Below are 72,089 nucleotides of genomic sequence, written 5' to 3' on the forward strand. Positions count from 1 at the left end.
ATCCTCCTCCCCATTTTCCTCCTCCCCATCTTGATTTTCATCTTCAACAAACTCATTATCACCAACATCTTCAAAACATTCATCAGCTTCATCATCATCACCATCATCTTCTTCCCATTCACCAGCTTCATCATCATCACCAACATCTTCTTCCCATTCACCAGCTTCATCATTATCACCAACATCTTTTTCCCATTCACCAGCTTCATCAATATCCTTTTTCTCTGAAACCGTTTCGACCTTGCTGCGGCTTGATACACAAAGACATACTCTATGGGTTTTGAGTATCTCCAGCAAGTTTCGAACTTGTCTATCACTTGTAACATGAATGGGAAGACTGCCTGGAGCCATCATCATTTCTGCTGGTAATGAGTAGCTAATCTCCACACTCACTGTTCTCATGTCCAGGTTATAATCTTCTTGAGCCATTGCAACAAGTTCAGCATGTGTTGAATCTTCATTCAATAAAAACAATCTTGCTCCTTTGAGATCATCAACCACAAAATCCCAACGGAAATCTCTCAACAACCATTCTCCATACACTGCATGTAACTGAAAAATCATCTGCAAATATTCAAAATAAAACACATTAGTAAACATTGAGAAAATGAAGAAGTTCAATAAACATTGCCGCAGACGACTTAGCATTAAGTCGTCCAGAAGATTTAAAGGTAAGTCGTCTAAAGAGGTCACTTTTGCAATTGAAAATTAAAAGGGACGACTTAATTCTAAGTCGTCCGGCTTTGTTTGTTAAAAAAAAAACTTCAGACGACTTATATATAAGTCGTCTACGAGAAACGGGCTAGTTTTGCATTTGACCGAATCATGTCAGATCTTTGACTATTTCTGGACGACTTATAATTCAGTCGTCTCTGGGAAAGTTAAAATTTCAATATTTTATGAAAACTTGACGACTTACGTGTAAGTCGTCCTAGGTTAGTTTTGTAATTGAAAAATAAAACTTGAAATTTTACTTTCTCCAGACGACTTAGCTGAAAGTCGTCCAGCTAAACGACTTAATTTAAGGTCGTCCGGGATAAGCAAGGTTTGACCAGAAAATTGGGAAAAATTCTGGACGACTTTGCTTTCCCCGGACGACTTTAAATTAAGTCTTCTGTAGGGACGACTTTATATTAAGTCGTCTGGTTAAAGTTAAATTATGAAGTTTTATTTTTCAATTACAAAACTAACCTAGGACGACTTACACGTAAGTCGTCAAGTTTTCATAAAATATTGAAATTTTAACTTTCTCAGAGACGAGTGAATTATAAGTCGTCCAGAAATAGTCAAAGATCTGACACGATTCGGTCAAATGCAAAACTAGCCCGTTTCTCGTATATAAGTCGTCTGGAGTGTTTTTTTTTAACAAACAAAGCTGGACGACTTAATTTAAGTCGTCCGTTTGACCAGAAGACTCATCAGTAAGTCTTCTACATACGGATGACTTACTAGTAAGTCTTCTAAGCGAACAGATCTTGAAAAAAAATTCAAATTCGTACCTTAAACTAGGTGAGATGACTTCGTTTGCACACAGGGTCTTCTCCAACCACCCAGAACCTCAAACGAAAGCAACCGTAAGTCAAAACGAAAGAAATATGGCTCTGTCAACCATAGCCCATATTTTGAATCAAAACCTTGAGTTTTTTGGATGAATATAGAGAGAAAGTGAAAGAAATGTTGTTTTTAGTTCATAACAATTGAAACAGAGAGAGTGTAAAGAGATTTACGTGCATTAAAGGGCATTAAAAGCTCCAAACAGTTCGTACAAGGTTGTTGCCACTATTCATTGCAGTGGCAATATTGTAAATACTTGAAGAAGATGAGGTTGAGACAATAAAGAAGCCATTTTCGAAAAAAAAAAAAAATGTTAATGGCATTTTCGTAGATAAAATGCAGGTGTGGAGTTAAAATCTCAAAAAAAAAGGAGTCAAACGAAAATGTTAGTTTTCTGTTTGACTCCAAGTTTTGAGTCACTTTTGCAAAAAGCCCTTTAAATATAGATCTTATGTCTCGCAAGTAACAAAATACAATCTTTTATTGGTAGAGTTATAACATATTTTGTTACAAAAAAGTTACAACATATTTTACTTAGAAATTTAGTTGTATCATAAGCTTCATAGTTTCATTTTACGTATGTTTTGTAGCTAATTTATATTTTCTTAATTTCTGAAAAAACTTATTCATCGTTTTGTTAACCATTTATGTTTATCTGTTCATTTTTTTCTCTTCATTTATTCCTCTTTATTCAGTTTCTTTTTCAATTCAATTATTTAGATGAATTTTTGTTTCGAACTTTTTTTCCATTCATTTTGTTCAACAATGGGTCACCAATTGAAGCCATAGTATATAGCATTTCGAAATATTAACACGATAATCATGCTAATATTAATTTTTGACTAAAACTGATATAAAATAAATATTAAGTTGTTTTGCATGTATAATACTTTTAATATTTGAGATTATTTATTTTAAGATGTACATGATGCGAAAAGGATATACAATGAATATATAATAACCTGATGCGAAATGAACAAGTAACGATCAGAGTGAACACACACAACCCCCTCCAATATCACATTATAATTATTCTGACATTGGGACTTTTAGGGAAAGCAGCACACCAGACACAAGTGAACGGAGTGTATTACAATTTACCTCTGTTCAAAAACACGGCCGCGTTACCGATTTTGCGGCCGCTTATGCGTGGAGGGTTGTTGAACGTGGCGATTATGATCACTTCGGTTGTCGTGAACAGTAACCCACGTAGTTTCAACTTAGAACGCAGCGTCGAATTAGACAAAACCGTGTTAGGGTTTTGTCCAAATCTCTTAAGCACTAGAAAAAACTCAGATTTGTTAGTTTTGGATTGGAAACATGTGAATAGTATGTGATTAAATCATTGGAAGTTTGAGTTGAAACAATGGCGGCCGCAAACAGAAATAAAAAAGAATTATTAACACAATAGGTCACTCTATGTGTTTTTATTACATCCTAGAACACAAAGTGCTACCAACACACTTTGAGGTGGTTGAAGACTTATTTCTCCTTTCAAAAACGAAACTAGAGATGGGTATTTAAGTAAAACAACATTTTTATTGGTTATGTTGGTTAGAGATTTTTGGTGGACTCGAAATAAAATTTATTTTGGTTTATTATTTTACCTAGAGCCCGTAAAGGTGATTTCTTTTGGTAAATTTTTAACAATAAAAAAGGCGAAGCTACGGCTCCCGAAGAGAAGACGACGGAGGAGCCTGCCGACGTAGGAAGATTTGACGGTGGAGATCGAGGAAATAAACCATGACCTCGAGAAAGAAGCGAGGGGCGAAGGAGAAAGCTAAAGGTGAGTTTTTTTTTTTTTTGCTTTCATGTTTCAACAAAGAGAAACTCCATGCCTCTGTTTTCCTCCTCGTAAAGCTTACGAGTTAATGATTGCGCCAGCCGCATCTTTCGCTGCTTCGTTAGCAGCTGAGAGGATCACAGATAAAAAAACTTTACAAAAGAGTGAGGCAGAGACATTAAGGAAATAGGTTGCTGAGATAAAATCCCCACAAAACATAATAAGAGTTTGGTTAGGTACTCCCGACATGGCGGAAGCCGTGTATGTTTACTATTACGCCGCCTACGCTTATAATTGCACCGCCTGTAAGTTCCATGGAGTATAGACTCATCTCAATTTCTCAAATCTCAAGGGATAGTTACTGGAATTCTCCTGATCCATATATTCAATGATTGACTTGTGTTTCTCCTATAAATATCTGTTTTTAATCTTGATAAATGAGGATGTTTATAATCATACTTATATGTATGCAAATCTGAATAGCAATGTCGACAAGTACATATAAATGCTTAATCATTCTTATATGGCTTCTTTGTGTACATGCGGATCAAGAATTATACGTGCAAATAGATATTATTATTTTGTACACATGGATAGCGAAAAGTATGTGTACACATGGATAACGATACAATTTTTTTTGTGAACACTCCAATCCATTGTCCATATGGGCATCACTTCCCATCTATTTTGTTTTTTCAAAGTTTGTTGTTCTACCTTACTACATTTATAAACTAATCTTTGCATGCATTTAAAAATGTGTCCATCTTATAAGTTATCCATGTGTACATCAGTACATGTAAACGATATGAAAAGATTAATGAAAGCATGTCATGTTTTCAAGAAATGACGACGAGAGTTGAAATGCGGAAAAATCTTTGTACTAAAACAATCACGGTGATACAAAAACAAATGTTTAATAGGAAATAAAGTGCGAGAAAGAGAGCATTTTATATTTAAACATGACTTTTGTTGCTTGAATTTGTATTTGCTCAACATATATATGAAAATCATATTGATATGTATACATATTCACATGTACAACAATTACCCCACATGTACACTTTCACACGATATCCATGATGGCTACATGTATACTCATTGGACAACTTCAAGTCTGCAACCACGCAATACAATCTCATTAATAAAAAGAAAATATATATTTGATAACACTAAGACTAGTCTATAGCACCATTCCATGAATCCCTAGATATCCAAGACCCAGACTCAGGCTTCCATTAACAACAATCATATCAACCAAAATGTAACATCAGAAAACCACTGATCACTTTTGCTGTAAAAAAAAAAACTACTGATCACTAAAAGATAAATCAGTTTCTTGGTATAACAGAGACAAACAGTAGTTATGGCATAAGATTAGGTAGCTAAACATAACAGAGATATGTCAAAAACCTGTTCAGCTGGGTAGTTGTAACACATGGACATCATTCCACCACGATCTTCAGCGCTAAAAATACATTCCTCTTGGCCTCCAAGCACGGATTAGAATCAAACAAACATGTCTTCTCAACTTGTGACAAAGAGAGGAAGTGGAGTTGACCATATAGTACATCAGTACATGGTCTCATTTCGATCCTGCAAAAGGATTCGCCATTTAGCAAGAGCATTGGGATCAGAAAGTCCATCTCTTGCTTGCTCCTCCATTCTCTTCAAGTCGGTCACTGTTTTATTAAAAAAAGGTTTATCATTTCCATAAGGCTCAGAAGACGCTTCATAAAAAAGAAACTCAAGTAGTCACTTACTGGAACGCTGAATTTGATGCTCAGAGTCCATGGCACTAGATGGAAGAAGACGATCTCTCTCAGTCATCGTGAACGCAATTCCCTAACAAAGAGTTGGATTTTGATTAAAAAAATTTAAACAGATCCAGATTCAAAAGAATAACAAAGCCCATTGATTTCATACCTTGTTGAACCAAGGGAACCAAGGGTGAGTAAAGGATCCTCCGGTGGAGCATACGTATACGATTGAGAGAAAAATCAGCCGGAGTTTGTTACCTATGTCCATCGCAGCAAAAAATCGTACAGATCTGGCTATACTCTGATTCTGTATGTGTGACGATGATTGTCAGAGTCTCATTATCGGTGTCTCATGATTTTCCTATGAAGACGACGAAGAGGAGATTCCGCGGCGGCTCATCATGGCGAGTCGCGACCAAAGGAGCCACTAGATGATGGCGAAGTTGCGAGCAGAGCACCTATGTCCCGCGGACGCACAACTGCAGCGACAGAAATAGAGCTCAAAACCGATGACGACGACGACGACGATGATGATAAATCCTAAAAAAGGTGAATTTTTTTTGGTCAAAAGTTTGTCTTTTCCTTATTGTTACGGGAAAGTAACTAAACTAGTTAGGAAGCAAACTAGAGTCAAGAAAAAGTGTCTCAGTAGTCAAAAGTGATTCAAAATGTAATTAATAACTAGAAATGTGACCTAGAGTGTAATACTTTCAATAAAAAAAAGGTCTAGGAAAAAGATGACTACGAAATTACGATCTTGCCCTCACTAAATAAAAGAATAAAATGTTTCAGTACATGTAATGAGGGTTGAACTCTGACCTTTTTCAAGTTTCCAAGGCAGCATTTACCACTCTAACTGTAAAGAATCTTTGAAAACTAACGAAACTATAAATATGTAACCAAAGTAATTGTTTTTTTTTAAAATTAATCTGCCTTCCTTTTTCCAATTTACAATTCGGCAATAACTATTTTGGTTAATTAAATTCGTTGTACAATATGAAACCATAAATATATACCGACTACAACTTAAAATGTTAATTACGTGTAAAAGTACAAAAAATTTCTCTCCGCGTACTCTTCAATTTTTTCCGCTTTTTCGATAAATCACTAGGCCCGTGTGTGCCGCATTCGTATTGCTTATCGGAACAAGGCAAATTCGTATTGCTTATCGGAACAAGGCAATTTACAAGTGAGTAGAAATAGAGTTGGGCCCAAGCTTACGTTGTCTGTTGGATCCGCAGATGGAATAATATCTGTTGATGTTGCAAAATGCTTTGAAGTGAGTGGTTTTGTTTTGTGGTGGCACTAACCATATCCACAGAGATGTGATAATTGGAGTCGCACCGTGAATGCTGATGCAATTAACGTAAACATAAACACAAACACTGAGAAAGTTCAATTGCAAATTAGCTAATATAGTATATAGCTATCTATGCACTAGTTTAATACACAATAACATTTGGCTATTTTGCTTCATATGAGTCACAACTTTGTCATCAGTCTTAAAATATATATTTGCTTTAATATGACAAATTGAAAAAGTTAACCGAAACTAAAACTAAAAATGTATATACTGAGTGCGTTTATGGATATTAATCCGCATGGACCGTAGAACACAATATCAATATACTATTTTGAATAAAAGATCTGCACATCTCGGTAATTAATTGATTTTGAGTTTTTTTTTTGTCTTTTTTAGTTGGGGTTCGGTGTTATGTCGCTCGCACTTTATTAATTTTAAAACTAAAATAAAATCATGCAAGTTGGGCATGATCCATTACCTTCTCTAGAATATCCATTAATAATTTCACTTTAAGTGAGTTTTGGATATTTTACAAAGTTAGGGAAGATTTTTGCCAAACTCATTCTCTACAAATCAATTCGATGAAAGAGTGAATCATTCATATTATATATATAGCTTGTGGGTAATCAGACGATCTTGGAACATAGAAAAATTAAGTATCCTAATGATTCATATATAAAATTAAATATTTACAAGAAAACGAGATAGAAAGAGGAATATATATTAACTTTTAACCTAGAAAACTATTCCTATGAGTGTCTTCGGAGTGTTAAAGTTGGATATTAGACAATTCTACATTGTGTGAGAGTATCAACACTATGTTATTGCTACTAATATATTTTTGTATTATTATTCAGTAACCAACAATTTTTAGCAAAAGAAAGAAGAAAAACAATGATCAGAAGCTATGTTTAACCCCTCACCTTATATCCATCATCCTCTTCTCCGTCGTCTTCTTGTGGGTCTTCTCCGACTAAACAAGGCGCTTGCTCTTACTCTTTAAACTTCCAGCTTTGAAATTTTAAATGTGTAGCGTTTCGCTAGCAACACACATTCCCAAACTTTAGAAAAAGATGTATGTTCTCGAACTTTTTCTCCATCTTTTATTATATAAAATAATATGATCCTTTAATTTAGATAGAAAGGAATTGAAGATATATTAGATCTTTGATATTTGTTTGTGCCCATAACAAGTTATAGTATATCATTTCTCATCTCCAAAACATTTATATTTTGATTTAGATAACCTGATCGTCAGAAAACATAAATTTCTAGTGGTCTATATATACATACACATCGATAAGGTACCACTCGATTAGAAAAAGGAAATCAAGTCTCAAAGTACTCGATAGATTAAAAACAGTACTCGTCAAATTTGGTCCTGACGTTGGAGTTATACATTAATGAAATATCTAATGGATGTGTTGAGGTATTGTCATGTAACGTAAAGGGTATGTAAATTATAGAGTAGAAAGATGCATGCGTGTGTTAAGAAAACACTTCAAAAGCAAACCTCCATTCTTCTAAAAATGTATTATGGAAACCAATTTGTCAATTTCACTGTTGCAGATGATCAATCGAAAAGCATCCAAAAGTGCTTTGGTCAAAGAATACATTCAAAAACATAAATATCTGAGAATAGCATAAATATCTATGACTCTTTTAGGTGTCCAATAATTTGGGCAATCATGTCAAACTTATCTTTTAAATAATTGAAGTAGAGATCTTATATTAGTAGAATAAAAAAAACGATAAATGATGGATGTAAATATACGCTATTGAATGTAGTAAAAAAATGATTATGCGATATTAAATAATTGAGGTTAGTTTGATACTCTTACTTTTATCTTTTAGCAATGCAGGTGTAAAAATTAAAATGTTCTTCAGAAATCTGGGAGAATCCAAGACAGTTGGATTCAAGTTCCAAAAGAACTTATTAACATAAATCGTTAGATTCAGATTATAAAATCTATACTATTAAATCAAAATCACTCATATGATTTTTTCTTTGTTTTGGAGTTATTTACAAAAGTCATGTTACTCTTTAATGTTAGTGAATCATTATTAATTAAAAACATCCGGAAACTAAACTTATTTAAGGAATAATCCAAAACGTTATCAAACTATTAGACTATTTATTTTACATAGTTATACTGTAAAAACTCTATAAATTAATAATGTTAGAACTATGGTATTTTTTAATTTATAGAATTATTAAATTACAAAAAGTTTCATCTTTTAGATTTTTTTTAACTTTGAATATTTTTATTTATAAAATAAGAAAATAGTTGATTTTAACGTATATACATTAATTAAATTTTATAAATTAAACTTTCATATTGTTTTATTATATTATTTGGTGTATATTTTTATGTTTCATAAAATTCAAATGTAGTTTTAGTTATAATTTTACTAAATATTATCAAAATATTGATTTTTTAAATAGAGATAATCTCATTGTAAAAATAAAACCAACAATATATTGTTTTGTTTGTAATTATATAAAATGCGTATATAGAAAGATTATTAACATATAATTTTAATAGGACCATATATTTGTTGGACCCAATTTCGGTCAATACATCAATGGGCCGCGATCAGAGTTATGGGCCGCAAGGAACCGAAGCCAATAACAAGCAATCGAGCTCAAAAATCAAAGGAGTCGAGGCCCCGAAGATTGCTGAGCAATCCTAGAGATCGCGGAGCAGCTATGGAGATCACGAAGTCGACTTACTATAAAGAAAGGAGAAGAGACATGAAGAAGGACACGTGGAAAATCCTAGAGAGAGCTACACACTTACATCGACCTTGTTTTCCTCCCGATCTTAGACTCTTTCTTTACGGACCTCGTTTGTATCACTCGATCTAGTTCAACTCATTGTATTCGATCTTATTCATCAATAAAGTCCATTTTTACCTACTGGAAACTGTTTAACATCGTTGTGTTCTAAAGATATTTTTGCCTACATCATTTGTCTTCCCTAGATCAAACCCCGATCACTATCAAATACTTAGTGTAGATTTTAGGTTCTACATTTTGGCGCCGACTGTGGGGAAGATAAACGAAAAACACCTTTGCTAAGAAACCGATTTAAGTTTCCTAAGCGCGACTATGGATCCCATCCCAATCCAGTCCAACTGCATCGAATCGATCGATCTCGACCTCTTCAGATCGATGAGGCCGATCGCATCAAGAAAAATTGATACTCTCGACAAGCGATCATGCGCTTCGCGACAAGCGATTAACGATTCCACCATCATCACCCCCGAAGATACAATACCAAAAGGAGAGATCGTGACTTTCCACGGCACGAAACTATAAATCTCGATATGCCCCACGACGATGCCTTGGTGATCGCATTGGAAATCGAAGGCGCCGTCTTTTCGAAAATCTTCGTCGACACCGGAAGTGCTGTCGACGTCATCTCACAAAAAAACGCTACGGTCGCTCGAGCTACCGATCCCAATGATCAGACAAGAAACGACTCCCCTCGCAAGCTTCGAAGGAAAGTCAATCCGTTCGCTCGGGATCATATTTTTAACCACCAAAGCTTACGATCTGGAACTGAGAGCAGAATTCACCGTAGTCGATCATCCTATGCCCTTCGATGCCATCGTAGGGCGCCCCTGGTTGCACCAGATGAGGACGGACCCCTCGGCGAGAAAACCATACTCGGAAGCCAAAAACAAGCCAGAGCCTGTTACATGTACGAATTCCGAAAGATGCCACAGAAGGAGGAGAATATCCCATGCGCATGCAACCTCTCAGTAAAAGATCCCGCCAAAGACCTATCGAGCATTGTCGCCCTAGACGAGAGCTCCCTCAAAAAAGGCGTTAACATCGAGAACGATCTCCCTCCTGAAGTCAGGAACGACCTTGTATCTTTCCTCAAGCAAAATATTAGAACATTCGCATGGTCTGCGGCAGACATTCCCGGAATCGACATCAATATCACCTCTTACGACCTGAACGTCGATCCTACGTTCAAACCTATCAAACAGAAACGAAGGAAGCTAGGACCCGAACGGTCCAAGGCGGTAAACGACGAAGTTGATAAGCTCCTGAAAATCGGCTCCATTCGCGAAGTTCAATATCCTGACTGGCTCGCAAACCCAGTCGTAGTAAAAAAGAAAAATGGAAAATGGAGAGTATGTATCGATTTCACCGATCTCAACAAAGCATGCCCAAAAGATAGCTTCCCATTACCGCATATCGACCGGCTGGTAGAAGCCACGGACGGTCACGAACTACTCTCGTTCATGGATGCATTTTCTGGTTACAATCAGATCCTCATGAACCCCGACGACCAGGAAAAAACTAGTTTCATCACCGAGCGGGGTACTTATTGCTACAAAGTAATGCAGTTCGGACTAAAGAACGCCGGAGCTACTTACCAAAGACTAGTAAATAAAATGTTCTCCACGCAACTTGGAAGAACGATGGAGGTTTACATAGATGACATGTTAGTAAAGTCATCCAAAGCCAACAACCACGTTCTACAACTCCAAGAGTGTTTCAAAATTCTTAATAAATTCGGGATGAAACTGAACCCTACAAAATGCACTTTCGGAGTGGCCTCCGGAGAGTTCCTCGGATACCTTGTAACCAAAAGTGGAGTGGAGGCCAACCCGAAACAGATCGCCGCGCTCATCGATACCTTACCTCCTAGATCGATTCGAGAAGTACAGCGCCTCACCGGAAAAATAGCTGCGCTGAACCGCTTCATTTCTAGATCGACCGACAGATGCCTCCCTTTCTACAAGCTATTGAAAGGAAACAAGAAATTCTAATGGAACACCGAATGTGACTCCGCCCTAAAAGAACTTAAGACATATATCAGCGAACCACCCGTTCTGTCAAAACCAACCATAGGAGAGACCCTCCTTTTGTATGTGGCAAACTTCGAACACGCTGTGAGCGGAGTGCTAATTCGCGAAGAAAGCAGAGAACAAAGACCGATATACTATGTAAGTAGATCGTTGGTAGATGCCGAAACCAGGTACCCCGTGATGGAGAAGCTAGCTCTAGCAGTAGTAACCGCGGCTCGAAAATTAAGACCTTATTTTCAGTCGCATTCAACACGGTCATGACATCGCAACCCCTATGGACAATACTCCACAGTCCAAGCCAATCAGGAAGATTGGCGAAGTGGGCAATCGAGCTTGGCGAATACGATATCGAATACAAACCGCGAACGAGCTCGAAAGTACAGGTGTTAGCCGATTTCGTAATCGAACTCGTCCCGAAAGAAGATAGCGCGAAATCGAATTCCCAACCATGGAAATTACATGTCGATGGGGCCTCATCATGGCAGGGATCCGGGATCGGAATACAGCTCGAATCCCCGACAGGGAAAATGATCGAGCAATCATTTCGCCTGGGATTCAGCGCATCAAACAACGAAGCCGAATACGAATCACTGATCGCCGGCCTACGACTCGCACGAAGCGTCGGAGCTCGGGAAATCAGTGCCTTCAGCGACTCGCAGTTAGTCACGAGCCAATTCCACGGAGAATACGAAGCAAAAAAAGAAAGAATGGAAGCATATCTCACAGTCCTAAAAGAGATCGCTCAACAATTCGACAAATTCGAGCTCACAAAAATCCCAAGAGGAGATAACACGTCGGCCGACACTCTAGCTGTGCTGGCTTCGACTTCCAACCCAGCGGTAAAAAGAATAATACCGGTAGAAGGAATAGAAATCCTAGCATAGATCTCCCGTGCAAAGGAAGCAATCTTCAAGAAGACAGCCTCCCGCGCATCGATGTAATCACTACACGAAGCAGAGCACGGAAAGAAAGCCAGGAACTCGACGACGAAACCAGCGGTGAGCTCGACGACCCATCAACCCCAAGCACGGCACGCGTCAGGACTAGAAGAATAGAAACCACAGCAACTGACCCTGAAGAAGCCGTCCACGAAACTAACAACGAGGTGCACGACGCTTTCAAAAAAGAGATCGAAGCTACACCAGATTGGAGAACCCCAATAGTTAAATATATAAAAGATGGCGAACTCCCCGCTGAAAGATGGGAAGCTCGAAAAATAAAAGCCCGAAGCTCGCGCTATTGTATTATGGAAGAGAAACTGTACAAAAGAAGCCTAGACGAGCCTTATTTGTTGGGGGGGTGTCGCCCAAAGACTCATTCACAATCCTAAAACATACTCATGGAGGATCATGCGGAAGCCACTCTGGCGGGCAATCCCTAGCAATCAAGATAAAGAAACTAGGCTACTTCTGGCCAACGATCACCGATGATAGCGAGCAATTTGCATTAAAATGCGATAAATGCCAAAGGTACGCACCAATGATACACCAACCGACTCAAAAATAATCTACAATATCTTCACCATACTCCTTAATGAAATGGTCCATGGATATAGTAGGCCCGCTAGTATTTTCTGGGCCAGTCCAATTAAGATTCCTCCTGGTACTAACCGACTATTTTACCAAATGGATCGAAGCCGAAGCATTCTCCAACGTCACCTCTACGATGGTAACCAGCTTCATTTGGAAAAACATCATCTGTCGGCATGGTTTACCATACGAGATAGTAACCGACAATGGACCACAATTCATCTCAAAAATATTCAATGAGTTTTGCGTAAAATGGAAAATCAAAATTAAGGCCGCAAGCCCCCGATACCCAAAATGCAACGGTCATGCCGAAGCCGTAAATAAAACTATCATGAACAACCTCAAGAGAAGACTCGACCTCAAGAAACAAAGGTGGGGCGAAGAGCTGCACGGTGTCCTATGGGCTTACAGACCGACCCCCCACACAGCAACCCAAGAAACACCATTCTCGCTATCTTACGGAGTCGAAGCCGTAATCCCAGGCGAAGTCGAGGTCCCGAGTCAGCGACGAGGGATATGTCCAGAAAACGCCGAACTCAACGAAGAGTTATTAATCCACCAGTTAGACATGATCGAGGAACGACGAGAAAAAGCAGCAGTACGAGTGCAAAATTACCAACAAGCCGCAGCACGTTATTACGACTCCAACGTAAGAAATCGCGCTTTCTCCGTAGGCGACCTAGTTCTCCGAAAAGTGTTCGACGGAACGAAAGAACCAGGGGCAGGAAAACTAGGAGCAAAATGGGAAGGACCATACAAAATCACCAAAGAAATCCGAACCGGACTCTACGAACTAGAAAAACGCAAAACTGGCTTCCCAGAAATGAGACCTTGGAACGCCTACAACTTAAAGAAATATTACAAGTGACGCAAAACCCGAACCTCGACCATGACTATCAAGCTTCGAGCTGGGAAGCTACCGACCTTACCCTACAACTCAATCAAAGAAAAACGGAACTACGAAAAGGCTTGATCCCTCGAAGAGGGTACGTAGGCAGCTCGACACCGAGCGCAGCCCAAACAACCGAACAAATATTTGTTACTTTTCTTCTATTACTTAGAATACTCAACCCCTAAACATAGCCAGTTCTATTGACTTGCTATCAGGCCATATAAAGGCCCACAAAACAGATTCCTGATCAGTCTCTGTTCCACGCCTCCTAAAGGATAAAAACAGGCTCAATGAAGCTTAAGTTAAATCAAAACGTACGATTAAAGAGGTATTGTCCCATAATCCGTCGAATACATATATATGTTTTTTTTTCGACAACAAAAACACAAAAAGAAAAGCAGAACATATCAAACTTCAAACTAAGTCAAACTAACCTTCGCATCATTCCTGATTGACCGAATCTCCAGAAATCTCAGGAAGATCGAGGCAACTAAGAGAAGGATCCAACACCGAAGGAAGACAATAATCAACTTCGAGCGAAACCTCCAGGTCTTTAAGATGCTCCAACTCCGCTTCGAGATCGAAGCCACCCTCATTATACTCAATCAAAGCCTCAATACGAGCTCGCGCCTCTTGCAAACGAATCTCCGCAGCCATTTCCTTTTTCTTCTGCTCCAACTTGTTCTTCACTACAGCCAGAACCCTATCATATTCTTGAGAAAGAGAAAGATGAGCAAGGTGGCAATCTTTGCGAGCTCACCTATCTCGACCTTCGATCTCTCGCCTATGCTTCTCCTTCATCGAGTCAAGATTGCTCTGAATAGTGACCTTCCCCGCCTCAGCAGCAGCCAACTTCTTCTTCGACTCCTCGATCTCCGCTTCGCACTGCCTCTCCACCTCCCGAGCAACCTCCAACTCACCTCGAAGCTGTTGGATCGTGAGAAGATGACCCGCGATCTCCTCCTTACTTGCAAAATTAGCCAATCGCCCCTCCATCAAAGCGGCGTATTCATTGCTCGCCTCCATAGCCTAAGCAAAAACGATAACATCAGAGATCGTCATCCCATTCAATAAAGCACCAAAGAAAGATAACGTACATTGGCATTCACAACTGCCATCCGAACATAGGCATCACGCTCTAGCATACGCTCCAGAGAAGGGAGCTCGCATCCTTCCGCTCTGATCTTATGCCAGATTGCAGCGAGGGAATCGGGGTTCTCAAGGATAGGAATCTCGTTATCACATGAAAACGCCCATGAAGAGGCTTTGGGCACGCTCGAAAGACGGGCGCCGGAGTTAATCCGCGAAGTACCTTCACCAGAAACGCGTAACGGTGGAGGGAGTTTCGAGCTCGATGACCCCGAAGTCACAATGTTAATCTCCTCCATGACCCAACGTCGACGCTGGTGAGTCAATGAATCGACCACGTCGTTAAGAGCTCGATCGCCAGCAGAACTCGCCGAGTTATCTGATGCTTTACGAGTCCCGCCGGCAGGGATAGGAATCGACACCGGCCTAGCCAGAAGGCCAGGAAACGGAGCCTGCGACCTCGATCTAAGAACCGGCCCGCGCTGAACTTTCTGAGCTCGCTCTAACGACCCGACCTCCGAAGACTCATCAGGACGATCGAGCAACACCTCCTTCTCCTTCTTCCCTAAAAACGAAACGAACCTCGAAGGATTTAGGATCGCGCTAATGAAGTATCTTAAAATCTTTTCAAGAGAAGGACAACTTACTCTTGTTGCCACGACCTTTCTTGGGCCGAACGGGAGCAACCAAGGCAACATGAGTAGCACGGTTCACACCTGGTGGGAGAGTATAAGCAGTTCGAATTCGGTCATGAGTAAAAGCGAGCCATCAATGACTACCACGTCGCAAAGTAGCCATTAACCCACGAAGCTCGGGAGTCATGGGCACAGGGCCGAAGGGCTCTACAGATAAAAAAGAGAGGATACTTTTAGGCCAAAAGACGATCAGGAGCAGACATTATTCGCAAAAAAAAAAAAAAAAAATTACCAATGTCATCGGACCATTCCCTAGGGATCCTCTCAAAGTCAAAATCCCCGACCGACGCCGGGTTAACCTTAAAAACAAAGAACTTTTCTCTCCATCGATCATCTTTATTGGGAATGCCTTCAATAATAACACGACCAGAGCGGGGAGCAAGAATCATCGTGCCAGGAAAGCCATTGTTCCGCTTTATAGCGAACAATTGCTTCAACTCCCTGAGTCCGAACTCAAGACCTTCCTCCTGAGCTCGGACCCAGGAGGCCAAGGAATAGCGAAAAAAAGTTAGGAGCCATCTGGGTAAACGCCATCTTAAGCTCCGCCAATGCCTCAAGAAGAAAACGAGGAAGAGAAACGATAAGCCGCCGTCCTCGAAATGCGACATATAGGCTCCACAGTACCATGGTCTCACGGTCTCTGGAGTTTCGCCGTCTTCTGGAAGTTCAATTTCAACGGTATAATCCCCCAGAGTTCGTAGATAGCCTCGATGTGTTTCGCCTCGAGAATTGTCTTGAGGTGGGGACCAAATTTCTCGAGCGCCATAAATTCAAAGCAGGAAAAAGACAAATGTTGGACCCAATTTCGGTCAATATATCAATGGGCCGCGATCAGAGTTATGGGCCGCAAGGAACCGAAGCCCATAACAAGCAATCGAGCTCGAAAAGCAAAGGAGTCGAGACCCCGGAGATCGCGGAGCAGCTACGGAGATCACGAAGTCGACTTACTATAAAGAAAGGAGAAGAGAGATGAAGAAGGACACGTGGAAAACACTAGAGAGAGCTACACACTTACATCGACCTTGTTTTTCACCCGATATTAGACTCTTTCTTTACGGACCTCGTTTGTATCACTCGATCTAGTTCAACTCATTGTATTCGATCTTATTCATCAATAAAGTCCATTTTTACCTACTGGAAACTGTTTAACATCGTTGTGTTGTAAAGATATCGTGGCCTACATCATTTGTCTTCCCTAGATCAAACCCCGGTCACTATCAAATGCTTAGTGTAGATTTTAGGTTCTACAATATTTACATAGTACTTTTGAAAAAAATATTATTTTATTATTTTATCGATTTGTATCATATTTTGAACCGGCCCAATTCAGAATCAGAGAAATTTGTTAATTTATAATGTTTATTATTTATCGAATATTAATTTATAAATTTTATACTGTATGTTATATAGCTTTTGGTACTTTTTCTGTTTTTTCTTTTCTTTTGTTAACTGATTCAACTTCATTATTTTCTTTTTATTAACACATAATAACATGGATATTAACTATATCATTTCCTCTTTATATATTTAAAAAGTATCAGTTTCTCTTTATTCAGATTTTTTTAGCTAGTCTTTTTACTCAGATTCATATACCACATCACGTAAATGAAATTGTGATCAATTATGAGATGCCAAATTATTTATGAAATTCAATAATGGAGTTATATATATATATACTATACTAAAAGGGGAATATAAGCTCTTCTTAGAGTGTCCACGTAGGCACAAAAAATCGTCCAATCAGAGAGTCCGAAGTTGCCACTTCATCTCATTTATTTTTTCGTAAAAAATGAAAAAACAATGCAAAGGAAAGGATCGAACCCGGGTTAGTACGGCATAAATATAGGCCAGATACCACTAAGCTATTGAAAATTTCTTGCACATATATACAAGAATCACTAAATATGTAATCACAAACTCTTATGTACATTTACAGTAATATGGATTCAACTTTCAAGAGACTCCAATACTTTGTTTTGTAAAAAAAAAAAAGTAAGTGACTAAGCTAATATATTCTTTGAAAGTGTGAGAACATTGACAAATATGAAAAATCATATGTGAGAACATTGACAAATATGAAAAATCATAGATTTTTTTTTTCGTGACAAAGTTAAGAATTTTGTAAAAGTAAGTTTAACATATAAATTTTTGTGACAAATATGAAAAAGCATAGATTTTTGTACAATTTTGACAAAACAACTCAAAACATAGTTCTCTAATGTCTTAATAAAATATTATTTAAGGGTGCAATAATTAGCTCTTCTTAGAGTGTCCACGTAGGCACAAAAAATCGTCCAATCAGAGAGTCCGAAGTTGCCACTTCATCTCATTTATTTTTTCGTAAAAAATGAAAAAACAATGCAAAGGAAAGGATCGAACCCGGGTTAGTACGGCATAAATATAGGCCAGATACCACTAAGCTATTGAAAATTTCTTGCACATATATACAAGAATCACTAAATATGTAATCACAAACTCTTATGTACATTTACAGTAATATGGATTCAACTTTCAAGAGACTCCAATACTTTGTTTTGTAAAAAAAAAAAGTAAGTGACTAAGCTAATATATTCTTTGAAAGTGTGAGAACATTGACAAATATGAAAAATCATATGTGAGAACATTGACAAATATGAAAAATCATAGATTTTTTTTTTCGTGACAAAGTTAAGAATTTTGTAAAAGTAAGTTTAACATATAAATTTTTGTGACAAATATGAAAAAGCATAGATTTTTGTACAATTTTGACAAAACAACTCAAAACATAGTTCTCTAATGTCTTAATAAAATATTATTTAAGGGTGCAATAATTAAATATATCATTTCAATAAATTTTGTAATTTATAGACAAAACAATAACACAACAAATTTTGAAACATTTGTTTAACCTATCGCTATCTTTTCATGAGAATCCAACTAAACAAGATAAAAAAAAATTAGATTTATTTAATTACCATTTTATTCAATTTTGAATAATTTCAAATTGTAATAATGTATCTTTGTGAAGTCACAAAAAAATAATGTTCTTTCTTTATTACACTAGCATTATATATAGATTCCATATACACAAATAAATATAATATAACAACATAAGCTTGCTTTTCCCGATTCATATGAAAACTTTTTAAGTTATCCACCAAAGCAAATTAATTAAATCAATCAAATTGTTAGAATACAACAAATTAATATATAATTTTATTTTAAATTAAATTATTTAAAAAGTGTATTTTCAATTTAGGGGTGTTCAATCCGGATATCGGTTCGGTTTAGATTCGGTTTTCTCTGGTTTTCGGTATTTTGGTTAGTAAAATATAACTACCATTCTAAATCCATATTTACTTCGGTTCAGTTCGGTTTATATACCATCGGTTTTTTGTTTATTCGGTTTTATACCAAAAAATCATAATTATGTAGTTTGAGATCATATTATATGAATTTTAGAGTCATATTGTCAACACAGTCATTTATTAAAAATATATCACATGTTCAAATAAATGAACAAAAAGTAAAAATTCTTCTACCATCAAATAAAATAATCAAATCTATAACTAAAATGAAAGCTTGAAATTTTGAAAATAAAAATATGAAACAAAACAGAAACATGAAATAAAAGTTTTACCACTCTTCCATATTTAGTGTATATTAAAGTCATGCTTTTTCAATTGAAAAAGAAACTCTGTTTGTTTACAGATAAAAAACAAATTGTGAAAATTTTCCATTAATTATTGTCCATCAAATTTATAATCTTCATATTAATTTAGTGAAGACTAAAATAAAGCAAAAAGATCAAAAGAAGATTTAGAAAATAAGATGTCTGAATTGCGATGTATTGTTATTTAATTATAGTTCAAGTGTTTTACAAATTAAGGTTTTTATTACTATAAAATTATGGTAATAGATATTAGCACAAATTCAACTTATGTAACAAATAGATTTTCATGTATTGTTATAAAATAGATACATATTTACATTTTTCTACTTTTAATCGATTTTGTTCGGTTTATTCGGTTTAATCGGTTATATACCAAACCATATCCAAATCCTACGGTTTTTATAAAATTATATCCATTCGGTTTATATGGTATATACCAAAACCAAACCATATTGTCTATTTCAGTTCGGTTTGGTACGGTTCGGTTTTACCATATTGAACAGCCCTAATTTTCATTAAAAATAAAATAATACATAAGTAAAACTGATTTGATGGTAATTTTTATAACATATATATATATATATATATATATATATATATTATGTGAAAGAAATATAAGCTTAATATGAAAAAAAATCTTAAATACAAAAAATTCTAAAATTAACAAAAAAAAACTAATAAAAATTAAACTATGATATCAATTGAAAGCTTTTTAGACAATATTAATAAAATATTCAAGCGATAAATAGACAAATTTGATTTTTTTTCAGCCAAAAGTTTATTATTAATTAGCATCAGTTATTTCAAGATGTTTAAGAAAGGATGGACTTAAATGATATATGAACTATGAATAGTAAAAATGTTCATTTATTAAAAATATATCACATGTTCAAATAAATGAACAAAAAAGTAAAAATGCTTCTACCATCAAATAAAATAATCAAATCTATAACTAAAATGAAAGCTTGAAATTTTGAAAATAAAAATATGAAACAAAACAGAAACATGAAATAAAAGTTTTACCACTCTTCCATATTTAGTGTATATTAAAGTCATGCTTTTTCAATTGAAAAAGAAACTCTGTTTGTTTACAGATAAAAAACAAATTGTGAAAATTTTCCATTAATTATTGTCCATCAAATTTATAATCTTCATATTAATTTAGTGAAGACTAAAATAAAGCAAAAAGATCAAAAGAAGATTTAGAAAATAAGATGTCTGAATTGCGATGTATTGTTATTTAATTATAGTTCAAGTGTTTTACAAATTAAGGTTTTTATTACTATAAAATTATGGTAATAAATATTAGCACAAATTCAACTTATGTAACAAATAGATTTTCATGTATTGTTATAAAATAGATACATATTTACATGTTTCTACTTTTAATCGGTTTTGTTCGGTTTATTCGGTTTAATCGGTTATATACCAAACCATATCCAAACCCTACGGTTTTTATTAAATTATATCCATTCGGTTTATATGGTATATACCAAAACCAAACCACATTGTCTATTTCAGTTCGGTTCGGTTCGGTTTGGTACGGTTCAGTTTTACCATATTGAACAGCCCTAATTTTCATTAAAAATAAAATAATACATAAGTAAAACTGATTTGATGATAATTTTTATAACATATATATATATATATATATATATTATGTGAAAGAAATATAAGCTTAATATGAAAAAAAATCTTAAATACAAAAAATTCTAAAATTAACAAAAAAAAACTAATAAAAATTAAACTATGATATCAATTGAAAGCTTTTTAGACAATATTAATAAAATATTCAAGCGATAAATAGACAAATTTGATTTTTTTTCAGCCAAAAGTTTATTATTAATTAGCATCAGTTATTTCAAGATGTTTAAGAAAAGATGGACTTAAATGATATATGAACTATGAATAGTAGTACTTTGTAAAACTGACTTAGATAACACATCTGCACATCATTTTCGGTCCTTTTTTATGCCTAATTCAATTTCTTCAGAGCAGTTATTCTACAAAGAGATCGTATGAGATATTGTTTTGATATTTTGATTTGTTTCTTGACTGTTAAGAAGATTGATAACTGTAAAAATGTCTCCTTCGAATATTTTATGTCTATAACCGAATCCCCAACATGAGACAACTTTGTTTAAAAAAAGTAAATAATTTCATTTTTTTATATTATATAATAAATATATATTATTTACTGATAATAAAAATATAGTTATTCATCTATCACAAATTTGTGAATCAAGTACAACAATCAAACAACATAATAATTTCCACAAAGAAATTTAAAAAAAATATATTTATGTTAGGTAGTCTTATTTATAGTCTTTAAATAATGTAATACAATATTATATATTATTTTTTTAGAATTGAGAAATACACATCGATAATTAGACATATTTGATTTTTTTTTACCAGCCAAAAGTTTATTATTAAGTAGCATCAGTTATTTCAAGATGTTTAAGAAATGATGGACTTAAATGATATATGAACTATGAATAGTAGTACTTTGTAAAGCTAACTTAGATAACACATCTGCACATCATTTTCAGTCCTTTTTGATGTCTAATTCAATTTCTTCAGAACAGTTATTCCACAAAGAGATCGTATGAGATATTGTTTTGATATTTTGATTTGTTTCTAGACTGTTAAGAAGATTGATAACTGTAAAAATGTCTCATTCGAATATGATATGTCTATAACCGAGTCCCCAACATGAGACAAGTTTGTTTTAAAAGTAAATAATTTTATTTTTCTTATATTATATAATAAATATATATTATTTACTCATAATAAAATATAGTTATTCATCCATCACAAATAACTATGCAAATATGTGAATCAAGTACAATAATAAAACAACATAATGATTTCCAAGAAAATTTTAAAAATATATTTATGTTATATAGTCTTATTTTATATTCTTTAAATAATGTAATACAATATTATACATTATTTTTTTAGAATTGAGAAATACATAACAAATCTAGTATTTATAAATAGAAAACTTTCGTTACCTGATAGTTGTCTTGGTTTTCGAAATTCAAAAGAGTACCATATACACTTAATACATACATGAAAAATTGGGTGAGATAACCAACAAAAATAACTGCCGTTTGCTGTAAAAAAAAAAAAAAACCAACAAAAATAACTATAATTTACTATCTAGCCAAAATTATATTCTCTCTCTTTTTTCTCTTCCTATCTCTCTCTATCCTTCACTTTACAAAACTATTTTTCTCTTTAACTTTAGTTATTTCACAAATAAGCCCTTAATACATTTATGATATTCTTTTTTTTTGAAAAAGAAAAATATTTATGAATAGTATAAGATCAATACTGTTACATGTATTTCTGCTATATAGTTAATATAGTTGTATTAACTTCTAACAAAAATTTGTGAAATATATATCACAAAATAATATACTAATTTTCATTATTTACATGTGCATCTGAGTACATGTGATATATAACCATATAATATACCAAATGATAATGTACTAATTTTTATGGTTTACATTTAAAAATTTAACTATAATATACAAATGATATTTTTAATCATCATCATATATCAAAACAACTCTTTAAATTCAAATATAATGTAATTCAAATTTTGAAACAATATACATAACCAACTTTAATTATTTTTTTCTTATATAAAAAAGAATGGATTTTAATCATGGGTTACCAAAATCACAAAATGAATTAAATAAAAAAAAAATTAATATGTACATACGGCTCAATAAAATAGTTACACTATATTTACGAGTCAAAAAATTTCTTTACTCTATATACGGGTAAAAAAATATCAAAATTTTAGATAATATTATGAAACGTAAAATAAAATAAATTATACAAGAATACGTCTTATTTAATAAATTTTTTAATTCAATTTAATTATTTTCTAAATTGATAATACATAAATCTCCTAAATATATGATCTTACAAAAATATAATTTGGCATAAATTCTAATTAATAAATTCTAATTATTTTTAATCAATATTTAAAACTTAAAATAAGGTCAATTTTTTAAAACCAACCTACGATTAATGTGTAGACATTTTTACAATTACCAATTTTCTGGGTTATTTCATCAAATACACAAAACATATATTTAGTAGAAGCGGGTTAAACAAACAGATTGTATTTCTATTATGAACTAACAAACGGGTGAATAGTTTTGTCAACAAAAAATGAATGTGTTTTGAAAACGCATGTCAAAATCTAGCAAGCTATTAAAACTTAAAAGATATTGATTAAAAAATAGTTTTAAGAGTTTATATATAAAACAGTAATATAAAATGAAAGGAGGAAATTTAAGGTTTGTTTTCCAAAACAAAAGAGATTGTGATTAGATTTTGGTGATGATTGTTTCTGGTTATTGAAATAGTTTTTGTTTTTATTTTTCAAAAATCAATTTTTACCCAATCAAAATTTTGAGTTTTTTTTGTTTTTGTAAAAACCATTTCATTTGACAATCAAGATTTTAATAAACAGATTCCGCAAAATTTAGGAAAACTATTTTTTCAAAATTTTAATCAATTTTTTGAAGAAAAGCCAAATTTTGTGGTATTTTAATATAAAAAAAATCTTTTTGTACAAAGTTCTAAATTTAATTAATTAATATTTAAATGAATAATATTTTCAGAAATATTAAAGAGTTTTTATGACCCAAAACAAAAAGTCAAATGCAAAAGTAATGTATGATTTTTTGAAACTTTCATTTGCCCTATTCACCCTAGAAATTCGGATTATTCACGAAAATGTCATCATTTTTTTTTCCCAAAAATTAATGTTTTAGTGTATCATCCCCATTTTCATCGAGTATTTACAATATTGTCATTGTAATCAATACACTAACCACCATAAATAATCAGTTTGAAACTCTTAAAGCACCTAAAAATCAGTTTTCACTCCTCATATCTCATTTCTTATCCACATAAACTACATATATATTACTTCCTCTCTATATTCATCCAAAAACCCTCCAATATTTTGATTCCAAACTTTATAAGGTTCATAGAGCCATTCAAGTTCATGAGTCTTGGCTAAGAACGAGTGGGTAAATTTCATTAAGAAGTTATGTGTGGCTGAAGAAACTGAACATGACCTCAGAGGATCAATGAATGATCTTTGATATTTTTTCACATATGTTTCGCAAAGAAGACTTCTCTGGAATCTTCTCCACTGAGAAGACTTCCATAAAGGTCCTCTGGTCAAGCATAAATTAGTCTTGCAATTGACTTTCTGTGTGTTTTATAGAGACGACTTCTCTGGAAGTCTTCCAAATTTTCTTTGCTAACAAAAAAAACGAGTAAATTTTCAGGGAAGTCTTCTCAACTATCGGTGGAAGTCTTCTAACTGTCGGTGAAAGTATGCATAAGTTAATTTTGCAATTGACAATATTAAAACTTAAATATTTAATTTTAATTAGAAAAATTCTCTAGAAGTCTTATAGCTTGTCATTCTGGTCAAAACTTTGGTTATGAAAGAAGACTTCTCCGGAAGACTTCCTGAAAGTCTTCTAACTAAAATTAAATATTTAAGTTTTAATTGTCAATTACAAAATTAACTTATACAGACTTCCACCGACAGTGAGAAGACTTCTACCGACAGTGAGAAGATTTTCCAGGAGTCTTCTGCCTCCTGTGAAGTTTTCTATAGAAAATTAAATTTCTGACACAATTCGGTCAATTGCAAAGCTAACTTGTTTATCCGAGAAGACTTCTGGAGAAGTCTTTTCTGGTATTTTTGAGAATTTTTGAAATGCAAAAGTAAGCAAATATTTACAAAGGAAGACTTCCAGATAAGTCTATTGTATAATAGATTTTTCTGGAAGTTTTTCTTTGTAAATTTGCAATTGCAAAAAATGACCTAAATGGTAGATTTTCGTAGAAGTCTTCTAGACCAATGTTTAATAAACTTTCATTTCCTCTAAAATTAAAAAAAAACTTTTAATATTTTTTTTTAATTCATGTATATTAGTCAATATTGGGGCTACTGATGATAATTAATAATTATGAGGTTACTAACATTCATATTTATTATGTTTTTAGCTAATGTGAGAAGACTTTTAAGAAGTCTCTTGAGTTTGTGTTAATGTGTTTTGCTACTGAAGTTGTATCAAAAACTTCAAAAATGTTAAGTATTTTTGGCAAGATAATATTGTAGACATGAACATATTTACCAAAACAATTCCACTAACATCTTTTCAAATTTACAAAAGAATCCATAACTAAAATAGTACACATACAGATCACAAAACAAACCGTAAACAAAACTACTACACTTAGAGTTAGAGACCATTCTGGGGAAGTCTTCTACGTTAATTTTTGTAAAACTTGTATTTCAAGAGTGTTAAGTAACTTCAAGATATTTTTTTTAACTTTCAAAAGTATTATGTAATTTCGACTATATCAAGTTATGTGGTTTTAATGTGTTTTCTTAGATCATAAGAAATACTTTTAACTTTCATGAGATTCGAAATTTTAGTTTTCACTTTTTTGTGCAATTCAGTTTTCACTTAAAATTTAAGTTTCCCACTAATATTTTAATTTTCAGCTTAATGTTTATATTTTAATTTCTCGAAGGCTTCTAGTGAAAGTGTTATATGTTTGAACTTATGCAATGTTTGATCTTTTGTGAATTTGACTTTGTTTTTTTTTCGAAGTCTTGTCCATTAGTTTTAGTAAAGTTGATTAAAGTTTTGTGTTAATGTGTTTTGCTACTGAAGTTGTATCAAAAACTTCAATAATGTCAAGTATTTTTGGCAAGATAATATTGTAGACATGAACATATTTACCAAAAAAATTTCACTAACATCTTTTCAAATTTACAAAAGAATCCACAACTAAAAGAGTACACACACAAATCACAAAACAAACCATAAACAAAACTATTACACTTAGAGTTAGAGACCATTCCTCCACATAGATAAGCTTGGACTCCACTTGACATACACATTATAAAATTTGATAGTCCTCATGCTTAGGTTTTAGGTTTTTGAAGACTTCGTGAAGACTGCCAGATCTGTTTTGAAATAGGAGATATAGGAGAAGACTCCGCCAGAAGAAGTCTTCTGGTGCATTATATATTAGAAGACTTCCGAAACTATTTCACAAACGTCTTCCAAAGTCTGACTCAGATATGAAAAATCTGCATATCCAAAAGCATTCAAATGGCTTTAGAACAGAATAAAACTTCAAAAATAAGGCAAGAGCTTTGAGAAACATAAAGAGTTTTTAAAAGATAAGAGCTTTAAGCAATAAGAGGTTACCAAACGAAGAAAATTAGACATGGAGACTTACCAAAATGCTCAGTGTATTATATGTTAGAAGACTTCTGCGAAGACTTTCCAAAAGTCTTCCCAAAAGTCTAACTCAAATCTGAAAAACCTGCGGACTTTCAAAAGTTTTCTAAATCCTAAATTTACTATTTGCCCAACAGACTTTCCTATAAGTCTTTTCTAGTGTATTATTTGTCAGAAGAATTAAGTCACCTAAACCCTAAAATTAGATAACTAACTAAACAGAAACAAACACTCCATTAAACTTAAAATCAACCTTTAAAGTGTTTAATATACACAAAACTAAACACATATAAGTCAAAGATTATTGAAATTTGATGACCAAACAAATAACCATTATGCATTTTTATGAATATAACCCCGAGAAGTCTTATGTGAGAAGAATTCCTCGAAGTCTTCTCATGTAGTAGATTTTAAAAATAATTTATAAATTTTATTTAAAAATAAATTTATGGGAGAAAATTGAAATCATGTAACTATAAACATTTGTAAATTATACAAATTAAGATCTAGTAAAATTAAACTATTTTCAACATCGATGAGTGAACGTAGATTAAGTCATGATATTCTTTTTAGGCTACTTTTGCATTTAATTCAACTTGGAATTTAATTTTGCATTTAAAATCAAATTTTAGGTCATTTTTGGTAAATTTCCCAAGATTAAAATTCCATTACAAGTTTTTGTACAAGATATGATTTGAACAATAATGTGAAATAATTTATTTGTGATTAATATCTGTAAAATAAATTATGATATTTATATATAATATTAAATCATTGTAAAAAATTATTTATTAATTTCTATAAATAAAATTATTGAATAATGTTTTAATAATTATTAGACACATTAAACAATAACTAAAAACATAAAAACATACAAAAATTATTAATACAATATAGAATACTATTTTTGAAAATAAAAAATTGACATTCAAATTCTAAAAGTTAAAAATTGTTTATATAATAAAATTTTATAAATAATTTTATAAATGTAAGTATTTTCAATTTTTTATAATTTATAGATGATTTATATTTTAGTATAATAAATATAACTTTTTAAAAATATAATAATTTAAAAAATGTTAATGTATATTTTTTATTTTAAATAACAATCACAATGTGATAAATTTTAATGCTAACTTCTAAATATTTTATTGCTATTTTTCTTGTATTATTATAATAATATATTCATTATTTTTTGAAAAAAAAAATAATACAGCCAAACCAAAAACAAAAAATCTTAATCTAAAAATTTAAAACCAAAATATGAAAATCGAAAACAAAAACATAAAAATCTAAAACCAAAATCTAAACATCTAAAACTAAAACCAAAAACTACTTCAAGCAATTCTTCAACACCAAGGTGTTGATTAGATTTTCTATAAAAGTTGAAGGAGACTTCTCATTTTAGCAGCCTAAGTTACAATTTTGATATACATAATAACAATATATATAATATAATTGTAAGAAAAATCCTTGTAAATAGTCTAGAGGCACCATTCAAATGAAGTTCTATTATCACTACAAGAAAACAGCGGTATTCTGACGGACATTCCGACGGAAAATGAAATCCTCGGAATATCCCGAGGAATTTCCGAGGAAATTCCGAGGAAACCAAATTTTGTGTCTCCTCGGAATTTCCTCGGAATATACCGACGGAATTCCGAGGAAATATCAATCCGTCAGAATATTCCGAGGAAATTCCGAGGAAAAATGTGTTCCTCGGAAAAAACCGATGAATTCCGAGGAAATATTATAGTCGTTGGAGAGCCGTTGGGGGATTTTACAAAATTCCGAGGAAATTCCGACGAACTAGCCATTGGCGTCGGAATTCCGTCGGAATTTCCTCGGTCTGTCGGCAGGATTTAAACTATAAATACAAGCAGTCCTCTTCCTCTTCATTCACTCCATATCTTCATCCTCTCTCTTACTCTATTTACACACGAATTTGATTCATAAAAAATATGTCTTCTTCAAATTATTTTCGTTCTTGGATCGATCGACCTCATTTGGATCCGAACACGAGATTGCTTACGGAAGAATACCAACGAGGTATAACCGAATTCATGGGGTTGGTTCACCGACAACCGGAAGCAAAAACAAGTATGTTAAGATGTCCTTGCTCTAATTGTAAAAATAGAAAGGTTATTAAAGAGTGGGATGTTTGGACTCATCTATATTTGAGTGGGTTTACACGAAGTTACAAAATTCGGTATCATCATGGGGAAACTGATTATGAACATGGTAGTACTAGCGAACCTCAGCCAGCGGTTAGATTAGAAGAACCAATTAGAACGGATGTAGATTATGGTGTAGGTACTGAGCAGATGGTAAATGATCATTTTAGAGGGGAAGATTTACCCAATGCACAAGCTAGGAGATTTTATGATATGTTGGATGCTGGAAAACAACCATTGTACGAAGGTTGCAGAGATGGTCATTCAGCTTTATCATCTGCTACAAGATTGATGGGCATTAAAACAGATTATAATTTGGCTGAAGACTGTGTGGATGCGATTGCTGATTTTGTAAAAGGTATTCTACCCGAGGATAATGTAGCTCCTGGTTCATACTACGAGGTTCAGAAACTCGTAGCTGGTCTTGGTTTATCGTATCAGATAATAGATGTATGCAGCGACAACTGCATGATTTATTGGAGGGCGGATGAACAGCGGGTTACATGCAAATTTTGTGGAAAGCCTCGTTATAAAGATACGAGTGGAAGAGTTCCAGTGCCATATAAAAGGATGTGGTATTTACCTTTGACGGAAAGGTTGCAGAGGATGTATCTGTCTGAACGCACAGCGCAACCAATGAGATGGCATGCGGAGCACTCAACAGATGGTGAGATCAGACATCCTTCAGATGCAAAAGCGTGGAAGCATTTCCAATCAAAGTATCCCGACTTTGCGTATGAGAGAAAAAATGTCTACCTTGGATTATGTACTGATGGTTTCAGTCCGTTTGGCAAGAGTGGAAGACAGTATTCTCTATGGCCCGTCATTCTTACACCATACAACCTACCCCCAAACTTGTGCTTGCGACGAGAGTTTTTGTTTCTCTCGATTCTCGTTCCCGGACCAGAGCATCCTAAGAGATCACTTGATGTGTTTCTTCAGCCACTAATATATGAGTTGCAACAACTATGGGCTCAAGGTGCTGAAACATACGATGTTTCGTGTAAAGAAAACTTTCAAATGCGGGCAGTACTAATGTGGACAATAAGTGATTTTCCAGCATATGGTATGTTGTCTGGATGGACAACGCATGGAAGGCTATCATGTCCATATTGTCAAGATAACACTGATGCTTTCCAACTAAAAAATGGAAGGAAAACGTGTTGGTTTGACTGTCACAGGAGATTCCTACCACCTGATCATCCATATCGTAGGAGTATGAATATGTTTACAAAGAACAAGAGGGTGTTTGACAGTCCACCTCCGAAAATTTGTGGGAAAGATTTGAAGATACAACTAAGAGATTTTGGTGCAGAAAGGACGCCAGACGTCGGTGGACATGAGCGTTTTCCGGTAGATGCTATTGGAGAACTACATAACTGGCACAAAAAAAGTATTTTCTGGGATCTGCCATACTGGGAGGATCATCTGCTAAGGCATAATTTAGATGTCATGCATATTGAGAAGAACTTTTTTGACAATCTCATGAAGATGATCCTTAATGTTCAAGGTAAAACAAAGGATAATTTGAAGTAAAGACTGGATTTAGTCGATATATGTGCTCGTTCAGAACTTCATGTTGATGAGAATGGTAGGGCTCCTTTTCCCATATACCGACTTGATGCAGAGGGAAAAGATGCGTTATTTGATTGGATTTCAAACGATGTGGAATTTCCAGACGGTTACGCATCAAATTTGCGTAACTGTATCGACAGAAAGGAAGGAAAGTTTACTGGCTTGAAAAGCCACGATTGCCATGTAATGATGCAGCGCCTCCTTCCGTTTGCCTTCAAGGAACTATTACCACGAAATGTTCATGAAGCAATTGCAGGGATAAGTGGTTTCTTCCGCGATTTATGCACGAGATCAGTGACTCTTGAAGGTATTGAAAATTTGAAGACTAACATAGCCGTGATTCAGTGCAACCTTGAGAAGATATTTCCTCCCTCATTTTTTGATGTTATGGAGCATCTTGTTATTCACCTGGCAAGAGAATTGGAACTTGGTGGTCCTGTGCAGTATAGATGGATGTATCTGTATGAGCTGTATATGTTCCATTTGAAGAAGATGGTGAAAAATTTAAGTAGGATGGAAGATTCTATAGTCGCACAGATGATCAATGAAGAAACTTCAAACTTTGTCGAGTACTACTTTCCAGCAGAAGTTCAGACCAAAAACAGAAGACCTGCTCGGCATGATGATAGAGGCGAACGGGCAACATATCATGTTACGGTTCCAGACATTTTCACAGACGTTGGACGACTTAGCGGAAAACCAAAGGACCGTCGACTTACTGAGCAGGAGCGCAGTCATTTGCAAACATATTTGCTCACCAACTGCGAAGATGTTCTTCAATATGAGAGGTAAATAAATTAGCTTACAAATTTTTATTTTAACAAGTTGAAATTTAAATCTTAATTAATTACATTATTGTCATCATATACAGGATTTTCATGGCAGAAAAGCGGTTCGAGTATAGATACGCCACAGAGGACGAACTATAAGAAATGAAGCAGAGAGAATTTACTGGATGGATGTTTACTTATGTGAGTGCTTTAAACAAATTAAAATATATTTTATCACATATTGAAACCCCAAACACTAGTTCCTCGGTATTTCCTCGGAATATTTTCATTTTACCGGGCAAATATTTCGCGAAAATTGAAATTAGAATTCCGACGGAATTCTAACGGATAATGTCCGTCGGACCCTAGGTTTTATAACCACGAGCCCCTTCTTCTTCCCCATTTCTCTCTTCTTCCTCTGTGCGACTCCTCTCTTCTCTCCGGCGATTTCCCCCTGAAATCCGACGATATCTCCGGCGATCTCCCCCTTCTCTTACACAAATCATGTAAGGACCCTATCCCACTCTCTTAGGTTCTATTTGTTAGGTTTTTGTGTAGTTTTGATAGATTTTTGTTAGGGTGATTGGTTAGGATTGTGATTTGGTTGTATAATAGGTTTAGAATTGTGATTTGGTTGAATAATTTGTTTTGTTGAATTGATTTAGAATTTTTTTAGAATTTTTTTGTTTTTTTGTATTTATAAAATCGATTTTTGTATATAAAATCGATTTTTGTATTTTACAAAACAATTTTTCTATATAAATTCGATTTTTTTGGATTTTACAAAATCTTTTTTTGTATATAAATTCGATTTTTTGGACTTTACAAAACATTTTTAATATATATAAAACTTTTTTTGTGATTAAAAACTATTATTTGGGATTTAAAAATATTTTTAATATATATATATATTATTAAAATTATTTTTTGTAATTATTAAACTATTTTTTATTTATTAAAACTATTTTTTGTTTATTAGAACTATTTTTATATATTTATTAAATATTTTTAATATCTATAAATCTTTTTTTTGTGATTAAAAACTATTATTTGGGATTTTTTTTAAAAAAAATTAATTTATATATTTCTGTATTTATTAAATATATTTTTTTAATTTACAGGTCTCATGATGATCAGACCTGGCCTCGACAGCGTCGTGGTCGTGGTGGTACGGGGAGCCAGTCTCGTGATTCCAGCCATTTTCAGGATTCCCCTTCGCCCCACAGCTCCAACCATACATCTCCCTCTGCTGCACCCGCTCCTGCTCCTCTCGCTCCCGCTGCTGCATCCGCTCCTACTCCTCCGGGTCCTCCGGGAGTGATGAGTGTTGCGGAGTTGGTTCAACAGCCCGGTCGTGACCATCTTCCGTATCTCACTTCGTATACACATGGACGGGGTTAAACATGGTAATTAAACATTTTTTTTTCTTTAAATTTGGATTCATTATTAACCGTTTGTTCTTTTTATTAGGTTCAACCGATCCAGGAACGGGATCAACGCATGGATCAACCGTATGATGTACTCGGCCCTCGACAGGGGACATCCGACTTTCACTCACTTCCTTACCGACAAGCAGGTTCTGTGGTTTCGTCAGTTTGCGGTAAGTATTCTAATTTTTTACTTATATTTTTAATCTTTAATATAAATTTTCTACTAATTGTGTTTTTTTTTTTCAGCAAGAGTTCAACTGGAATTCCGATGAGACGCTCTTTATCTATCACCACTTCGTCCATAAAGTTATGGACAACTATGGGAAGTAGATCCACGAGTGGAAGAAGAAGTGGGAAATCAATAAGGTTCGATTTAATTTATTAAACAATTTTTTAATTTATTAAACTATTTTTTAATTTATTAAACTATTTTCTTTTTTTTTATTAAAAGGTCCCAAAGTCGATGAACGACACGGTCTGGAAGGAGTTGTGTGCGCATTGGGATAAGGAAGAGACGAAAGAAACTTCTTCCACCAACTCCACCAACCGCAGGAGCGACCGTAAAGGGAAGGGCATCTACAAGCATAACTTGGGTGCTCAATCTATTGCCACTCTGGGAGATCGCATGGTAAGTTCAACCGCTTTTTCTTCAATTATTTGAGTTTCAGAATTTTAATTTATTGTGCATTTCTTCTAATTTCTAATGTTTCTTTAATTTATGTTTTTTTTTCAAGGCGGAAGAAAATGATGGCGAGCCGGTTGATGATCTCGCCCTAATGAGGAGGGCGTATACCAACAAGAAGACCGACCAGATTGATGACGGTCTTGTGAGGGACGTGGTCGACCTGGTCCAAACTCAGGTGGTAGACGAAGTGTCTCAGCTTCAAACCGAGGATGACGCTTCGACGGCTTCGACCAACTTGTCCCGGTTTCGAATCAACGAAATCGTTGAATCCGTAAGTTTTTTTTTTTTAAGTTCAATTCATTTATTTCTTGGTTTAAATTTGTAAATTTGGCTATTTTCTATTCAGTCGGTTCCAAAGAAGAAGAGACGTTTGGTCGGTTTGGGTCGTCACACCCGGTCGGTTCCTCCTTCTTCTGCACCACCGCCCTTTGTTGATCCAGAAGTACTTACGGCTCAGTTGAAGGACAAGGATGATCGCATATCTTTGTTGGAGACCCAGATGGCGGCTCAACAGGCGGGCTATGAGGCACAGAGGAGGCTGAACCAGCAAATGATGGAGATGATGCAGAGGATGTACCCGAACGAGGTGTTCCCGGACGTGCCAGGCCCGTAGTTTTTTTTTTCCAAAAACTCGGAATGTTTTATTTTTATTTGTGAAACTTTGAATATTAATTAATATGATTTCAATTTTAATTTTAATTTTATATTTTCGAATTTAAATTTCAAAAATTTTATTTTTTTAAAAAAATTAATATTTTTTACATTCCGAGGAAATTAATTATATTTTTTACTCGATCGATCGATGCGTTTTTGGACATATATCCATCGATCGATCTGTTTATAAAAATACGTTCGGAATATACCGAGGGACATCTTCCCCGGAATATACCGAGGGACACCTTTCCTCGGAATATACCAAGGGACATGTTGCTCGGAATATACCGAGGGACATGTTCCTCAGAATATTCCGAGGAAGATGTCCCTCGGTATATTCCGAACGTTTTTTTATAAACGGATCGATCGATGGATATATGTCCAAAAACGCATCGATCGATGAACTTCCGAGGAAATATCCCGACGAAGTTCTCCCTCGGTATATTCCAAGGAGATTTCCGACAAACTAGTGATCCTCGGAATTTCCTCGGAAATTTGTTTCCTCGGAATTTTCTGACTCGGAATTCCGTCAGAAAATTCCGAGGGATTTCCGAGGAAAGAAGAAATTCCGAGGAATTATTTCCGAGGACTTGTTTCGTCGGTATGTCGTCGGAATAACGTTATTCCGACGAAATTCCGACTATTTTTTCCCTCAGTATCCTTGTTGTTTTCTTGTAGTGTATAGGGACTAGCCAAGGGAATTCAGTTTTTGGTTTTGGTTCTGTTACAGTTTTTTGGTTCTTTGATTCTAGAGGTTTATGATCGGGTATTAAAAAATTTTGGTTTGGTTCCTGTTTGGTTTTTACAATTCTCGGTTCGGTTCGGGTAAAAAATTTAGGAACCAACTAACATCTGAGATAATTGCGATTCCAATTCGGTTCTGATTTTCGGTTAATTTGGGTTAAAAAGTCAGAAATTAAGGTTTTTCGGATTACATATCAGATTTTTCAAATTTTCGTATAAAATTTGGATAATTCAGAAATTTTTAAATATTCTAGATAAAAAGTATCTGGTAATTCATTTTTAGTAATTATGGTTTAAGAAAGTATTTTAAAATTAGTTAATTATTTAACAACTAAATATAGTTAATATTTATAAGTATATAAATTATATATAGATATTTGAGTATCCATTTAGTTCTTGGTTCGGTTCTGGTTAGGTTCACGTTTGGTTTTGGTTCTTTGGTTATAAAGATATATAAGATCTGCTCAGATAATTGAAAGGATCCAAATGCAAACCAAACAGAACCTCTTTTCGGTTTGGTTTGTTTCGGTTCTTTGGTTCCAGATATGTGCGGCCAGACCTCATAGGGACGAAAGTAAAGAGATTAGCAAGCATGAATGGATAGTAGTCATCTCTACTGTTTTTGTTTTTGTTTTGTTTAATGTGGATGTGTGTGTTTTTGGAGTTACATAAATTCATATGGCCATAATTATAATTAATCGTTGGTATTGGATATTGGTTTGGAGTAGATCTAATTGTACCCAATAAACATGCTATTTTGAGCCTTTAAAAAGCCCAAAGGCCCAAATAGTATATGCAAATGACTTGTCTTTCCCTTTTTCTGTTTCAGTTCAATTTGATTGATGCCCACAACCACCACAAACACTTGGTTTGAAACTAAAGTGAAAAAGCCAGCCCAGACACGAAGACAAATGGAGTTTCTCATCATCATCCTCTTCATTGTCTCTCTCCCTATCTTCATCTTCTTCATCTTCCCAAGGCAACCGTCCTCACACATCGGTTTCAAATCCTACCCGATCGTCGGCAGCATACCTGGACTGGTGAAAAACCGTCACCGTTTCCTCGATTGGACGGTAGAGACTCTGTCTCGATGCCCGACACAAACAGCTGTTTTCCGGCGACCAGGGAACCAACAGTTCGTCATGACGGCAAATCCAGCAAACGTCGAGTTCATGCTCAAGACGAAGTTCGATAGCTTCCCTAAAGGCGAGCGGTTCATCTCGTTTCTTGAAGATTTTCTTGGCCGTGGAATATTTAACTCTGACGGCGAGATGTGGTGGAAACAGAGGAAGACGGCGAGCTACGAGTTCAGTACTAGGTCTCTCCGTGACTTCGTTATGACCAACGTCACTGTTGAAATCAACACCAGGTATATCGATCTCAGCTAATCTAATTCACTTTCAGTCTCAGATGCTGAGACTTTCTCCGATTTAGGCTTGTTCCGGTGTTAGCCGCCGCGGCGACCGCTGGGAAACCGATAGACCTACAAGATATATTGGAACGCTTTGCGTTTGATAACATCTGCAAGTTAGCATTCAACGTCGATGCCGCTTGCCTCGGCGACGACGGAGCAGACGGTGTAGAGTTCATGAAGGCCTTCGAGACGGCGGCGACGATCATCTCGAAACGGTTTCAGTCCGTTGTCTCGTATTCATGGAAGATAAAGAAGAAACTTGACATAGGATCAGAGAAGGTTCTGAGAGAATCAATCGTGACCGTCCATAAATTCGCAGACGATATCGTGCGTCACAGGACTGATGATCAAGCTAGGTCAAGTAACACGAACGAGGATTTGCTTTCAAGATTCATCAACATCGAGGAGATGAGTTCGCCGGAGCTGCTTCGTGATATTGTCATTAGTTTCATTCTCGCGGGACGAGACACGACATCGTCTGCTTTGAGCTGGTTCTTCTGGTTACTCTCTAAGCATCCAGAAGTGGAAGACAAGATCAGACAAGAGCTGAACTCGATCAGGGCACGAACAGGGAAGCGTGTCGGAGAAGTTTACGGGTTTGAGGAGCTTAAACTGATGAACTATCTGCACGCAGCGATAACCGAATCTCTTAGGCTATATCCTCCTGTACCAGTTGACACAATGAGTAGTGTTGAGGACAATGTATTGCCTGATGGAACATTTGTAGGGAAAGCTTGGGGAATAAGTTACAACGCATACGCGATGGGGAGGATGGAGAGTATTTGGGGGAAGGGTTGTGATAGGTTTGATCCAGAGAGGTGGATTGATGAAACAAATGGTGGGTTTAGAGGTGAAAATCCTTACAAGTTTCCGGTGTTTCATGCAGGACCAAGGATGTGTTTAGGTAAGGAGATGGCTTATATTCAGATGAAGTCGATAGTTGCTGCGGTGTTGGACAGGTTTGTTGTTGAGGTTCGAGTGAAGGAGCGTCCTGAGATTCTCTTGTCTATGACACTTAGAATGAAAGGTGGTTTGTTTGCTAGGATACATGAAAGAACCTGAGTTATTTGTTGGACAAGTTAGCTTTGGTGTAGACTTTTATAATGCTTATGCTTTATTTACTGTTTACACTTTTATAAAGTAACGATCTTGGACCTTCAATATGTGTAATAAAAACTCATTTGGGGCTATTGGATTCGACTTACTTGCAAGAGTGGAATATGTATGTTTTAGCTAAGATAGGTGATAAATTTTAGGCAAATGATATCTAGGGCCTGTCCTAAATATAGGAAAATGAAACATCGTCATATTACCTAAAAATTTTAAAAATAATTTATATATCCCGCCAAATTTTATACTATAATTTTTTTTAAATTAAAATTCTTAATAAATTCTATATATAGCTTCCAAAGTCTTTACGTATATCCGCTCGTCGCATGAGTAGGTCACATACTCCGGCTCGTTTAGGCTTCTTGTCTCGTTAGGATCAAAACCTCCGCTTGACGCACCTCAAGGTACTTTTATGACAAGCTTGACAGAATCATATGATAAGTGGTTTTGGGTGGATTTCGTCATACCTCTACGGATTCAATACGGTAATGTTGGATTCCAAAGTCATTGCCTGAATTCAACCATTGTTTCCTTCTCAAATTCCGTCAAGTACATACAAAGGATCGTCGCAAGGCATCGTGGTACCGGCTCTTCCGCCGCTTCTACTTCTATACCTTTATGGTTGATCGTCAAGAGCATCGCCTCACCTCCGCCGCATCGCCTCATCATCTCAATCCCTTTCGAGCGTTGCTGGTACTCAACCGACACATGCTTTGGTCTGAACCAAAACCATTTATGGAGCTTAAACTTGCCGATTGTTATAAACTTGAGCCATCATTCCTCTTCCAAAGCATCATGTCTGTCCACATTTCGTCGTCGCCCCTCAGTGCAAAGGGTTCACCTAGCCCAAAGCCGTGATGTTGTGCCTAAATTGCCATTATTTGTACATCCATCACAGGTCAATAGAGTTTTCATTAGCTCTGATTTTGTCATTGGCGCTATTCGGTTTCAAGGTCCATCCTATTTGTTCGTCAACGTAAAATCTAGGATTTTTATACTCTTCGGTTCTGTTGAGATTCACATAGTCTCTTCGTGGAGCCTCGATGTTGGAGCTAGAGCTGTTCATGCTCGCTCCACCTCCTTCCAAACTTTGCCGTTTGGTCTAATCAACGTCGGTTCCGACTACTTCATGCTCATGGTAGTAACCTACTCAGGGATACATCTCATGTTTCCCACGGTTCTCCAATGGACGAGCAAGACTCTCTCGTTTAGCTTTGTTATCACTTGTTTTATGTTCTGTTTTATGATGTTCATCAAACCGTCGAGGATCCCCTCCGGTTCCTATCTTGTTACCGATGAGCATAGCTCCGGATTGTAATAGTTTAAACTCACTTTAGATTTAATATAATCGCATGTGTTACAAAAAAAAAAAAGAGTAGGTCACATACTTCTCACCGCCAACAAGAAGACTTTTTCTTGGGTTCACCCCCTAGGGTGAATCTTTAGGTTCACCAACCAATAGAAAGTTGTCATTTTAGATCTAGTATCTTTTAATTAAGGAAACAAAATAACTTGCCAAATTATATTATGCTTTTAAAATAAAAAATAAAAAATTAAATAAATAAAAATAACAATAGTTCTAAAAAAATATTATTTAAAAAAATATTTATTTTTAAGATTTAGAGTTTAGTGTTTAAGATTTATAATTTAGAATTTATCCAAATGTTTAGTGTTTTTCCAAGGGTTTAGGGTTTACCTAAGGGTTTAGGGTTTACCCAAGGGTTTAGGGTTTACCAAAGGGTTTAAGGTTTTCCCAAGGGTTTAGGGTTTAGGATTAGAGTTTAGGGTTTAGTGTTTTGTTGACAACATGTTTAGTGTTTTTCCAAGGGTTTAGGGGTTTACCCAAGGATTTAGGGTTTACCCAAAGATTTAAGGTTTAGGATTTGAGTTTAGGGTTTAGTATTAGAGCTTAGGGTTTAGTGTTTTGTTGACAACATTTTTTTTTTTGAATTCGTTTTTTATATATTATTTTTATTTATTTTTAAATTTTATTTTGAAAAAATAATATAATTTGCAAGTTATTTAGTTTTCTTAATTAAAAAGTACTAGATTTAAAAATGACAATTTTCTATTGGTTGGTTCAGAGGTGAACCCAAGAATAACTCCAACAAGAACTAGTATGGAAACTCGGGACAGTGATTTTGTACCATAGATGTCTCCATTGTTTGACATGAAGAAGAAATAAATTGAACTGATGAAGACTAAGCAACTAAACGAGACTTGTCTAAGTATATGGTCTGAGTAACCAGAAGCCAATAGAGATTTGAAGATGAAGAAAGAGCTGTTGGAGACTATAGACAAGAAAAGATCACACAGAAGGTTAAAAAAAAAAAACAAAACAAAACAAAAGTCTCTCTCGACAAACTCGCGACCTTTGTCTGCCTCCGGCGCGTCTGTGCGCTCCTCACCGCCGGAGGGCTCCGTCTTTCACTCTTTATCTCCCTTTTTCTTTGCCCTACTCCCCCGTCTGTTCACTCTCCGATATGTGGGTGTTTCTGGAAAACGAGATCTGCCGGTGGAGGAACCTAGGCCGAATCTGGTGGTCGTCTTCTACCTCTAGTGACACTACGAGGTTGGTGTAGCAGCTGTGGGTGAGTAGGGTCGGCGTTTTTAGGGCTTTCACAAGTGGGTTTCAGTTTTCAAATTCACCTAACCCACTTGTAGAGGCGGCGGCGCGTGGTGGTGGAGATTGGCTCCTCCTTCCAGATCCGGCTTAGATCTTCTCAGATCTGAAAACGTCGGCGTTTCGGAGGTGAAGTCTCGGAGTCAGGTGCGGTTTTCCTCCTTGGAGTCTTGGAGGTTTACGGCCTCCCTTCCGATGGCCTTGAGTGCTTCGGAGTGTTCAGTTCCTCGTCGGCAGGCGTTACGGTTAGCGATTGACCTAGCGCGTGCCAGGGTTGCAAGCCTTGGCGTGTGGAGTCTTGCAGTGTTTGCAGTCCGGTATGGTCGTCTATGGCCGTCCCGGGGCAGTCTTGTCGACCTCCCTCTCATCCGTCTTCCCTGCCCGGTGTCCCGGTTCCCAGATCTTCTTTGAAGCTGCCGGCTTGCTTTTTTGAAGTGTGCTCTTGTATTTATGTGTTTGGATTCACCTTCTGTCGCAGGTTAATCACTTGACGTTAGTGAAGAAATTGGTCTCTGGTTCTCAGAGTCAACTTCAGGCGAGCTAGCTGTGGTCTCGTGTAGTCCCTCGAGTCCGTCTTCTTGCATCTCCAGCGTGTTGGTTAGGTCGTCTACCCTCACTCTTGGTGTTTCTATATTTTCGTTATGTATTTATCGGATACCGAGCTTGAATGTCCCGGGCGAGTTCCTAGTTAATACGTTGGAGCTGAGTTTCTTGAACCCCTGAGGTGCGGAGTGTGGTTGGTGGGGATGTACCTGTTCTGACTTGAGTTTTAGGGGCGGAAAAGGATTGGTTAGGGATGGCGGTAAACCCTGATCGTGTAATCCTCTTTCATTTCCCGGACTCAGGTCAGTCAGGTGGTTGATAGAAGCTCAGGTGAGACTCTAATCTGTGTGTCGGCGCTGTTTAGAGAAGGAACTAGAGATGCAGTGGTCGGCTTGATTTCGGTTAAGTCGGCATCGTTGGCCGCGTTTCTCTGGCAAGGACATGTGACCTGTGTTTAAAATAGCGACGCCTAGGCGAGCCTAGGCGTGAGGCGAGGTCAAAACTGGGTTTCTCGCCTTGAGGACCTGAGGCGAGGCTAATTCATGAGGCGCACGCCTCTTCACGCCTTGCACGCCTTGCACGCCTCAACGTCTCAACGCCTCAACGACTTGTAGTTAACGGTAAGATTATTATTTCTAATTTATTTGCCTACTTAAAACAAGCAATTATGATTAATATAAAATATTTAGTTTCTTTTTATGTTTCCAAAAAAACATTCACCTAAAATCTAATTTAATGACTTAACATTTTGATATATGGTCACGCTTGACGCTTCTCTTTCTTTTACGTCTGTCTTGTTCTGAGACAAGAGTCTCTAAATCTTCTGCTTCTTCTTTCTGCTCTCTTTCTCCTAATCTCCCACTCTTCTCTTATCACCATGTCAACTCCTTCTAAACAACTTGATCCAGCACACAAATATGCAACACCTGATCCTAAGAAGTATGGCTGTTTTCATTGTAACTTTTGTGGTAAAATCACAAATGGTGGAGTCTCACGTGCTAAACATCATCTGGCTGGAGGCTACAATGACGTAACTCTCTGTCCCAAGGTTCCAGATCACGTGAATGAAGAAGTTAAAACTTTCTTGAAAGGCAAGCAAGATGCAGTGAAAGCCAAAGCCAGTGTCCGAATGATGGAACCAGCCTTTGGTTATGATGATGAAGAAGATGACGTTTACCCAACTCAGCCTAACTTGAAGAAGCGTAAGGGTCCTATGGACAGGTTTGTTGCTCCAACTCCCCCTGATGTCTTGAAAGGAAGAAAAGATAGAAAAGAAGTTTTTGGAGGAGTATCTGATAAAGAAAGTAGAGACAAAGCTTGTAGAGCTATTGAGAGATGGTTCATAGATGCTGGAATTCCTTTCTATGCTATTACTTATGACAGTTTCAAAGAGGTGTGTGAGCTTATAGGGCAATATGGTTCTGGTTTTAAACCACCAAGCATGTATGAACTGCGAGTGCCTCTCTTGAAAAAAGAAGTGGAAGAAGCTGAGAAACAGTTGGTGGAATACAAAGCTGATTGGGTTGCTAAAGGTTGTTCAATCATGTCGGACGGATGGCGCGATTCAGTGGTTCAAAAAGACATCATCAACTTCCTTGTCAACTCTCCAAAAGGATCTGTTTTTCTGAAATCAGTTGATGTTTCAGAGGTTGTGAAAGATGCAAATCTGCTCTTTAACATGCTTGACAATGTGGTGGATGAAGTTGGAGAGTCTAACGTCGTCCAACTTGTTACTGACAATGCCTCAAATTATATTAAAGCTGGTATGTTTTTATTTCTATTCAATCTTATAGTTTCTGTTTTTTAGTTCTCTTGTTGCTAATCTGATAATATTTTGCTTATTCGCAGGGAAACTTCTAATGGCTAAGAGACCACATCTATATTGGTCTCCTTGTGCAGCACACTGCCTTGATCTCATGCTAGAAGATATAGGTCAGATTCCTTCAATTAAAGCTGCAATAAAAAGCAGCATCTTCATGAATGGCTACATCTACACTCGTCCGACTATGGTAAATACGATGAGAAGATTCACAGGCGGTGGAAATTTACATAGACCAGCAGTCACTCGGTTTGCAACGTCATTCATCACACTTTCATCGTACTACCGCCAGAAGAACAACTTGAGGAAGTTTGTAAATTCTCAAGAGTGGATTGATTCAAAGTGGTCAAAGGAATTAGGAGCAAAGAAGGTGAAGCAGATTATTATGCAGGACAGCTTCTGGAGAAATATTCTTTATGCACTAGGCTTGACTACCCCGTTAGTTAAAGTTCTTCGACTGGTAGATGGAGAGAAAAAACCAGCTATGGGGTACATTTATGAAGCAATGGACAGGGCTAAGGAAACCATTGCACAAACCTTCAACCATAGAGAAGATCAGTACCAGCGTGTCTTTGAAATAATAGATGAGCGATGGAACTGTCAACTCCACCAGCCGTTGCATGCTGCTGGTCACTTTCTGAATCCTGAATTTCAGTACAAAGGACCTGAGGTGAATTGTGAAGAAGTTATGAAAGGTTTATACGACGCCATTGGGAGGCTGGTTCCTAAAGTTACAACTCAAGATGTGATACTTAAGGAGCTAGAACAATTTAAGAATGCTTCTGGACTGTTTGGCCATCCCATGGCGATAAGACAAAGGGCAACAAAGGCGCCAGCAGAGTGGTGGTGGTCTTATGGAGCATCTACTCCAACACTTCGGGACTTTGCGGTTAAGGTTCTTAGTCTCACGTGTAGTGCAACCGGTTGTGAGAGGAATTGGAGCGTGTTTCAGCATCTCCATACTAAGAAAAGGAATCGTTTGACTCAAGAACGGTTGAACAGCATGGTCTTTGTTAAGTACAACCGAGCTCTGAAACGCCGTTACGATTTGAAAGACACGATTGATCCTGTCCTTTTAGATGAAATTGATGACTGTAACGAGTGGCTAGTAGGAAGAATGGAAGGAGATGATTCTGATGAGCATGTTGATCTAGTGTATGGAGATGATGATCTCACATGGGAAATGGTTAGCAGAGCTTCTGGAGCTGAGGAGCCTAGTTACCCTACTAGAGGATCTTTAAGTAGGAGTGAAAAAGGAAAGAATTCAGCTGCAAGCTCAACTCCAAGCCAAAGAGCTTCCCAAAGGCCATCATCATCATCATCTCCATTGGTGTTGATTGATGAGGATGATGAGAATGAAATTGAAGAAGATGTTGGAGATGTGGGGAATGTGTTAGCGGAAGAGGATCAGTACAATCAGTACGAGAACTTTCAGGAGTTGGACTTTCAGATTTGAAGTTTGTTTCTGAGTTTATTTGTTTCTGAGTTTATTTTTATGACTTTGTTTTGAAGACTGAAGTTCTGTTTGTTTCTGTTTGTTTCTGAGTTTTATGATGACGTTTTTTTTTACTCAGTTATTTTTTCTATAAGATTTGAACGTTTAATTGCATGTTTTATGTTTAGTTTTATACAGATATGATTATTTTTAATTTTAATGGTTTAGGATAAACATGAATGTATAAATATGAACAGATAACTACTAATCTTGCTTGTATTGTGTAGGTGGTGCGTCAAATCCTCAAGGCGAGCCTAGGCGATCGCTATAGCTAGAGGCGAGATTGACCTCTTCCTCGCCTCATGCTCTGAGGCGCTATTTTAACCACAGCATGTGACCGGGCACGGTACATTGAGCCGAGAATCTTTCCCTCCCATTGTGTTTTTGGTTTACTTTTCCTTGGTCTTATAGATAAGCCTAATCTATTTTGGAGTTTCATTGTTTCTCTTTCGGTTAGCCGGAAGCCTGTTCCAGTATTCCCTTACGGGTTGGTTTTATTATAAAAAAAAAAAAAAGATCACATGTTTGGTTAAGGAAGAGAGAGTTCAGATTAGTCACTATCATCCGGTTGTTGTGCAAATTTATCCTACTTCAGCAGTATTAGTTTATTCATTCTTATTGTCAACTTATTCTGAGTATTTTTCCTTTAAATGTGAGTGTAACATGTTCCAAATGAATCAAGGAAATCATTTTATGTTTCTCTGGTTCTCTCTCTTCTATTCTTGCAAGTTCATCATGTTCTTCATCTAAAACACTCTTAATTCTATCAGTTCTCACATCCATCACTGTCTTCTCTGGGATCAACAAGCATAAGTACAACCATTGATGGAAATGGCTTGGTTGCGTCTGAGCTTCTCTTTGCTAGAGCTGTTTTGATCTTTAGTTAGATTAGAATCAGATATTGGAAGACCACCAGAGAGAATTCTTCTGTTATTCTTTCCCTTGTCTGTATGCTGCTAGTAGCTGGAGAGGCAGACATGATGGCTCCAGAGGACCAGAGCTTGAGGAGACATCAAACAGAAACACTTTGGTACACGTCCCCTAAATGAACATTGGCACTAGTAGTGGATACGTTTAACAAAATTGGTGTTACAATATGCAAATGCAAACACTCTGTATACTCTGTTCAATCTCTAGGAGAAGCAATCTACCAAGATTGTTTTTAATTATCTATTATAGTCTCTTAATGTCTTGTCATTAGGACTAACATATTTTTTTGATATTTATAAACTTTTTTTTGTTTGGAACTGTTTCATAAACTTTCTGATTTTAAAATAGATGTAAAATTAAGTGATTTACAATGAGTTTAGTAGAAACCCAATTTTTTAACGTTTTCCATGATTTGTCCTTTTGTTTTGAGAGGTTGAAAGTTTCTGGTTTTGGTAATATCACATTTGGATAAGGCAATTTGGAAGACAAGAGAGTCTTCGGTCCACACAATTTGCTTATGACCAGCGTCAAGCAACCGTACCAAAGAGTAATTAAAACATAGACATTATAAAAGCATAGACCAAACCAAACTTGTCAAACAAGTAACTCAGGTTCTTTCATGTATCCTCACAAACAAACCACCTTTGATTCTAAGTGTCATAGATAACAGAATCTCAGGACGTTCCTTCTTCCCCGGAACCTCAACAACAAACCTGTCAAGCACAGCAGCAACTATCGATTTCATTTGAATATAAGCCATCTCTTTACCTAAACACATCCTTGGTCCTGCATGAAACACCGGAAACTTGTAAGGATTCTCACCTCTAAACCCACCATTTGTTTCATCAATCCACCTCGCTGGATCAAACCTATCACAACCCTTCCCCCAGATACTCTCCATCCTCCCCATCGCGTACGCGTTGTAACTTGTTCCCCAAGCTTTCCCTACAAATGTCCCATCAGGCAATACATTGTCCTCAACACAACTCATAATTTCCACTGGCACAGGAGGATATAACCTAAGAGATTCGGTTATCGCTGCGTGCAGATAGTTCATCAGTTTAAGCTCCTCGTACCCGTAAACTTCACCGATTCGCTTCCCTGTTCTTTCCCTAACCGAGTTCAGCTCTTGTATGATTTTGTTTTCAACTTCTGGATGCTTAGAGAGCAACCAGAAGAACCAGCTCAAAGCAGAGGATGTTGTGTCTCGTCCCGCAAGTATGAAACTGATGACAATGTCACGCAGAAGCTCCGGCGAATTCATTTCTTCGATGTTGATGAACCTTGAAAGCAAATCCTCGTTCATGTTGTTACTTGACCTAGCTTGATCAATCGTGTGACGCACGATACCGTCTGCGAATTTATGGACGGTCACGATTGATTCTCTCAGAAGCTTCTGCGATCCTATGTCAAGTTTCTTCTTGATCTTCCATGAATACGGGGTAACGGATTGAAACCTTTCCGAGATGATTGTGGCCGCCGTATCGAAGGCTCTCATGAACTCTACACCGTCTGCTCCGCCGTCTCCCAGGCAAGCGGCATCGACGTTGAATGCTAACTTGCAGATGTTATCAAACGCAAAACGTTCCAATATATCTTGTAGGTCTATCGATTTTCCGGCGGTTACCGCCGTGGATAACACCGGAACAAGCCTATATCGGAGAAAGTTTTAGCACATGAGGGGACTTATTTAAAAAAAATATATATATAACAATAAAATGTTAATGCAAAATATAAAAAAAAAATGACAAAATTAATAGTTTTTAAAATGTTATAATTATATATATATATATATATATATATATTATATAATAAATATTAAAATAATCTTCTTACTTATAGTAATTTAAAATAGTTACTAAATATTTTAAGAATAATTTAAGTTAAGATTTTGTTTAAAGTTGCACAAACACAAAGATTATAAGAACTTCTCTTCTTATTAGATTTAGAAACTCTCTCAAAACTAAATTTTTCTATGTGTTTCTCTTAATGGAACATCTCTCCATGAGAACTTTTTATATAGGAAGAAGCTACGTCATTTCCTAAGAGCGAAGCTATATCTTTTCCTAATAATAATATGGAAACATTCCTAAGCTCGATATGTTTTTCATTTTCCTTAACCCATCAAACTTCACTTTAATGAGTTAACTTGCTCCTCAAGTTAATTGGAATTATCCAACACTCTCCCCCTTAATTCCAACTTGAATCTTAGGTATGTTGATCTTCTTAACTCCGATGAACTTGCGCATTGCTTCGAACTTGATCCTTGCCAATGGCTTAGTGAGTATGTCTGCCTTCTGTTCCACTCCAGGTACGTGCTTCACTTCGATAAAGTCGAACTCCACACATTCTCGAATGAAATGGTACTTCGAGAGTATGTGTTTGCTTCTACCGTGAAACACCGGGTTCTTGGTGAGGGCTATCGCTGACTTGTTGTCAATCTTCAACACGACCTTCTTGTCTTCTTTGTTCATGATCTCGACCATCAACTCCTTTAACCAAATTGCTTGTTTTGCAGCTTCCGTAGCTGCCATGAACTCCGCCTCACATGAAGAGAGTGCCACTGTGGGTTGCTTGCACGATGTCCACATGATCGGCGATGTTCTTAGGTAGAACATAAACCCTGTAGTGCTTCTTCCATCATCAACGTCTATGTTATGGCTGCTGTCACTGTAACCTGTAATCTCCGTTGTTCCATCCCGTTTGAAGAAGAGACCATACTCTGTAGTGCCCTTTATGTATCGTATTAGATGCTTAACTGCTTCTCCATGACTCTCTCTTGGACTCTGCATATATCTACTTAATACACCAACCGAAAACGCCAAGTCCGGTCGTGTATGAAGAAGATACCTTAAGCATCCTATGATGCTTCGATACGATGTTGCATCAATCTCAGGCTCCTCCTCTGCCTTTGATACTTTCAAACTCGTGTGCATCGGAACATGAGTATAGTTACATGACTCCATCTTCGTCTTGACAAGTATACCTTGCGCGTATCCTTCTTGTTTGATGTGAATGCCATCAGCTCCTTGCGTTACTTCTATACCAAGATAGTATGTAAGCTTCCCGAGGTCTGACATCTCAAATCTTCTTGACATATCATCTTTGAATTGCTTGATAACGTTGAGTGAAGTCGCTGTTACAAACAAGTCATCAACATATATAGCTATGATCAGAAGCTCCCCCTTCTGTTTCTTTTGATATACCGCAGGTTCCTTGGTGCACTTCGTGAACTCCATCTCCTTGAGAACACGATCGAGTTTGATGTTCCAAGCTCTCGGAGCTTGACACAAACCGTATAGTGCTTTGCTAAGTTTGTACACATGATCCTCCTTTCATTTCTCCACAAAGCCTTCTGGTTGAGTAACGTATACATCCTCATTTAAGTCTCCATTCAGGAACGTAGTTTTCACATCTAAGTGATGGATCTCTCATCCATTAGTTGCTGCTAACGCCAAGAGTAGTCGTATGGTTTCTATCCGAGCAACTGGTGCAAATACTTCGTCGAAGTCTATGCCTTGTTGTTGCACATAACCTTTTGCAACTAGCCTTGCTTTGTATTTGATCACCGTTCCATCTGCATTCCTCTTGATCTTATAGATCCACTTCAAACCTATCGGTTTCATACCTCCCGGCTTCTTGACGAGCTTCCAGGTTTTGTTTTTGATGATAGATTTGATCTCTGCCTTCATTGCATCGATCCAAGCTTGTATTACTGTAGCTTCGATGTAACTTTCTGGTTCACCATCGATGGTGAGCAAGAGTCTGCCACTTTCAACTTCAGCGAGTAGGATGTAATCATCGAACCGCTTTGGTTTTCTGATGTTACGACCATATCTTGATGTTACATGCGGGTCTTGGTTTCTATCGTTGTTCTCTACTACTTGCTCTTGTTCATCTGCGTCTACAGCTTCTTCTTCTTCATTATTGTTTTGCTCTTCGTGGTGTTGGTGATCTTGATGCTCATCACCATCTCCTTCTTCTGTAACATCAATATGAGGAAGCTTGAATGATCCTGGTTCTTCGTCTACGTTTGTTGATAGTGTGGACCAATCCCAACTTTTCTTCTCGTCAAAGATTACATCTCTACTAACAACTATCTTCTTCGCGACCGGATCATAGAGTCTGTAAGCTTTTGAGCCGGGCTCTGTGCCTAGGTTGATCACCATCCTTGATCGATCATCCAGCTTCTTGAGATGAGGACTGTTGATTTTTGCAAAAGCTACACATCCAAAGACCCTTAGATGCTCAATGTTCGGTTTCTTAACATACAAGCTTTCGTATGGAGCCTTGTCTTCCAAAGCCTTTGTAGCAATGCGGTTTATGAGATACGTTGAATGACGTACTGCTTCTCCCCATAGCTGATTAGGTATCTTCATAGCTTTCATCAAACTTCTAGTCATCTCCATTAGTGTTCTATTTCTTCTCTCAACCCCACCGCTTTGTTGCGGTGTATACGGTGCGGTGAGATGTCTAGTTACACCGTTTTCTTCACAAAAACGAATGAACTCATAAGATGTGAACTCTCCTCCTCTATCGGTGCGAAAAATCTTGAGTTGCAGCTTCGTTTGATTCTCCATGTACTCCTTGAACTTTTTGAACCGATCGAACGCTTCACTCTTCTCTCTTAGCAGCATCGTCCACATATATCCTGAGTAATCATCAATTAAGACAAATACATATCTATTGTTTGCTGGTGTTGATGGTGATATCAGACCGCACAAGTCACCATGTACCAACTCCAATGCGTGTGATGCTCGATACTTTGCTTTAGGCGGGAAAGACTTCCGAGTTTGCTTCCCAACTAAGCAGGCGCGGCACACATCTTTCTCGTGTATCACCTGAGGCATCCCTACTACCATTTCCTTGTCTACCATATTCTTCATGACTCCAAAGTTCACATGTCCTAGCCGTGCATGCCATGTCCATGTAACATCAGTTTCTTGTATTTGAAGACACTTCGGATATTCAACCTCCATTGGCGTCTTGTACAATCGGTTTGGTTGCCTTGCGACTTGTACTAATAGCCTTCCACGGGGATCTTTCAGCATCAGTAAGTCTTCTTTCATATTAACCTCACAACCCATCTCGGTTGCTTGTCCAAGACTTATGATATTGTGTTTAAGACTTGGGATGTAGTAGATATCTTTGAGTGCTCTTCTCTCCCCTGTTTTTCCGATGAACGTGATCGAACCATTCCCGACAATCTCGACGTTTGATCCATTACCGAATTTGACTTTGCCTTTGATGCTCTCATCTAGGTTTGAGAAGAACTCTCTCTTGCCTGTCATATGGTTACTTGCACCATTGTCAAGGTACCATATACTCGTATTTCCATCGCATTCATCAAACCTCTTAGGAAACACTCTCTCTTCGTTGAGGAATACTACTTCATGCATATATAATGCATCTGCTTCTTGTGTTTCCGTTAGGTTAGCTTCTTCTCTTGGTCGTGTAGGACATTGTGACACGAAGTGCCCCATCTTGTCGCATCGCCAACATCTAACCTTAGAGTAGTCCTTCTTGGTCTTGTCCGAAGCTTCTCCTCCTTTGTTATGACCATCAGAACCATTAGACCTTCCTCGTCCTCTTCCTCTTCCATCATAACCTCTACCTCTGCCTCTTCCTCGCGAGTTGCTATGGCCTCCACGACCTTGTGCATCATTCTTTACAAACATTAGCTTCGATTGATCTTCATCTTGGGTTTCTTCTTTGATGCGTTTTTCGAAAGCCTTCAATCTCCCAACAATGTCTTCGAATCCCGTTGAATTTAGATCCAACACTTGTTCTAACGAAGCTACGATGTGAATGAACTTCGTTCTTGGAAGTCCCTTCAGAAACTTCTTTACCAGCTTTGATGCTTCCATTATCTCTCCTAACGTGGCTGCTCTCGATGCTAAGCCTGAAAGTTTTCCTGCGTAGTCATCCACCGTGTCTGTGTCTGTCATCTTCAGTTTGTCGAACTCAGACATCAAAGTTTGTAACCTTGCTTCTCTCACGCGATCAGCACCTACGTTACGTGATTTGATAGCTTCCCAAATCTTTTTCGATGTATCATGTTCTCCAATCTGAAGTATTAGCGCCTCCGGGACTGATTGAAAGATTAGAGCAATCGCCATATTGTTCTTCTTTGCATCGTTACTCCCTGGATCAATTGTATCCCAAACTTCGTATAAACGAAGCATCACTTTCATTTGCATCGACCATACGGTGTAGTTGGTCGATGTTAGCATCGGACATCGTATGTCCTTCTTCATCTCAAGACCTTTATCACGTGCTTGAAAATCGTCTCCCATGTTTTGATCGAAGTTACAACTCCTCTTGTAAACGACCTTCGAAACCTGGAGCTCTGATACCAATTAAAGTTGTACAAACACAAAGATTATAAGAACTTCTCTTCTTATTAGATTTAGAAACTCTCTCAAAACTAAACATTTCTATGTGTTTCTCTTAATGGAATATCTCTCCATGAGAACTCTTTATATAGAAATAAGTTACATCTTTTCCTAAGAGCGAAGCTACATCTTTTCCTAATAATAATATGGAAACATTCCTAAGCTCGATATGTTTTCTTTTTTCCTTAACCCATCAAACTTCACTTTAATGAATTAACTTGCTTCTCAAGTTAATTGGAATTATCCGACATTGTTTAAAGAAAAATAGTTTATGTTTAATTTTTAGATTAAAATTAAATAAATAACTTTTCATTATAGACCTGGTGTTGATTTCGACGGTGGCGTTGGTCATAACGAAGTCACGGAGAGACCTAGTACTGAATTCGTAGCTTGCCGTCTTCCTCTGTTTCCACCACATCTCGCCGTCGGAGTTGAAAATCCCGCGGCCAAGTAAATCCTCAAGAAGCGAGATGAACCGCTCGCCTTTAGGGAAGCTATCGAACTTCGTCTTGAGCATGAACTCGACGTTTGCTGGATTCGCTGTCATGACGAACTGTCTGTTCCCTGGTCGCCGGAAAACAGCTGTCTGTGTCGGACATCCGGACAGAATCTCTACCGTCCAATCGAGGAAACGGGGACGGTTTTTGACCAATCCAGGTAAGCTTCCGACAATGGGGTAGGATTTGAAACCGATATGTGAGGAAGGTTTCCTTGGGAAGATGAAGAAGATGAAGATAGGGAGAGAGACGAGGAAGAAGATGATGATGAGAAACTCCATTTGTCTTGTTGTCTGAGCTGCCTTTTCACTTTAGTTTCAGACCAAGTGTTTGTGGTGGTCGTGGGTATCAATCAAATTGAACTGAAACAGAAAAAGGGAAAGACAAGTCATTTGCATATACTATTTGGGCCTTTGGCTTTTTAAAGGCTCAAAATAGCATGTTTATTGGGTACAATTAGATTTACTCCAAACCAATATTCAATACCAACGCTTAATTATAATTATGGCCATATGAATTATGCAACTCCAAAAACACAATCCACATTAAACAAAACAAAAACAAAAACAGTAGAGATGACTACTATCCATTCATGCTTGCTAATCTCTTTACTTTCGTCCCTATGAGGTCTAGACGCACTTGGGCATTTCGAGGCAGCTCAGACAACAAGACAAATGGAGTTAAATATGGAAATGAAAATTTGAGAATTAGTGGTCTATTGTTTGTTTTTTTTTGTTAAGAAAATATCTTTTCCATATATGGAAATACAAAAGATATGCAGATATTTTCATAACTGCATTTTCCATATTTTCGCAGGTTTGTTCAGAATTATCCACATAATACATATTCTATTAAGCATAGAAAGAAGACAAACAGTTTGAAATCTATTCCACTAATATTAATATTAGGCTTTTGAATCTTTTGTACATTGCTTATTCTTCAAAATTTATAGTGATAGGTTAAGCGTAGAATGTGTATTCCAACAATACTTAGATAACTATGAAAAAAGTAGATTAATTATTCTAATCGAATTGTATTGAATAACAAAACGTGGATTTCAATTTCCACTAAGTCATTTTCCGTAGAACATGAAATCTGTAGTCCGTAAAACATAATTTGAAATTTTTATTTTGTAAGTTTTAGAAAATTAGTTTAAACTAAAAAGTTAATTATAAAATAATTTATGTAATATATAATTTTATGTAAAACTGAACTATAATATATGATAATGTACAGCAGTAAGATTATCGAATTGTGGATTTGAGTTTAGAATATCGAATTGAACCCAATAAACATGCTATTTTGGGCCCTCGAAATGTCCAAGTAATAGTAAAAATATCAAATGGCATGTTTTTTCCCTCGTTCTGCTGTTTCAGTTTTGGGCCCTCGAAATGCCCAAACTGCTTGTCTTCTTTCTATGCTTAATAGAATATGTATTATGTGGATAATTCTGAACAAACATGCGAAAATATGGAAAATGCAGTTATAAAAATATCTGCATATCTTTTGTATTTCCATATATGGAAAATATATTTTCTTAACAAAAAAAAAAACAAACAATAGACCACTAATTCTCAAATTTTCATTTCCATATTTAACTACAATCGATTTTCTTAACAAAAAGATTGAAAAATCACTTTTTATTTTATTCTAGGATGATGTGTTTAAAGTCTCAATTTGGAAAAAAATATGGGTTTTATTCAGGTCGGGTCTAGGGTATTGTTTTGGTTTGAAAATTGTGTTCAAATAGGGTACTTGTGTTTTTTTTTTTTTTTACACTGAATTATCATTAGCCATGAAGGCAAAGGGTTGTGAAAATTCTACAACTAGAAGGCGCTAAACAAGAGTAGCAAGAGAGGAAACATAAAGTATCACCCAAAAGGGACATAAAGATATTAAAGCAAGCTTGAAGGCTTGCTGAAAAGAGAGACACGTCGGCGGCCTACATGCACCATGTATCTCAGGATGAGGGAGGTAGAAGGGCTTGTGCTTTTGTTGCCAGATAGTGCCGAAGCCAAGAGGGACTCCCTTTAGAGATGTACGACTGGTACCGATGATCAGATGTTACGCTTTCCGAAATTTTCATAGCTGAAACGTTCCTCAAAGGTACCACATAATCTAAACTCCAAGCCTGCATTTGTTGAAGTTTGGTGGTGATATCCTGAGCGATGTGTGGGGTACTTCTGAGAGCAGGGTTGTAGGACTGAAGCCTCTCGTGTGCCTTTTTGAAAGAAGATTGGAAAATGATCTTTGTAAATCGCATTGTCTTGAGACAATCAACCGCCCAGAACATTGCTAATAGCTCTGCCTCTTCTTGGCTTTGCACAAAGGAGTAAGATCGTCTGCTATGCATGAGAACATTACCTCTTGTATCACGCAGAATCCAGGCAGCTCCACAATTGGTTTGGTCACTTAACCATGAGACACCAATGTTGCATTTAAGAAAATCCAGAGGAGGGGCCATCCATGGTGCAGCAGTGACATGTCCAGACGTCGGAGCTAGTGGTGTATCTTCCTTGGGAAATTAACTTCAAACCATATTGTTGCATCCTCTTCTGCTTTCTTGAGAATTTTTGAGGAAGATACCTGAACTTTTTCAAACACCAGCATGTTTCTGGCCTTCCACAGCTGCCACAAGATCCAGGGGAAACTCTTTTTGATATTTGGCGGGCATTATTTCCTTATAATACACGCTATTAGGTGATGCATGTTCAAGAAAATAGAGTTTTTGGATAAACCCCTTTGTGGTAGGGGTAACTTCACTTCCCTCCATACATTCTGAGCCAGAGGACATGAGAAGAGAATATGACAGATCGTTTCAGTACCACCACCACATTGCTTACATAGAGGGTCGACTGAGATGCCTCTAGAGCGGAGCTGATCAGATACTGCAAGGGCGCCTGACATAGCTCTCCAGATAAAATGTCGAATCTTTGGAAACGTAGGAAGCTTCCAAATATTGCTCCACAACTTTCGCTCGATTGGAGGGAGCCGATTCGTTGTTGGAGATTCAGCTGTTCGTATGGAATCCAGAAGCCTACAGCCACTCTGAGACGAGTAGTTACCATCTTTTGTAAAACCCCAGAGCCATGAGTCTGGCTTATAGCGTTCTGTTTTCATCTTGAGGATTAAAGTTGCATCCGCTTCCACAAAATAGTTTCTCACCTTTTGAACATCTCATATTCCTGTGTTTGGTATGAGAAGCTCCTCAACACACATCGTCAAGTCGACCTCCGCTTCTGGTAAGTACATTGGTGGTCTCGGTAATGGATCAATGATCCAATTATCTGTCCAAACCTTCGTGGTTCTACCATCACCAAGCTTCATAACCATGCCCTGTGCAATCAGATCTCTTCCATGGAGTATACTTCTCCAAGCAAAGGAGGGTCTCGTTCCAAGACCACAGTCCATGAATGAACCATTCCTCCAATATTTGCTCTTGAGCACCTGCGAGACCAGGGAGTTTGGTTGTTGTAGAATCCTCCATGCTTGTTTAGCAAGTAACGATTGGTTGAAGCCACTGATGTCATGGAACCCTAGTCCACCTTCATCTTTCCTTTTACAGAGTCTTTGCCAAGCAACCCATGATATTTTCCTCCTATTAGATCCACTACTCCACCAAAATTCCACAATGGCGCTAGTTAGTTTGTCACAGAGATCCTTTGGGAGTTTGAAGACCGACATGGTGTAGACCGGGAGTGCTAGGGAGACAGACTTCAAGAGTATCTCCTTCCGTCCTGAGATAAAGCTCGTGCAAACCAACCATGTAAGCGTCCCTGAAGTCTTTCTCGTATAAAGTTCAGCAAATCTTTTTTTGAGCCCTGAAAACATTCTGGTAACCCAAGATAAGAACCATCTCCACCTTCCTTGTCAATCTCCAGAACTCTTTTGATATCAGATTTAATGAGCTAGGGGATTTTAGCGCCAAAAATGATGGAGGATTTCAACTTGTTAATTTTTTGACCAGATGCTTCACCATATTGCTTTAGACAATCCATGAGTACTGAGCTTTCAGCGACATCTGCTCTACACATCATTAGATTGTCGTCAGCGAAAAGGAGATGATGGACTGCCGGTCCTGTTGGAGCCAATTTGATCCCATGGAGCTTGCCCTTCTTCTCAGCTACATTGAGAACATTAATCAAGGCTTCAGTACACAAGATAAAGAGGAAAGGCGACAATGGATCCCCTTGACGAATGCCTCGTTCCGGCTTGATGAATGCATGTGCTTGGCAGTTGAGGAGGATCGAATAAGACATTGTGCTGACACATGTCATCACCCATCGAGTCCAAACTCTGTCAAACCCCATTTTTTCCAGCAGTGTTTCCAAGAAGGACCACTCAACTCTGTCATATGCTTTTGACATGTCTGTCTTTACAGCCATGTATTGCTTGCCAATAGAGTCGTTAGTCCTCAGACCATGAACCATCTCGTGTGCTACAATTATATTGTCTGAGATCAGCCTTCCGGACACAAAGGCTCCCTGTGTTTCCGAGATTAAAGAAGGCATAAAGCCTTTCAGTCTGTGACAGAGGATTTTAGAAACAATTTTGTACTGCACCAAGCAAAGACTGATTGGTCTCATGTCCTAACTATTGTTGGGTTAGGGATTTTTGGAATTAAGCAAAGATGAGTGTGGTTCCATCCGGTAGGCAGAGATACCGAAGAGAAGAAGGTCTGTACTTCCTCAATGATTGAAGGACCAACTATATGCCAACATTTCTTATAGAAAGCTCATGTGAAACCATCTTCCCCAGGCGCACTGTCACCACTGATACTGAAAGCTGCGTTTTTAATTTCCTCAACAGTGACTGGGCTCATGAGTGTAACATTCATCTCAGGGGTTATTCTGCTCTCAAAATCAGCAAATAATGTTTCCAAGTCATGTGGATTCGTACTCAAGAAGAGCTCCTTATAGTAATCCACCGCCAGGTTCCCTTTAGCTCCTTCTGAAAAGAACTTTGTACCCGACTCATTTTGAAGCATAATGACTTTGTTTTTAATCTTCCTGCCTTTGACGCTGTTGTGGAAGAAAATAGTGATTTTATCACCTTTTCTAAGCCATTGTTCCCTGCACTTCTGGCGCCAAAAGAGCTCTTCCTGTTTGTATGCTTCAGCTAGCTCAGTTTTCAGTTTCTTCATGACTTGGAAGTCCGGGTTCCGTTTAGCAATTTCCAACTCCGGTTTAGACGATAGCCGTTCAATGGAAGTAAGGGTACTTGTGTTTTGGGCGTCAAACCACACTTGCAAAAAGAAAGATTTTTAAGATTATGACATGATAAATTTCATTGCCAAAAAGATGTTTACACAGACACACTCATAGACAGATAAACTAACTAAATAAACTCACAGTTTTTTATAAGACATAAAAGTTTATAAATATCATTACAAAGAAATGAGAAGAGTTTGTAATTCATCACAGAAAATCTCATCACAATTGTAATTTACAAACTATGACAACTAAGACGTTGCACATAGCACAACCCAAATCCTTGAGTTCAAAATTAAGAACAATGTTTAGAGACTTGTTCCACCATATTTGACTCTGTGCCCATCCCATGTACAACAGCTGATTGAGTAGACTGGTTCTTGTCCAATCTCTCATACTCGGTATTTAATCCCTGCATGAATGCCCTGAAGGAACTCAAATATCGCAGATGAGCTTCTCCGTCTCCTCCGAATGGTAGAATCAAATTCCCTGAAATGACTTCCCAACCAAGGCAAACACGTTGAAAGCTGCAATGAGTAAAACATGGTCTTATAACCTGCCTACACTTCACACTTGGTCTTTGTCATTTTCCCTTGAGCTTCTAGTTCCAGAGATTCGTCTAATCTAATGTAATGTCAAGCTAAAGACAGGTTGAATCAAAACTCATTTCTCTTCTCAACAAAACCCTGGTGTAAAATAAACCTTTTCTGTATCAATATTTCATTACCTAAGTACCTATAAGAAACCGGCTTTTTCTATGTCTAAGACGTTTCAAAAGCCTGAATCTAAGCATAGAGTCAACACCATACCCTGCAGGAGAGCTTAGGAGGTAGTTGCAAACTCTAGGCATCAGCTTGAAGTTGTTATCCAGAGTGTATGAGAACACATCTACCGCTGCCGCTGCATCAAGTTGTTCTATTTTGCAGAGTCCTTGAATCAATTTGGTACAGCTTCGATGCATCCTCAATCTTCACTGCTTTGTATAACCCTTGAATCAATATTGTACACAAAACAACATCAGGATTGAACACAACTCAAATCCATCATCGTATCTCCCGCCTCTAAACAACCCCATCAATTAAACTGCTATAACTTCCGAAACACGTTTGGTCGCAGAAACAAACTTAAAACAAACTTTCTAATCAAACCTTGAACACAAAAACCAACACTAACAGAGGATAGGGATGGAATCAAACAATTTTGGACGGCAACGACGACTAAGGAGAAGCGGATACGATATTTTGGAATTTTCCCTTTTTATTTAATTTCTCTTATAAATCGGATGTCCATAACCGGCCCGGTTCATAACCGGTCCGGTTCATAACCGGCCCGGTTCATAACCGGCCCAATGCTAGAGAGAGAGATAGAGAGTCGACCGTGAGGAGAGAGAGAGAGAATCGGCATCTTGCCTTTTACTTATTAGATTATGATTTGTACTCTTTCCATATTTGTATTTCCTTTCTTTAGTCTTTTCATTATTCTATGACGGTGTAATTCCCTATATATAAAGGGCTCCTTATGTTTATGAATAATATAAAAACATAGATTCTATTCTCTAGTTTCATAACACGTTATCAACACGATTACGCTCTAAACCCTAAGCTAAAGTCCGAACCCTAAAACCCTAATCTCATCCCTGCGATAAACCCTAAACCCGACGACGAACCCTAATCTGATCGAGAACCTAAAACCCCTTACTCAAGGCGTTCCCAATCTCAGCACGCGACCTCAGTCTGTTCCTCAGCTCACGACGTCAGCCTGTTCGCGAGACACAATCTCAGCCTGCTCGCCTGCTCGACGCGACCCGATACCGTTCGATAGCCAGCACGTTCACGACCCGATAGCTGCTTGCTCCCGTTCGCGACTCGTCTCAGCTTTAATCCGTTCGTGACAGACAACAACCCGTTCGCGACCCGACAGCAACAATCAGCTCGCGTTCTTCTCTATTCGGTGGTCCATTCAACCCGACTTGAGGTTTAGGTAAAACTAAAACCTAAGAACCAAACCCTAAGGCAATATCCAATCCCTAATGACCTAAATTGAATCTTATTGATTGATTAAAATCGAAACCCTAATTCCCTAAAGCCTAGCCGCATGCATACCATGCAAACCCTAATCGAAATTTGATTTGATTGTTTATGTGATTGAATGTTTTAAATTTGATTATCATCACATAGAACAGATTGCTAGGATTGATTAATCTCATACTTGAATTTGGTTGATTGAATTGATGAACTAATTGAATATTATCTTGCGATAGGAATCGTCTAAGTTGATTAGTTCTCATCTTGTTTAAAACTTGAAACAAACCGGCTTGTTCATATTGAAACCCCAATTGCATTAATCTCATTGAATATGATCGTTAGGTTGATAGTAACTAAACCCCTTGATGCATTGCTTGATTGTTTTATTGAGGTTTCATGATCACTTAGAATCGTTCTTGCTAAAGATGAATAACCGATTGCATTAAGATCATATAGAAACCGATTGCTAAGATTGTTCATACTCTTGGCCGTGCGGCTTGTCTTGCATTATGCGTGCCTTGTTAGCATATTATGCATGCATAATCGTATGATTGTCTTGTATGCATTATAAGAACGTTATAAATCCTAAGAATGAAATATATGATTTCAGATGTCGAAAATCAACAATTTGGATTTTGGTGCCAAAAATCTCTCTGGAGATAATTACTTGCAATGAGAACTTGATGCTAAGATCATCCTAAAGTCCAAGAGACTCGGTGAATGTATCACCGAGGGCAATAATGCAAGTGAGAAAGATAGATATGGAGCTATATTAGTTATACGCCATCATTTTATTGAGAGTTTCAAAGATCAGTATTTGACTATTGAGAATCCTCTAACCTTTGGACAGAGTTGAAAATGAGATATGATCACCAGAGAACGGTGTTATTACCAAAGGCTATGTATGATTGGAGGAATCTCAGAATCCAGGACTTCAAGTCCGTGGACGAGTATAACTCGGCCCTGTTTAAAATAGTTTCAAAATTGAAACTGTGTGGTGGGGATATAACGGATAAGGATATGCTTGAGAAAACCTCTTCCACCTTCTACACAAGCAATGTGTTGTTACAACAACAATACCGTGAGAAGGGATTCACAACTTATGCTAATCTGATCTCTTATCTCTTGCTCGCTGAGCAGAACAATGAACTGTTGATGAGAAACAATGAATTGAGATCTCCAGGAACAAACCCATTACCTGAGGCACATGCGGCCGTAGAGGATAAGAAAGAGTCGAACCATGTCCAGAGTGATAGCCAACATGGCCTTGGTCGTGGAAAATGGCATGGACGTGGTGGTCGAGGCCGAAACTCGTTTGGTCGAGGCCGAGGCAACTCATATGGCCGTGACCAAGGAAACTCTTATGGAGGCCGTCGTCATGGCCGAGGCCGTGGTACATTATTTAAACCACAAAACTCGACCAAATCCGTGTGCCATAGATGTGGTATGGATAATCATTGGGCTAAGACATGTAGGACTCCCAAACATCTCGTTGACCTGTACCAAGAGAGTTTGAAAGGGAAGAATCCTGAAGCTCATATGACTTATCAAGATGGTGAAGATGATTTCAATCATGAACGAGACGATCTTATGGATTATGAAACTTCAGATTGTTTAAAAGAATGAAGTTGAATTCAACATCTATGTTTTGTGTTCTTTGCTTTGTGTTTTCCTTGTTTTGATTGCTTTGAACTTATTTTATTAATGAATGAAAGTTTTTATATGAAGTCTCTAAAGTATCATTCCGGGTATAGCCAGTCTCATAGAGGGCTACGGCCAGGCTAACATCCTGTTGCCTAAGGGTACGCATCTAGAGATATCTAATGCATTGTATTCACCCAGCTCTAAGAGAAGCCTATTGAGCTTTAAAGACATTCGAATGAATGATTTTCATATTGAGACTAAGGGCAAAGAAAACAAAGAGTTCCTTCAGATCATATAAATCGGCCAAGGACATAAGAAAGTCCTAGAGTCTATACCTACGCTCTCTACTGGCCTTTATTACGCCAAGGTCAGTATGATGGAGGCCAATGCCGCATTTAATAAAGTGGCCACCGAGAATTTTACTCTCTGGCACGACCGGTTTTTGAATACAAACGGCCATCCTTTTAAAGACTATACGTCTTGATAATGCTGGTGAGTTCACGTCCCAAGCGTTTAATGATTACTGTATGTCCATGGGGGTAAGTGTGGAACACTCCATGGCACATGTACATACACAGAACGGCTTGGCCGAATCATTCATAAAACGAATTCAGCTGATAGCTAGACTATTGCTTATGAGGTCTAAGCTTCCGGCCATAGCTTGGGGACACACAGTCTTGCACACGGCCGAACTGATTCGTATCAGACCGTCTAGTGAACATAAATATTCCCCATCACAATTGCTTACGGGTCATGAGCTAAACATATCCCATCTTAAGACATTTGGCTGTGCCATCTATGTTCCAATTGCACCACCACAGAGAACAAAGATGGGACCTCAAAGGAGGATGGGGATATATGTTGGATATGATTCTCCCACGATTATAAAATACCTTGAGCCAACTACGGGTGATTTATTTAAGGCCAGGTATGCGGATTATCACTTTGATGAATCCGAACATCCAACATTAGGGGGAGATAGCAGTAAACTGGTAAAAGAAATTACATTGAATCAAACATCCTTATCTTAGCAAGATCCTCGGACTCGAAGAGTGTGATTTAGAAGTCCAAAAGATTATACATTTACAAAAGCTAGCTAATCAATTGTCAGATTCCTTTGCTGACACGAAAAGAGTGACTAAGTCATATATACCAGCTGCTAATGCACCAATCAGAATTGATATTCAAGAGGGACACAATCAAGTTGCTACAGAGTCTAGACAACTTTTGAAACGTGGTAGACCAATAGGTTCCAAAGATAAGAACCCTCGGAAAACTAAGAAAGGTGTAGATAATGAAACCGAGGTTGTTAAAACCCTAGACACGACCGCGGCCGTTCCTAAATCTCGGGACTTAGCCGCGGCCGATCCCAAAACCCTAATAGCGATCGCGGCCGATCATAAATGCTTAGATGTGGCCGGCCCTGATGTATATAATACTGATTCTTGGGATGCCAAGATTCAAGGTACTGAAGGTCCTGATAATAATGAGATCTGAATAAACTATGTCTTGTTTGGGATACAATGGAACAGAAAGAATGTCGACATTGATGATATATTTGCATACAAGGTAGCACTTGAACTTATGGATTTGAATGAGGATCATGAACCCACGTCTATTTATGAGTGCACTCAACGATCAGATTGGATCAAATTGAAAGAAGCTATAGACGTGGAGTTAAACTCTTTAAAGAAGAGTGATGTCTTTGGACCAATAGTCCGGACACCATATGATGTTAAACCAGTCGGCTATAAGTGGGTCTTTGTGAGGAAAAGAAATGAACACGGCAAGGTAATGAGATATAAAGCACGGCTTGTTGCACAAGGATTCTCACAGAGACCAAGAATCGATTATGAGGAGACATACTCCCCTGTGGTGGATGATACTACTTTTAGATTCCCGATAAGTCTGGCTATAAGAGAGAAATTAGACTTGCGGTTAATGGATGTTGTAACTGCATACTTATATGGGCCACTGGATAATGAGATTTATATGAAAGTACCAGAAGGTATAGAGTTGAAAAACAAAACGAGTACTTGAGAACAACACTATATAAAGTTGAATAAGTCACTTTATGGATTGAAACAATCAGGCCGAATGTGGTACAATAGGTTAAGTGAGTACCTAGAGAGAGAAGGATACAAGAATGATCCAATCAGCCCTTGTATCTTTATAAAGAAATTCAGCCAGGGTTTTGTGATTATAGCAGTGTATGTTGATGATTTAAATATCCTAGGAACCTCTGGAGAGATTTCCCAAACAGTTGAATATCTTAAGAAAGAATTCGAGATGAAAGATCTTGAAAAAAACAAATTTTTGTTTGGGATTACAGCTTGAGTACATAAAAGATGAAATCCTTGTGCATAAAATGGCATATACAGAAAAGTACTCAAGAGATTCAACATGGCCGAGTCTCACCCATTATCTAGCCCCATGGTCGTGAGGTCCCTCGGCCTGGACACTGATCCATTCCGTCCTAAGATGGACGATAAAGATGTCCTTGGTCCCGAAGTGCCATATCTCAGTGCCATAGGAGCTTTGATGTATCTGGCTAGTCACACTACCAGGTATATGTTTTGCCGTGAATCTATTGTCTAGATTAAGCTCTTGTCCAACCCAAAGGCACTGGAACGGGATTAAACATGTTCTTCGTTACCTGCAAGGAACGAAAGACTTGGGTTTATTTTATACTAACCAAAACAAAGAAGGTTTAGTTGATTTTGCTGATGCAGGTTATCTTTCGGATCCACACAATGCTTGATCACAGACAGACTATGTTTTCACACATGGTGGAACGGCCATATCATCGCGTTCCATGAAGCAGACGATCGCGGCCATATCTTCAAACCATTCAGAGATCTTGGCTGTTCATGAGGCCAGCCACGAGTTGTTCAGAACATGGGGAGTAATACGTGTTGTACTCTTTTTCCTTCACCATGGTTTTGTCCCACTGGGTTTTCCTGGTAAGGTTTTAATGAGGCAACATCTAAAGTGTATTACAATCCCTGTATGGTTATCGCATCCAAGGGGAAGTGTTATAAATCATATTGTGGATGTCTATAACCGGCCCGGTTCATAACCTGCCCAATGCTAGAGAGAGAGAGAGAGAGAGAGAGAGAGAGAGAGAATCGGCATCTTGTCTTTTCCTTATTAGATTATGATTTGTACTATTTCCATATTTGTATTTCCTTTCTATAGTCTTTCCATTATTCTATGACGGTGTAATTCTCTATATATAAAGGGCTCCTTATGTTTATGAATAATATAGAAACATAGATTTCATTCTCTAGTTTCATAACAATTTCATTATTTTCTTTTTATTTTTAAGTTTTTAACATATATAATAATTTAATTAGTTTTAAATTGTAGAATAGTTTTTTTTTTTTAACATCGAACGGCAATCTTATTACTCAAAGAACTTGAGGTGGGCTGGTAACCAGACCGGAATAAAACAACCAATGTAACAAAGTTTCCTATGAAAGGATCTAACATTCTTAGCTAACGAATCAGATATTCCATTTTGTGCTCTTGCGATGTAAGATATCTTGAATTCAGGAAAGCATAGCTGGAGCGTCTTTATCGTCTACAATTCAGTTGCAAAATGTGGCCAAGCTTGATGTTCCTCTATCATTGCTATTAAATTTTTACAATCTGTCCAAAACCTCTCACACGAATTGTAGATTAGTTTTATCTAGGGGTTTAATGGGATTTCTACATTTTACCCCTATATTAAACATTTTAACTGTATTTTTAGTTTACAAAATTTAATATAATTTGTTTGATGTATAATAATAAATTAAAATTTTAATTAATTAATAATTATTTTCAAAATATTTAATTAAATATTTAATAAGTTTTGCATCCCATCAATTTTTTTTAGATCTGCCACTGGATGTTGGGTCTAGAATGTCTCTAAACTAAAATATTTGCTACTCACTGCAATCCAAACCATCATTTGTATATTTTTAATAATTAGTAAGCAAATTCACCTTTAGTGTTATGAACCAGATTGTGGATGGCTCATGAACAAGAGATTATGATTTGTAATCTTTCCATTTATCTATGAAAATGTAATCTCCTATATAAGGAACCTCTATGTTATGAATAAAGATAGACTTTTCCATTACTTTTACAACACGTTATCAGCACGAAACTCTAAATCCTTAAGCTAATACCCAAATCGAAAAACCCTAAAACCCTAACCCTAGTCGGCGATCCAACGAACCCTAAACCCCGATCGGGTCTCTTGTTCCCGCATCTTTTCCAGCTCGCGTCCCCGATCAGCTTCAGCCCAAGGCGTTCCTGATCCTAGCTCAGACGTTCGCGACCCGAGAGCAGCTCCACCATGCGACCTCTTCCTCGTTCGCGACAGCATCAGACAGTTCGCGTCCAACGATCAAGGCGTTCCCGATCAAGCAACAAAGGACATCTGCGACCCGATAGAGGCGACTCGATCCATTCCAGCTCGCGTCCCGTTCGTGTCCAGCCGCGGCTCAACTCCTTTGGTGGTCCGATTCAACAATCATCTAATGTTAAAAGGTAATTCAAAACCTAAGAACCCATAATCGAACATGGATTGATTGATAAAGAATGAAACCCTAAAAATCTAATCTTTATGAATCAAAACCATAGGGTAATAGATCAAAAATCTTATTTGAGTAAATCAAAGCTCTAAAAGTCCGATACCCCAAACCCTAAATCATGTTCATACATGATTAAAATCCAAAATCGGTTTTTACAAGTTAAAAACCAATAAACCCTAACCTTATATCTATGAACCCTAAATAATATAAGTATCAGAATTAATTATACTATAATTATCAAATAACATATTAAAACCCTAATCGAATATTTTGAAATCAAAACTGTTTTCGGTTTTGATCATTGAGGTTTTAAATCTGATTGAATCTGATGCTATGTTGCTAGAATTGTTTGACCGTTAAATTGATAGATTTATTTTCTCATCCTGCTTGGTTAATTGTTCATCTGATTTAAAATTGTTTAAACCGACCAACCTGTTAAAACATTGATTGAATCCAATAGGTTGCTAGCTTGATTTGCTTATATAATCCGATAGGTTGATAGATTGATTGAGGTTTACTTGTTTAAAATCTAAATGATCAGATTGCATGATTCTTGAGGTTTAATACCATATGCTAGGAGTGATAGTTTTGTAATCTGATATGTTTTAAATAGAAACCCTAAATAATCCGTATGATAGGTTATATTGATCTGATTTGGATGTCTTTGAGAATTGAGAATCTGTATGCTACGTTGATAGATTCATGATAAAATCTAATGTCTTGAGGTTTAAGAATGTATGCTAAGTTTGATTAAATTGATTGATCTGATTATATGTTTTTGAGGTTTGATAAATTCGGATACTAGATAAATTATTTACACATGGTTTATGCTAAATATCAATCATCCTTGAAACTGATTCATTGAAATTCATGCTTGAAATCTATATTCTAGTATTGCTAAAACCAGCCTTGAAACTGATTCATTGAAATTCATGCTTGAAATCTATATTCTAGTATTGCTAAAATCAGCCTTGAAACTGATTGAATGATTAATAAATCTTTTTACTAGTCTTGCTAAAATCCATTGATTGTTAAACACTAATTGCATGATTAGTTGAATATGTTTTTGCTAGTCTTGATAAACCATAATATTATGAGCACATAGAAATAGTATTGCTGAGACTTGCTAGAAATTGACTGATTGATTGAATGCCTTTAAGATTGATAGTCTCATTGTCCTCACAAGATTGAAATCCGAATTGATTGTTTTTAAGAGTAAGGCCGCATGAAAATTATACCTAAATATTGAGTGATATATGATTTGAGATGTCAAAAATCAACCTGAATTTTGCTGGCCTAAATCTCCCTGGAGATAATTATTTACGGTGGGCATTGGATACAAAGATTATCCTAAAGTCAAAAAGACTTGGTGAATATATCATAGAAGGCAATAATGCCAATGAGAAAGATTGATACATGGCAATGTTAATTATTAGCCATCATCTTATTAAGAGTCTCAAAGATCAGTATCTGACTATAGAGAATCCTCTAGACCTTTGGACAGAGTTAAAAATCGAGATATGATTACCAAAGAACGGTGTTATTACCAAAGGCCCTATTTGATTGGAGGAATCCCAGAAACCAAAACTATAAGTCCGTAGATGAGTCTATTACTATCTGGGAAAAATAATGGATTACTGATGAGAAACAATGAATTGAGACCTCCTGGATTAACCCCATTACCTGATACCAATAAGGCCGCAGAAGAAAAAAAAATAGGTAACCACGTCCAGAATGATAGACCACACGGTCATGGTCGTGGAGGGTGGAAAGGACGTGGCCATGGCCACTATAACACATTTGGCCGTGGGAATCACTATGGCATAGGCCGTGGGTATCAACCCAATTTGAGCAATGGTCAAGGCAGTGGCCGTGGTATATCCTTTAAACCACAAAGCTCGACCAAATCAGTGTGCCATAGATGTGGAATGGGGAACCATTGGGCTATGATATGAAGGACTCCCAAACATTTTTGTGACCTCTATCAAAGAGAGTATGAAAGGGAATAATCCTGAAACCCACTTGGTCTATAAAGATGGTGAAAATAATTCCGAACATGATCAAGATGATCTTATGGAATATGAGACTTATGATTGCCTAAAAGAATCAAGTTGATAATCTGATTTCGACATCAAACTTGTGTGATTGCTTTGCTTGTATGCTTTTTCTAATTTTTATCTCCTTGAATTTATTTCTATTACATTGTCTGCTTAGACTAAATGAATGAATGATTTTTCTGTATGAGTACACTGAAAAATGCCAATATAAGTACTAAAGCAGGTATCGTCGGTCTGAAAGAAGACTATGGTTAGGCTAATATATTATTGCCTAAGGGTATGCATCCAGAAATCAGTGATGCCTTATATTCACCCAGCTCTAAGAGCAAGAGCAGCCTATTGACTTTTAAAGATATAAGAATGAATGGTTTCCATATTGAAACAATGGGCGAAGGAAACAAAGAGTTCCTTCAGATATATGTATAAAATCGCCCAGGGCCATAATAAGTCGTAAAGACTATACATGCATTCTCTACTGACCTAGACTATGCATAGATCAATATGATAGAGGCTAAAAGCCTGCGAAAATATACACTTTATGGCACGACCGAATTGGTCATCCTGGTCCAAACATGATGCGAAAATTGATATTCAAAAGACACACATTAAAAGATAAGAAGAGTTATTCCAAAGAATCTCACGTGTGTAGCATGTACACAAGGGAAACTCATTAGGCCATCACCAGTAAAACGGATACGAGCCCCTTTTTCATAAATAAAGACTATATGTCTAGATAATACTGATGAATACATGTCCTAAGCGTTTAAATGATTATGGTATGTCCATGGGGGTAAGTGTAGACAATTATGTGATACATGTCCATACCAAGAACGGCTTGGCCGAAATCTTTTAAAACGCAAATAGCTGATTGATAGACCATAACTTATGAGGTCAAAACTCTCATTCATAGCTTGGGCCACACGAAATTTACATGCACCTAAGTTAATACGCATCAGGCCATTTAGTGAGCATAGATATCCCCTATCGCAATTATTAACGGGTCAAGAGTCAGACATACCCCATCATAAGGCATTTGGATGTGCTGTCTATGTATTAATTGCTCCACCACAGAGAACTAAGATGTGACCTCAAAAGAAGGATGGAGATATATGTTGGATATGATTCTCCCACAATAATAAAGTACTTTGAGCCAACTATGGGTGATTATATTTGAGACCAGGTACACAGATTATCTTAAGACCAGTAGGAGAAAAAAATAACAAAGCTGGTAAAAGAATGGTAAAATAAATATAATAGAATCAACCATCAATGTCTTGGCAAGATCTTCGGAATAAAGAATGTGAAATAGACGTCCAAAGATTATACATTTACAAAGCTAGCTAATCAAATGCCAGACACATTTGATGACCCGAAAAAGAATGACAATGTCATATATAAACCAGCTTGTAAAGCACCAACGAATTTGATGTCCAAGAAGAGAAACAGTCAAGTTGCTACAGAGTCTAGATAACGTATGAAACGTGGTAGACCAAATAGGTTCCAAAAGATAAGAATCATCGGAAATAAAAGAAAGGTGCAGAGAATGATAATTAAAATCCAAATCTGAGGTTACTAAGGAAACCATCCCAGACATGGAGATACGGCCGGCCGACTCTAAGGTACAGGTACCAAACAATGTAGCTTGGGACGCCAAGCTGCAAAGTATTAAAGGTCCTGATAATAACGAATCTCAATCGATTATATCATGTCTGGAAAATAATGGAACCAATAAGGAATGTCGACATAAGATGATTTATTTGCATACAAGGTAGCACTTTAATTTATGAATATAAGCGAGGATCATGAACCCACGTCAATATAAGAGTGCGCACTCGTAGAACAGATTGGATTGAATGGAAACGTGGGGTTAATTAGTTTAAGGAAGAAAGGCGTATTTGGCCATATGATTAAGACGCCATATGATGTTAGAACCAGTAGATATAAATGGGTCTTATGAGGAATAGAAATCGTGAGATATAAAGCTGATGTTGCACAAGGATTATCACAAAGACCAGTAATAGATTATGAGGATACATACTCCCATGTGGTAGATGCAACTACTTTTAGATTTCTCATAAGTCTGGCTATATAAGAGAGAAAATTAGACTTGCAGCAAGTTGATGTAGTGACTGCATATTTATATGGTCCACTGGATAATGAAAGTACAAGAGGGTATTGAGCTGAAAGTACAACAAGTTCTCGAGAACAATGTTGATAATCATCAAAGTATATGATCTGAATATCTTAGGAACCTCTGGATACAATTTCTCAAACAGTTGAATATCTCAAGAAAGAGTTTGAGATGAAAGATCTTGGAAAACAAAGTTTTGTTTGGGATTACAGCTTGAGTACATTAACAATGAAATCCTTGTGCATCAAATAGTATATACAGAAAAGGGTACTCAAGAGATTTAATATGGACCAGTCTCACCCATTATCTAGTACATGGGCGTGAGATCACTTGTTTTGGACACTGATCCATTCAGTCCAAAGGTGGACGATAAAGAAGTCCATTTAGTCCTGAGATGGACGATGCAGAAGTCTTGTTTTAGACACTGATCTGATTGGTCCATAAGAAGAACGATGAAAAAGTTTTTGATTTTGGTTTATTTTATACTAACCAGCCCCAAGAGGAGTTATTTGGTTTTGTTGATATGTTTTTAGACAGGTTGTGTTTTACACATAATGGTACACGCATATCACAGCAACATCATCCAAGATTTCGTGTGTGTGTATTTGAGGTCGATGACTCAATATGTTCGATCAGATTGTGGCATGGCCGATGGTAAAGAATAACCAACTATAATGTTTGAGGACGAAGCATATTCTGCCCAAGATCTTCATCACCCACGGATTGCAGAAAATTGGAGAGGTCCAAGGGACCTTCATTAATGTCCAAATCAGGAGGAGTAATATGTGTTGTACTCTTTTTCCTTCACCATGGTTTTGTCCCAATTAGGTTTTCCTGGTAAGGTTTTAATGAGGCAAAATTAAAGCACATTACAAGCTCTAAATGGTTATGGCATCCAAGGGGGAGTGTTATGAACCAGATTGTGGATGGCTCATGACCAAGAGATTATAATTTGTAATCTTTCCATTTATCTATGACGGTATAATCTCCTATATAAGGAACCTCTATGTTATGAATAAAGATAGACCTTTCCATTACTTTTACGACATTTAGAAAATTCATTTAAAAAAAAACAATATGTTTTGTTACATTTGGTGAGCTCAATTAGTTGCACCAACCAAATCACTTTTTAATTTGATCTTTCCTTCAAAGATTCCCTTTTGAGACCTGGAAGATGAACGTTCACAATGTAATGCTCCCAGTCAATGCTTTTGACATCAAACTCAAACATCTCTATCTCTTCCATTGACATCTCCTGAATAAGACTCCTTGTATTGGTGTCATCAAACCTAAGATGCTAACCAAGAGTCAGTAATCTAATAGCTTTTTGTTTAATAAAATAATAACAAGTCCAAGTATGTTACTTACCGAGCTTGAAAGAACGCGTAAGGCTCATATGTTCTTGCTAGGGACACAAAATAGTCTAGTATTCTTTTTCCCTTGAAGCTCAATGTGGTATGTGACTCTTCTGCTTCTCCACCTTCATTCGTAGTTCCCCTTTCCTGTTTTGCTATTATGTCGAATACCGAGGAGGTGAAACCATCTAAGGAACTGTGGAATTTCCATCGCTCTAAGTCTATCACTGTCAATGGAAAGTCACACAAATGTTGATAAGCGAGGTCCATATACTCGCCAGCTCGTAGGGGATGCGCATGAGATGAAGAAGTGACATTGTAAACTTTGAGATCGGAGTTTCGACAACCATGCTTTGCCATGGCTGCTATTGTCGCATTCACAACCATATCAACAGGTATAATGTCCAAAAAAGATTGAGAATCTCCCCAGAAGCCAGAAATTTGGCCTTTACCATAGGCCAAGATCATTGGATCAGTCATCCTGTGTTTTTTATAAACAAAAAGAAAATATAAAATAAGAAAATCTAATCCCTTAGTCTTTAACAATGAAAATCTTATAACCTTATTCCTTGGATCCAGCCGGGGAAAGGCTCCTTGTAAGAGCTTTCTATAATACTAGGCCTTATGATCACTACAGGCACATCTTCTCGCATGGTTTGGATTAAAGTCTCACCCATTGCTTTTGTGAACGTGTAAGTGTTTTCCCAGCCATAGTGTTGAGCTCTAAGGTAAAAAAAATATTGTTTCAGATTTTAGTAACATAATAATGTGCAAAGAGTATATTTTCCCCTTCATCCTCACCTTTGGATGCCAAGTTCTTTCAGCTTCTTGATTTCTCCACTGCCATGGAACTTTCTCACAGCTTCTGAAGCTAATTTGAGCTCATGTTCGACGTTCAAGTCAGAAGTTATGTTTTTTCCAACGCAGAGAGGAGCCTCTAGTACTGTTCCCTCTTTCTTACCAGTCACATAAGCTATATAACAAAATCAAAAGAAAATTTAAAACTATATATATATAGTCAGTGCCATGCCAAGGTGTTGAGGGGCCTAAGGCGAAAATAATTTTTTACTCAGAATTTAGTAACAAACATTTATCACATAAATTTTGTAAAACAATGTATTTAATATTTATATATATATATATATGAAGAACCAAACATAAAATTTCTTAAAAATTATATAAGCTATTTAGTTTTCTAAACAAGAGATAAAAACATATATACAAATATTCAAAATTATCTAAGACGATTTGTAATAATTAATTAAATATATGTTGATTTAGATAGGCTAAAAGGCAACTTAAAATGTATTATTACAAGATTGCAAATAAAACTACAAGAGCATAAATATGAAACAAATAATTAATTCCTGAAACAAAACTTAAAAATGAAGACAGAAATATTTTAGGAATAAATATGAAAGTTAAAATCTTAAATTTTATAATAGCATAATATGAAATATATCCAGATAGTGTAAATAAATTAATAGCAACAAAAATATTGCATATATCAAAGCTAATAGGAAAATTTATCTATAAAGTTATAAAAAGTTGAATGAAATAATAAAATAGGGCCCCCAAAATATAGGATGCAAGTTGGGGGCCTAAGAGCAAGCGCATTAATGAACCCCCGGTTGGAGTTTATAATTTGAATTTTTTATTATTATTTTTTTTTTATTTTTCGTTTGCTTTTTTTTTTTTAAATAAATAAATAAATAAACTGACCAATAACGGGCCGCCACGTGGCGTGGGGCCCGCTAAACAGTAATGACCCGGGTTCATGCGGAAGGAGCATGGCGAGACGAGGTCTTCGCTGTTGTTTATTATAATAATTTT

The 72,089-nt window shown here is 36.8% G+C and overlaps 5 protein-coding genes and 3 long non-coding RNA genes across 10 annotated transcripts in view; 3 read left to right on the plus strand and 5 right to left on the minus strand.

Moving 5' to 3' along the window:
* Window positions 1–3,162: 3,162 nt before the first annotated feature.
* LOC125588912 lies at window positions 3,163–3,861 on the plus strand. The gene is made up of 2 exons (XR_007325106.1): window positions 3,163–3,340; window positions 3,439–3,861. It is a non-coding gene; the product is annotated as an uncharacterized LOC125588912 (long non-coding RNA).
* A 335-nt stretch (window positions 3,862–4,196) lies between these two features.
* LOC106404684 lies at window positions 4,197–5,773 on the minus strand. The gene is made up of 4 exons (XR_001281070.3): window positions 5,261–5,773; window positions 5,098–5,179; window positions 4,748–5,016; window positions 4,197–4,451 (listed from the first exon to the last, which is right to left on the minus strand). It is a non-coding gene; the product is annotated as an uncharacterized LOC106404684 (long non-coding RNA).
* An 8,316-nt stretch (window positions 5,774–14,089) lies between these two features.
* LOC125588441 lies at window positions 14,090–16,040 on the minus strand. The gene is made up of 6 exons (XM_048759779.1): window positions 15,665–16,040; window positions 15,517–15,579; window positions 15,385–15,453; window positions 14,746–15,302; window positions 14,409–14,677; window positions 14,090–14,351 (listed from the first exon to the last, which is right to left on the minus strand). The coding sequence occupies exons 1-6, from the start codon at window positions 16,038–16,040 to the stop codon at window positions 14,090–14,092; spliced, it is 1,596 nt and encodes a 531-aa protein (XP_048615736.1).
* A 19,208-nt stretch (window positions 16,041–35,248) lies between these two features.
* On the plus strand, window positions 35,249–37,030 carry LOC106403927 (cytochrome P450 94B3-like). Its single transcript, XM_048760856.1, has 2 exons — window positions 35,249–35,795; window positions 35,861–37,030. The coding sequence occupies exons 1-2, from the start codon at window positions 35,269–35,271 to the stop codon at window positions 36,900–36,902; spliced, it is 1,569 nt and encodes a 522-aa protein (XP_048616813.1). The 5' UTR covers window positions 35,249–35,268; the 3' UTR covers window positions 36,903–37,030.
* A 2,369-nt stretch (window positions 37,031–39,399) lies between these two features.
* Window positions 39,400–44,201, minus strand: LOC125588914. Its single transcript, XR_007325107.1, has 2 exons — window positions 43,769–44,201; window positions 39,400–40,564 (listed from the first exon to the last, which is right to left on the minus strand). It is a non-coding gene; the product is annotated as an uncharacterized LOC125588914 (long non-coding RNA).
* LOC106358968 lies at window positions 40,571–43,544 on the plus strand. Of its 2 annotated transcripts, XM_048760858.1 has the most exons (3): window positions 40,571–40,736; window positions 41,025–41,879; window positions 41,965–43,544. In XM_048760858.1, the coding sequence occupies exons 2-3, from the start codon at window positions 41,246–41,248 to the stop codon at window positions 43,389–43,391; spliced, it is 2,061 nt and encodes a 686-aa protein (XP_048616815.1). In that variant the 5' UTR covers window positions 40,571–40,736; window positions 41,025–41,245; the 3' UTR covers window positions 43,392–43,544. The 2 variants fall into 2 exon arrangements, with proteins under 2 accessions (XP_048616815.1, XP_048616814.1); XM_048760857.1 differs by having other exon boundaries at window positions 40,571–41,879.
* A 534-nt stretch (window positions 44,202–44,735) lies between the features above and the next one.
* Window positions 44,736–51,641, minus strand: LOC125588913 (cytochrome P450 94B3-like). Its single transcript, XM_048760859.1, has 3 exons — window positions 51,076–51,641; window positions 44,947–46,012; window positions 44,736–44,901 (listed from the first exon to the last, which is right to left on the minus strand). The coding sequence occupies exons 1-2, from the start codon at window positions 51,531–51,533 to the stop codon at window positions 44,968–44,970; spliced, it is 1,503 nt and encodes a 500-aa protein (XP_048616816.1). The 5' UTR covers window positions 51,534–51,641; the 3' UTR covers window positions 44,736–44,901; window positions 44,947–44,967.
* Window positions 51,642–69,910: 18,269 nt separating this feature from the next.
* Window positions 69,911–72,089, minus strand: part of LOC106404992 (fatty acyl-CoA reductase 6, chloroplastic-like) — a 3,635-nt gene continuing 1,456 nt past the window's right edge. Inside the window, exons 5-8 of one of the 2 annotated variants that reach the window (XM_048760860.1) lie at window positions 71,058–71,229; window positions 70,818–70,979; window positions 70,270–70,737; window positions 69,911–70,198 (exon numbers count right to left, since the gene is read on the minus strand). In XM_048760860.1, the coding sequence (XP_048616817.1) occupies window positions 70,135–70,198; window positions 70,270–70,737; window positions 70,818–70,979; window positions 71,058–71,229 (866 nt within the window). In that variant the 3' untranslated portion in view covers window positions 69,911–70,134. The remainder of the gene's footprint in view (window positions 70,199–70,269; window positions 70,738–70,817; window positions 70,980–71,057; window positions 71,230–72,089) is intronic. The other variant, XM_013845619.3, reaches the window with a different exon arrangement.

The sequence above is a fragment of the Brassica napus genome, chromosome C6 (genome assembly GCF_020379485.1).
Source record: "Brassica napus cultivar Da-Ae chromosome C6, Da-Ae, whole genome shotgun sequence".
Lineage (NCBI taxonomy): Eukaryota > Viridiplantae > Streptophyta > Magnoliopsida > Brassicales > Brassicaceae > Brassica > Brassica napus.

Coding starts and splice junctions, on each gene's coding strand:
- LOC125588441 (XM_048759779.1), bottom strand. CDS start 16,040: ATGTCGCATTTCGAGGACGGCGGCTTATCGTTTCTCTTCCTCGTTTTC. Junction 14,678..14,745: donor TGGCAGTTGTGAATGCCAAT/GTACGTTATCTT, acceptor GTTTTTGCTTAG/GCTATGGAGGCGAGCAATGA. Junction 14,352..14,408: donor GAGATCGAAGGTCGAGATAG/GTGAGCTCGCAA, acceptor AGAATATGATAG/GGTTCTGGCTGTAGTGAAGA.
- LOC106403927 (XM_048760856.1), top strand. CDS start 35,269: ATGCCCACAACCACCACAAACACTTGGTTTGAAACTAAAGTGAAAAAG. Junction 35,796..35,860: donor ACTGTTGAAATCAACACCAG/GTATATCGATCT, acceptor TCTCCGATTTAG/GCTTGTTCCGGTGTTAGCCG.
- LOC106358968 (XM_048760857.1), top strand. CDS start 40,994: ATGTCAACTCCTTCTAAACAACTTGATCCAGCACACAAATATGCAACA. Junction 41,880..41,964: donor CTCAAATTATATTAAAGCTG/GTATGTTTTTAT, acceptor GCTTATTCGCAG/GGAAACTTCTAATGGCTAAG.
- LOC125588913 (XM_048760859.1), bottom strand. CDS start 51,533: ATGGAGTTTCTCATCATCATCTTCTTCCTCGTCTCTCTCCCTATCTTC. Junction 46,013..51,075: donor ACCGTCGAAATCAACACCAG/GTCTATAATGAA, acceptor TCTCCGATATAG/GCTTGTTCCGGTGTTATCCA.